General features: G+C 45.9%; 1 protein-coding gene across 1 annotated transcript; it reads left to right on the top strand.

Annotated features, from left to right (window-relative positions):
- Positions 1-1,937: 1,937 nt before the first annotated feature.
- TSPOAP1 (TSPO associated protein 1) lies at positions 1,938-57,330 on the top strand. Its single transcript, XM_035559213.2, has 26 exons — positions 1,938-2,271; positions 4,481-4,657; positions 7,886-8,146; positions 13,212-13,319; positions 14,227-14,310; positions 15,565-15,654; positions 16,260-16,382; positions 16,809-16,913; positions 17,251-17,301; positions 23,227-23,410; positions 23,777-23,994; positions 27,738-27,847; positions 29,391-29,500; positions 30,904-31,719; positions 32,246-32,397; positions 33,217-33,810; positions 35,746-36,051; positions 36,344-36,523; positions 41,672-41,798; positions 41,951-42,102; positions 42,286-42,454; positions 45,379-45,414; positions 46,686-46,789; positions 48,548-48,619; positions 49,801-49,929; positions 55,980-57,330. The coding sequence occupies exons 8-26, from the start codon at positions 16,812-16,814 to the stop codon at positions 56,193-56,195; spliced, it is 3,828 nt and encodes a 1,275-aa protein (XP_035415106.1). The 5' UTR covers positions 1,938-2,271; positions 4,481-4,657; positions 7,886-8,146; positions 13,212-13,319; positions 14,227-14,310; positions 15,565-15,654; positions 16,260-16,382; positions 16,809-16,811; the 3' UTR covers positions 56,196-57,330.
- Positions 57,331-58,773: the final 1,443 nt, after the last annotated feature.

Raw genomic sequence — 58,773 nt, 5'->3', positions numbered from 1 at the left:
AGAAATGCTGGTACATGGGATCAGCTGGGGAGGGCGAGGGGAAAAGAGAAGGGGGCCTGGGTGCTTTGTGTCCCCTGGGTGCCTTTGCACTGCACCTGCTGTTGGCTCGAGCAGGACCCCTTCCTCGTGACCTGCTGCTGCCCTCCCTGCCGTCTTTGTCCTGCGTTATTTGCCTGCTGGCAACCGCAAGAGGCTTTTCCGCAGCTGCCTGCTAGGGCTGGCAGAGAGCAACGCAGCCGTGAGCTGACAGCAGGGAGGGGGAAGTCGCTCTTGTTTCCTCTTTAAGGGGAAAAGCAGAAACACTGATTCACTTAGCCCTGCTCTGGGTGACAGCGCAGCACTGCCCCCTGCTCCTGCGGGAGCTCAGCACCCGGCTCTCCAGCTGCACCCCTGGCACCCAAAGCCGGGCCAGGCTGCCACAGTGTGGGCTGCCCCGTTCTGCCCAACTTCCACATCCTCGGCTCCCCTAGCCCATGGTTGGCAGCCAGGAAATAAGAAGAGGAGATGCTCCCCCCCTCACCAGAGAGCATCCCTGCCTGTGAAGCCCTGCAGCGTGGGGATGTAGCCACCCTGGGTCTGAGTATCCCACAATGCTGGCAGGGCTGCATTGGTCCAACCCTATGAACTTTCAGTTCCCGATCTGGGACCCTGACCATGGAGGCCCCCAACAGTTCAGGTCCTTCCACTGCTGTGGTCCAGCCACCTGCTCAACATGCTCCAGCCTTCAACGGCCTGGACCTGTGTGGCATCGGGGCTTGGCTAGGCAGTGCGATGGGTGCTGCTGCCAGGACACAGGCAGCAGGATATGCTCCAGGAACAGCCTCCTTGTTCCTGCTGGGGATGGGGTTCATCAGCAACCCTGGCTCTGAACTACACCGTGCAGAGGAAGAGGACCTTGCATTGCACATCGTCCATGCACCGTTGGAAGTGTATGGCCATAACGCCCTCCTAGGCAAAGGTGCTTCCCATTTCCTAATATAAATGTCACAGCAGCTTCGTATTTCCTGTGTCACCACTGCTGTTTGAAAAGGATTAGAAGGTGTGAAAGAGTCTGAGAAATATACAGTTCAGGTTGATTTTTTTCTCTTCAAAATGCCCTTGAAAATTTGATCACTCAACATTTCAGATTTATATCACCAAATTCAAAACATATTTTAGATCATTTTCCTACACTAAAAGCATACATCCAGTACGCCCTGCAGGCTCAGGGGGTCACCCGTTAGCATTCATATGGATTTTAGCAAAGCACTACCATATAAGCTCTCATCAAATCTTATTCTCAAAAATCAGCCTTGGTCTTCTGAATGAAGAAAGGCAAATAAAGCAGTGAAAGCAGCAAGTGCACGTGCTGGGATCTCACAGGGGCAGCGAAGAAAATAATTGGAAGGATCAGCTGACCTGACATTTTTGCTGATGTGAAAAGACACATCTGGGTACGACCTTGAGAGAACAAGCCATCGGCAAGCAGCAGCTTATCGAAATGGACAGATAACAAATAAAAGGGGATTAAGAGCAAACAGAATCAATAGAAAGGAAGAGGAAATTTGGTTTGCAAACATCATAAAGTCCTTGGCTGCTTTCTCCCCGTTCCCCTCAGCTCATGTCTCAATGTCAGGAGAGCAAGGAAAAAGCAAGCAAAGTTCGGGGCGTAACGTGGTGATGCAGCACAAATCCACAGTCATGTGTTGAGTACTGTAACAGCAGGGAAATGAACTGGACAGGCTTCGGAAGGGAAAGCCCAAAGGGCCAGCAGCCAGGATAGACTGACTCTGGTGATGTGCTCAGTCCCATCCAGCAAAGGCAGAGCCTGCAAAGAGCAGAGAGAGCGACAGGCTGCAGAGATGGATGGACTGGGGTGGGGCAAGGGGCTTCTCGTTCAAGAGGTCAGGTTAACAAAAATATCAGAAAAAGCAGAGGTTTCAGTGACCGGAGAGGAGACGAGTGGAGGTCAGTGTACAGCATCTGGGACAGTTGTACAAGAACAGGCCAAGCCCTGGTTGGGAAGAGCCCAGTGGGCACAGAGTGGGTCAGGCAGGGCCAGGGACCTCTGTTACCTCTGACATCGCCAGTGCCAGCTTCAAGCATGGGTGCAGGGGGAGACTGAATGGGTTTTCAGGTCAATCCTCTCCTTCTGTTATCCAGCGCAGGAGCTGCTTCCCTGAAACAGAGGAGAAGGTTAAGCACCTGAAGAGGAAGAACGCAGAGCTGGCGGTGATCGCCAAACGCCTGGAGGAGAGAGCCCGGAAACTCCAGGAGGCAAACCTCAAAGTCGTGAGTGTTGAGCCTCTGCAATGCTGGGATGGGAAGCTGGGCTAGGAGAGCATCTCACCGCTGGGACTTCTTGCTTGCTACTTCTATAGGAACAGAAAGCCCTCTTCTTTTCCCTTTACTTAAACCAGGCGAGGCCACATGGCAATCTTGCTTTGTACATCAGTAACAGGGCAGGAATCACAAAACTGAGCTGAGGGGACAGCTTCTGCTTATGCTTGGGGAGCTGGTTTTGAGCAATTTCCTCCTAATTGGTTTCTTGCTGTAAATGTGCCATCCTAATGTAAGGTATTAATTTAGGTAATTAGCTCAGCTTTCCCTGGGCTAGTCATAAAAATAATTCATCTGACTTCACTGAAAAGAAACAGGAAGTATTAGAATAAGAAAAGGAGTGTGGTAAGGCAAAACAGGAAGGGGTGAGATACTATGTTCTGCCCCATCCACACCTCACTAGCATTTTTGTGCAAGCTGCGTATTTTTTCTTTCTCAAACGGAAGAGCAGTTTGTTAGAAACCCTGTAGTTTCTGATACAGTGCGGGAGTGTTGGGAGATGGCTGAAGGACGTGGGATTTTGCAGACAAACATTTGCATGAGCTACCTAAAGGTAGCTTGCAGCAGTGTAAGGGAAAATCTCCAAATTTCCCATTCGAAGGAAACCTTTTTTTTTTTTTTTTTTTTTTTTTGGGGGGTGGGTGGGGGGAATTCAAGCCCTTTAGGATAGAAAGGAGAAGTGAAAGCTTTGCTGAAGAGAAGGTAGGGGATTTTCCTGATATTGCCTGCCCTCTCTGTCCCCAGGCACTGCACTGTCTGTCTGCCACAGGATTTTGGTACTTGCAGTGCAACAGTTGCTGCCAGATGGACTTGTCAGATACTGTGCTAAGAGAAATGATTTGCTATACATCTAACAGCTATGCAGACTCTCCAGCAACTACACAAATACCATTTCATTTTTTTTTTCCAAGTGAAACTTTGGAGTGGCTGCTGTTTGAGACCTGGGTGAGCCCTTGGAGAACCAACTGGCTGGCCCAGGTCTCCCCGCAGCTGAACACTTGGGTGGCCAAGGTTTGTAGAGAGGTGGGCTGGAGGCAGGACCAGGCAGCTGCATGCCCTGAGGAGCTGGGATTAATCTGGCAGCAGTTGGCTTCCATAACTGGTACACAGGTCCTGGGGAACCAGCTCAGGGTGCAGCTTCTGTGTGTGGGCGAGGTGCTCAGGAAGACCTGGGGAGAAGAAGTTTGCACAGAGGATGCCCTGATCCTGGTCAGGGAGGGGAGGGAGTCCCTCCTTGCAAATTTTCCAGGTTTTGTTCAGAGAAAAACTGCTGGATGGGGAGAGGCAGGGTGTGATAAACCTGGGGACGAGACGTGGCCTCACTGCCCGGAGGGCTGGGATGCACAGGGATGTGTGAGCTACCCACCCACTCAGCAGTGCTGGTACCCCCTGGGAGAGCTGGCCCTAGGGATGGGGACTCGTGCTGAGACCTGTCATCCTGGGGAGACTGCAGCTGGGCAGCATCATGCCCTGCCCAGGGCCTCTGCTCAGAGGCTGTGCCCAGCCTTCTGCCTGTCCCTGTCCCCTCTGCTCCCCACAACTTCCCACTTTTGCTCTCCCCTCCCTTCCAAGGGAGTGCGTGAAGCTGAACTGCTTCTTCTGCTGAACATCCCATCTTCCCCCAGCTGTGCTGGCCCTGACTGGGCTCTCTCTTGCCGCTCCCCTTTGCCTGTATCTTCCACCCATGCATGCTGTCCTCTTCCCCCTTGCCTTTCAAGGACCCCATAAAAGCCCCATTTCTCTTACCGTCTTGGCCGCCTTCACTCTTGCTCCCATGCTCGTCTTTCCCGCCACCCTCCTCTCCTTTCTGCTGTCCTCTCTTATCTTTCAGCCTTCATCCTGGCTTTCTCCTCCCCACGGCTGCTGTTGCCCTGCCTGCAGCCCTCTGTGCTGACTACGTATGCATTGGCCCAATCTGCTGAGCACCTCCTCCCTCCCACCTCCTCTCTGATCCAATTCTCCAAGAAGCCTTTCCTCTTTCCTCCCACTTTTCCATACACCTCTTGTTCTCCCCTGTCTGTCTTTCCATACACCTCTTGTTCTCCCCTGTTGGGGCTAGGCTGCATTTCTTGACAGTGGTCTCTGCCTGATGGTAGTTGGGGTGGTAGTCGATCAACACCAATGCATTTGGCTTTCTCTCTTGCTGCTCTCTCTGGTATAGGTAACTGCTCCAGTACCTCTAAAGGGTTCCAGCCTGGAGCTGTGTAAAAAAGCATTTGCCTGCCAGCGTGCCAAGGACCTGACAGAGCAAGCCAGTGCTCTCCTGGCAAAAGACAAGCAGATTGAAGCTCTGCAGCAGGAGTGCCGGGAGCTGCAGGCTAAGCTCATTGCAGGGAAGGTGAGAAACTTCTGGGACATCACGCAGTGGCTGGGTGAAAACAGTGCAGTAGCAGTGCTGGGAACCACGCTCCAGCAGTGTGAGAAGGACAGACTGAAAACAGAGTATTTGATGTGTTAGTTGGTATGGGAGAAGTTGGGTGAGTGTGTGGCCAAGATGGGGTCCAGACCCCTCCAGAACAGTATGTTGGGGATACTCCAGTTCTCACTTCATGAATTCATGGGTCTGAGCTGCCATTTTCAGCAGTGACCTAAAAGTCTGCCCCTGGAAAGCCCCCAAGAAGCCACAGATACAGGATGACCTTTCACAGCGCTAAACTTCAAGTGAGATGTAGAAGCAGGACTTCCTTTTAAGACATTCCTTTAAAAAGTAAACCAGCTGAGCACATTCCCAATAACCACTCTGAATCTCATGTCCTCAGCCGCAGCTTTCTGAGTGCTTACAGGTACAGTAGTGCGTATTTGTGTTCCTATTAGTAGGGGTACAAATCCTAAGATGAGGGTATGTGTCCATGAAACCATCTACAATGCTGATGCCTACGCCAGGGCCGGTTGCCTGTGTTCCCTTTAGCACCAGCACAGAACTTGCTGAAATAACTGATGAGATAAAAGGGTTAATTCAGCTCATCCTGAGACAGGTATCTAAAACTGCTTGGATGTGTCATTCCCTCGAAGCACTTATTCTCTGCAATGGCTCTGAAAGGAGCCTCTGCAGACATCTGAAGCTAGATAAAACAGTTCTCACTCAAGATGACTACAGCAATCTGTTCTGTGCATACCAGGTATGTCTGTTGTTCCTAAGCTGGAAACTTTTGGTGTAGGTCAGTTAACAAACTCTCATTCTCTCTTTTTCACCAATATGGTTGTGGTCAAGTGCAGCGCTATGTTCTTGCACCCAGCTGAGCTGAAAAAATACTTGCATTTCTACTTACTCTACCTCCAGTAATATTGAGGTGACAAATACTTCCTTGCTGAAAGCAGCTTTATTTCATTCCCTGAGCTCTCCATATGTTCGCTTTAACTACATGTTTGCAGGTAGATTCTCCCTCTTTCCCTAATGTAGGTGTAGTCAGGACAAGAATAATTGGGTGGTGTTTGCTCTTTGTAAAGAGCTGCCCCAGTGATCCCTTCTGGCATTAAAACACAGGAGAAAGGTATCCAGGTCTGCATGTGTCCTACAGTCTCACTGAGAACAAATTTCCTTCATGTCCTCATGACTGCTCGCTGCAACCCCCACAGAAGCAGGAACAGCCTCGCAAAGCTGTCTGATTTTCACAGCAGAGCATGCTCAGCAACCAACCTGAATCTGCCAGGGATAGGAGAGTAACAAACTGTAGAGGAATGTGACAAAGGCAGGAGAGCAAGACTCATTAATGGCCAAGGAAATACACATCGGTGTAATCCTCAGGGTTGATTTCAGCTTCTGCCGTGCTAGGGCATGGGTGACAACACTGGCTGGAAGATAGGACCGCCTGTTTAACCTGCCAAGGTACCAGCAACGGAGGGCATCAATAGACGAGCAGGGAATCTGCAGAGAAAAATTGCTCGAGAGGAACTCATTCCATCTGATCTTGTTTTTCCCATTTCTCTTCCAAGCAAGCTGCTCATTAAATTTTAATTCTCAGCTAGTTAAAATTCAAAATTCACCTAATCTGTCTGTAGCATGCAAAATGCATTATGCCAGTGAAGGGGTTTATATGCAGAGATACTATGTGCATGCTCAGAGTTTGTAACCAAATCAATTTTAATCTAGCATACTTAATTCTGCACAAATTTTTCAGTAGCTATGAAATGGATCTGCTCAGTTCCTTTCCAGTGGCAAGCCAACGTGCACACCGGACTGCAAAAGCATTGGCCTTGTTTTGCAAAGTTAGGACTCTCAGGATAACATGATTTCCTGAGATCATGCTCCGGTGATGGGTTTCCAACCAAGCCCTAGCACCAGCTCCCAGCAGGCTGCAGTTTCTTGCAGTGAAGATTCTTGGAAACAAGGAATTTCAGGGAATGGCAAGGCAGCTGCAGGGGACATGTATAATATGAGAGGAAATCTGAGCTTTTTCTACTCCCTTGTTCCCCCAGGCTCTGGAGGCTTTCTGTTGACAATAGCCGCCTTTTTTTTTTTGGTGGGGGAAGGGAGTTTTTTTATGCAGCCACAGTCAATTTTGTTTAAAGAACTATACCCTGATAGCCTGTACATGGGAGGGCCCAGCTGCTTGCTTCTTAAATCTGTAACCAGTTCCCATTAATGGTGCCTCAGTTTCCCCCTTGTAGCTTGAGAGCAACTATGTTTTTTGACTAAAATTGCATTTGCAAAGCACATACTATTTTTAGAGTGAATAAGAAGTGAACAGGGAAGCAGATTAAATTTGTCCTGGATACCAATTATGTATTGAATTCACTGGCTTAGGAGCTTTCCAGGGGAATGAGCAATGTCTCCTTCAGCAGCATATTTGTAAAGACAGGTTTTCATAACCAGCTTTTGTATGTATGTACAGACATGCAGGTACATGTTTTTTTCAGCTTCCTGAAATCTGTAAAAACCTGTGAAGAATTAACAAAACTGGTGACATATGCACACCTTTTTTGTGAGAATAAAATTGCACTGGTTTCCTTTAAAAGCTGCTGGCTCTGGGTACAGAGTGACCACTTGTGCTGAAGACAGGAGCCCATCTATCACTCTCTGATGAGGTTAGAAATCAAGAATGTTTAAAAAAATAAACATCCTGAGTCAGAACTTAACAAGTCTCAGATATTCTTCATTATTCCCAGCATTTAAAACTCTTAAACCACCCTGCGTGCATAGGGCTGCAGAGAATGCCAGAACCCACAATAAAGGAAACCAGCCGAGGCTCTTGTTTTGCTGGGAAATGAAATTTTATTATCCTGACGCGCTCTCTGCTGGCAAACACATAGAAAACACACGCTAGGCCCTTTTTAATACAGCTTCGCACTGGGATAATTGTAGAAGCATTACAGGCTAGTTTTCATCTGTGGATGAAATAACGTATTGAAATAAGGGATGCAAAATGACTGTTTTTGAGGCTTTGGAGATGCAGAAAAGTAAAACCTTTGTGCGCTGCATTACCTGTTTTTGCTGGTAGTCGTTCGGTAATGCTTTCAGTAGTTGTTCAGTAATGCTTTTGCAGCTTGTGTGTGAAATCACCACTGTGACCTGCTCCACCTTGTCAAGCTTGGCAGTGATACACCGCTGGCTTTGCATTTCCCACAGGATGACCCTCGCTGCCTGAACGTTGTAGAGTTTGACCGGCTGTTGCGGGAGTCACAGAAAGAAGTGCTGCGGCTGCAGAGACAGATTGCTCTGAAGAATTTCAAGGAGTGCCTGCGTTCCTCTAAAACCAGTTCAGGCAGCTCTCTGCCAAGTGCCACCGCCTGCTTGGGAGCAACACTCAATGCCTGCATCAAAGACTCCCTTCTACCAAAGGAGGCCCGCTCGGGAGACCCAGTGCTAAGAGTGGAAGCACACAGGAAGGTGAGACAAAGCGGGTCAGCGAGCTAAAAGTCTTGCGATTTCGTTACTGAATTAATTAACGTCCTCAGGAAGCTTGCGAAGAGGACGTGAGCGCCGCAGTCACCGTTGGCTGCGTTAGTTTTCCAAACGGCCTGCCCGAGCACCAAGCCTCGCCGGGCGATGGGACGGCGGCCGCTGCCGGCAGCCCCCCACCCCCGCCCCAGGCGAGGGCTCCGTGTCGGCGGAGCGGAGGGCCCTTTCCTCCGGGCTTCGCCTCCCGCCCAGGCGGCGCTGAGCAGCGGGAGCAGGGCCTGGCGGGCCCGGGCCGCGCCCCCCCGGCGGCCGCAGTGGTACGGCCCGCTAAATCCCCGCCGCGCCGCGCAGCCCGCAGGTAAGGACGGGCCCGCCGCGGCCACCCGCGCCGGGCCGGGGGAGCGGCCAACGGGGCCCGCAGCGGGCCTGGGGCTCCGGCGGGCAGCAGCTGCGGCGCGGCGGGGCTCGGTGCCGCGGGGGCGGGGCGGGGCGGGATGGCTCAGCCCGGCCCGGCCCGGCCCGGCCCCTCCGCTGGGGCCTCCGTGGCGGGGCCCTGCTGCCCGCGGGCCCCGGGGGAAGGCCGGGCCGCAGAGGGCCGGAGGCCGGCCCGAGCCGGGGATGGCATCGTGGGGTCCTCCCCGCCACCTGGTGGCTTTATCTTCCCGGGGGTTCACCCGGTTTCTGATTGAATTTTTCGGTACCCGTAGCGTCCTGGGGCGGAATTTCACGCCCGGAGTCTGTGCGGAGCGGCTGCTCGCGACTGCCAGCTGCTCGCGTTCATTGCCCCGCGGTTGTGCTGAATGTACTGAATATTCAGTCCGCGTTCATCTTTTCCAAGTGCCTTGTGACCTTTCTCCTGTATTCCTCCAGCCACTTTTTGTTTCGGTACTGCTGGGTTCTAGCCTCCTTCATTATTCAGCGTTAATCGTCTTTGTCTCCTTTCTTTGCACATTTTCTCTACTGTTTTTGTTCTGGGGGAAGCACTGCAGCGTGCAGTATCCCAGACCCTGTCACTGATTTATAGAGCGACATAATGAAGTTTTCTCTCCCTTTCCTAATAGATCTCTTTGCCTTTTTGTCTAAGCTTTGGGTTCTATTAAAACATCATTTCTTTAGCACCATGCTGTAATCTCCCAGTGTCATGAGACTCTTTTCACCGTTTGTGTCAATGCAGCATCAGTTCTTGGGCAGCACAGGTCCTGCTGCCTCTCCATTAGTCTTCTCATTTTTACCAGATATTTACCCGAGAGAAAACCTTCCCCCATCCTGTGGTGGCTTAGTGTCTGCAGACGCCTTTAAAAGTACTGTAGCAGAGTACCCAAGCAAACTGTACCTACTGAATCATCCTCACCCATTTTATAGATTTGGGGGTGTAGGAGGGGGTTGGTTTTTGTTTGTTTTTTCTTTTTCAAATATAGATTTGTTTGTTTTAAATACTTGCTTAATCTTTGTTGCAATTCCTGTGGGTTTGCCTGGAACAGATGTCAAATGTGCTAGTCTCTTTTTTCCCACGTCACCACTGGAATACTTTTAAAACTTGATATTTGCCACCTACCAGTTATTTTGTATTAAGGCAGTGTCAGAGAAGTGACTCAGTACATGTCCTTACTCAGTTACTACTGAAACGAGAGATTCAGTTAATGTACTCTTGGGTGAATATTGTCTAATCTTGGTGATTTGTTACTGTTTATTTTACTGGTCTCCACATTTCTTCTAGCAGACAGTTCAGTTTGATACAGATCCTCAGTTCTGTTCCTCACAGTTTGAGATTTCTGCCATGGTGAGCCCTCACCGCCTAAACTCTTCCATTATGAGGATGGACGTACAGGCTTGTCTGTCTTTTTTTTTTTTTTTTTTTTTTTTTGGTCCTGCTCTGCTGTTATCATCCTTGGACAGCCCTTCTGTACCTTGACGTTAAGTTGATCCTCCAGATTCTGTCAGATTCTTCTCATGACAGAGAACATGCATTTTATCCTTTCTCACAGCTGCTCTTCATTTCTCTGGTTCAGGGCAGCCTGTCCTCATTGTCAAAAGGTTTTCTCTCTGAAAAATAACAAGAAGACTAAGTCTGATAGCAGTAATTAGCAGGGAGTAAGGAACTGTTGCCAGTCTCACAGCTGAAACTGTAGCACAGAACACCCTGGGCTCAGTGGGTTGTGTTCATGTGGGCACAGTGGTGCGGCCCTGAGAATGAAGTTAGCCCTTGGGGCAGTAATCCCAGTTACTGCAGTTAAAATAAATGATTTCACTCTTCTGTCTCACTCCCTGGCACAGTGCATCAGGGCTGTATTCCACGACTTTCAAAGAACTTCCTCAGGATGTAAAGAACAAGCTTTGTTTCTAAGCGTCATTGGAAAATCCCTTTTCTCTGTTTTCCTGCTGATTTCTGTACTTCTTCGGGGTTTAGAAGTGATGCTTATCTCTGTTAAGTCCAATCATGATTTAAGAGGGATTTCTCTCATTGACAGTGCCGGCTTCAACAGCCTCCTGTTCCCCACTGCATGTCCCCACTACCCCTTCAGTTGTACTGCTGCAGTGGAGTGCTAGGGACTAGAGAACGCATCAGGATTAAAAGTGGCCTAGCAAACACAGCCTTCCTTCCATCTTGTTCTGTAACCTGCATCAGTTTTCTGGTCTACTCTGTGTGGTATTGTGCAGAGCTGCCCTGGCACAGCTGAGGGAAGGGACCACGGCTGGGAGGAACATGATTTAGGGGCAGGATTGCAGTGATGCTGCCTGGATGCCAAGGACAGAGCTTTCTAGAAAGCCTACAACATTTTTAATTTACTTTATTGCTTGCTTTAAACATTCTGGTCGTTTGCCAAAGCACGGGTAGTTCAGTGCCTGTTGTATGCTTGACTTAAACCAGGACATCCTGGATGTCTCATCGGCTGTACAGCCCCACCGTGCTGTCTCGATGGGCTCTGCCAGTGTGGGTGCACACTGTGGATAGCTCCGAGGGTGGAAAGCAGCTTTTCTCTGGTTATTTTCAACTGTTTTGCTGAACAGAATATTTGCACCTGGCTGATGCATTGAGCATCTTCCAGGCTCTGCTGTGAATGAGGTGGCACAGCTCCAAATCATAGCTCCCTTCATGGTGTGTGCCAGTCTCGTTTACCAGTTGTCTGATGCGGTGATGAGTCTGGGTTCTGCAGAAAAATAGCAGTATATGAGCATGTGGCTGGGGGGATTGTCTTTGTTCTTGGGAGGAAATTAGGTCCAAGCAGGCAAATTTAATTTTCTAAATTTTGTAGGTTGACTGTAATTAGGGATTTCATCATTTTATTTAACATTTTAATGAGAAATGTTTACAAGCAAGCAGATTTGCCTTGTATATTTGTTTGTGAGAGGATGGCTTGTTAAGCATAGTGCATGTTACTGGTACAGTAGGTATCAAACCTTAGGTGGCATCCACTAGCGTTCCTTGGGACCTTACTTCATTAAAGCTGATTAAAATGCAATGTTTGCAGTTTGTGAGGAAGCAAAATTTTCGTGGGGGCGGGGAGAATATAGATTTGAAACTTAGTATGTGCCAGATAGTTTAAAAATAAAGATCTCAACACGTGGGAATTCCAGAGTTAAATATTAACCCAAAGCCTTTCAAGTTCCAAGTGAGACTGAGGGGTTTAGTTAGTTACCTTAGTCCCAAAGGGTGGTTCCACTGGCAAAAATAATGTTTTTACAAAACGTTTGAAGGCTTCTGAGAGCTGGGGCTCATAAGGCACCATGGCCTGGGTAGAGGATCTCAAGATTTCCAGCTGCTGGTTGGGTCTTGATCTGCCAGACCAATGTCACCCTTGTTCCAGGGGTGCTAAGAAATCTGTGAGCCTTGCTGCAGGATGGTGGTTTCAGGATTTTTCCTATTTCAAGCACCAGCTCTGCAGCAGAAAATCTGCAAGCTTTGATAGCCCAGGCTTGTAGTCTCGTATTTTTCTGGGTTTCAGCAGTGGAACCATGAATATAGTTGTATTTAAAACCAGAGTTTCAAGTCTGAAATAGGTAAGAGGCAGCAGGTGTAGTGCTGGGATATTCTCTTAATAACTGACTATAAAGGGAGCTCAGACTTACTAACATAGATCTGTCACAGATCCCTCAACGCTGTAGATGCTCAAAGTGAAATGAGAAATTCCACTTCTGATGGCAGATAGATGAAGGTTAGAGGCTGAGATGGAGTCACAAAGTCCTCCTGCTTCTTCACCGTACGAGTTGGATTTGATGATCCCAATCTCCTGTCCCTAAAACCATTTATCAAAAATAACTTTAAATTCAATATTTAAATGTTGCCCTCTTTCTTCAGTTTACCTCCCGCCTTACCCTCCTGTCAGGGATTACTCTGGCCAGACAATGCCAGGTCAGACATCAGTTGAGAGTGAAAATTCAGAGGATTAAAGGTGTGTTTGTAGCCCAGATTAAAAGGTATTCTGTTAGAAACTTGTGTACAAAACAGGGAAAAAAAAAACAGCTTAGAAATTCCTGAGGTGTGTAATACAGTCTCTTGTGAAACTTTGTCACTAGGCCATAAATAAAAAATAGATTTTTTTCCCCATATTTTTAGTAGTTCTTCTGAAGTTGTTTTTGACTGATTTTCTTGTATTCCGAGATCTTCACTGATTTCTACTTTCTGCAGTTTGTGAGGGTTTTGTCCTCCCATCTGACCATCTTCCTGCTGTGTTTATTGTTTTGGAGAGGGCCATGGAAGGTGTTGCTAATGCCTCTCATTGAAACTTCAGATGAGGCACGAAGGGGAACTCAAACCCGAGAGCTTCCTAGAATCCACCATTGCACGTGGGTGGTTTAGTCAAGCTGGTCTGAGTGGCACTGGGCTCCAGAACCTGCCCAACACATGTCTCTGTCTGGTGGCTGACTGGTCCCTGTTGTGACATCAACCTTTCTAATCATAAATTCTGGAGAAAATCAGAAGTTTTCATGTGGGATATTTCTGTCTTACGTGGTACGGCCAGGAGAGTGTCTTCTCCCTTAGCGCGTGTGTTGTGAGGTGGGCTCTGTTCTCCTGACTGTCCCTGAGCTCTCTGATACCTTGCTTGCTTTCCAGGTGGAACCAGGTGTGCTACCATTGGGTGCTGCCTCTGAAGGACATGAAAATTTCCCTCCTAGAAATGCAATAACAGACCCAGACAGCAGCCATCAGATTCAGCAGCTGGTGAGTTGTTGCCCTGTCTGTGGGTGCAAGAGGGGTCTGTGCGTATTGGCACTTCCCTTCCAGAATAAAACCAGTCTGGTTTTAGGTGAAGGAGTGCAAAGCTTTCTTGCGGTTTTCACCCATAAGATCCAGGCAGAGATTTGGGGGACTGAAGTCTTTTCTAGGCACAAGCTACAAAGGCTGTCTCTGCACTGAGAGTGCTTCTGCGAGACATCGCCTGGTATTGTGCTAAATCTTAGGTGAGCTGGTGGGGGAATGCATCAGACTAAAATGAGAGGAAACCATGCCAGTAGATTCTGTGATGTGTTTAGTTTAGTCTTATCTGAACTGGGAAACGGATGTGACTAACTTGGGACAGATGTTGTGAGGAATATGGCCCTTGTGAATTATTCCAGCAAACTAGGACAGTTCACAGTGAAGTTTAGCCATTCTTTTCTATCTGGGGAACCAAGAGTGATCGCAAGTAACTATAGATAAAGGTACATAACCAGACAATGTCTGCTCTTTGTTAGATGTCATTTGGATTAGAAGAAGAGCTAGTTTAGCACGGCTGTTGTTTCAGGCTGAATATTCTGCACAACTCTGTCTTCTTGTTCCTCACATCTTGTCCTTCATCCTATCCTACACAAATAGGGACAATCTTTGCAAACGGGCAATAGAGAACTGTTTCCAGAAGTTGAAAGGGTTGAGAAAGAGAGGAGTAGCTGTTTTACTTAAAAAGTTTTTTGGTTTACTATGTTTTTAGAAAAATCTCCCTAGGTTTGTATATTATTTATGTTTGTAAAAGAGTTTTCCTTAAGAAAATAGGAAAAGCTAATATAGCATTGGGTCTGAGAAGCAGAGCCTGAATTTCTTACGCACTGTAAGAACATGGACTTAGTGATCTATTTATTCTTGTTTCGTGCAGGAATTTGAACTCAAGAAAAAACGCAAAAAATGTGAAAACCTTGAGCATGAAGTGAGGAAAAAACATAAAAGATGCAAAGAACTCGTAAGTGTTCTCATTGCCTAGTGTTGTGAATCTAGTGGTAGAATAAGATCTAGGTTGTTGTGTGGTTCTCTTGGGTTCTGTTTGTTTATTGCAGTAAGGAGTTGCCAGTCATCTTCTTAATCTGAACAGTGTCACAAATTCTGGGCTTCAGCCCTTGAAGCTGGAGCTGTTTATTTAGTCTTTCAGCTAGTTGTGGGTTGGATAAAGCTACGTAAATCACTGGATGAAACTCCATAGCCTTTGCAAGTGTGGGGAGATGCTTTCTGTTTTCACATGTACTCCAGGCAAGCATCAAAAGATTTCTGCATCTTGAGAAGGTAATTGCACATAATTTTCTTGTGCTTCTTATTTCTTGGATGAAACCTTGCCTCTTTTCCATTTCATGGAGGTTTTGCAGGTCATATCACAGCATCCAGATTTCTCCCTTCTGTTTCTACCTTGCTGAGCAGCTCTGGTGGTATTAATGACTACCACAATGTAAAGTTTCGTCAAGGGGTGATGACCCTTTGAATAGTTGTTTTGCCTTTTGCTCAAATGTCAGTCCTACATGTCCATGATGCATAGCTCACTGTTTGGATAAGTATGGGGTGTTTAGGGAATAAGTTTGTTGTTATATGTTGTTAGCAGATTTTTGAGATCAAGAAGGGACCAAGTCACCTTGAAGGACTGGGATTGAGACTCTCCAGTACAGGGTATTAGCTCTTGGAATATCCAGAAAATATGTGAAAATATTTCCTTAAAACTGTGTGGTCTGGGAATGTATGTATGTGCGTGTGTCTCTGTGGAGTCACTTGTAATTATGAAACTCTCAAATTCCTCTGATGCTGTAAGGGCTGTAGGTGGACTAGACTTGCATAACTCAGTAAGTGTCCATGGCTGCCTGCCTGCTCAGAGACATAAAATTCTTCTTCCTCTACTGAAATTTGTAGAGAAGACTGCAATGTTGAACCAGCAGTGAAACTTGATGAATTGTCGGTAGAGATAGAGTTCTAGACAGAAGTAGACAAGGAAATGTCTTTCTTATTCTGCAGTTTGAGGTTATATAAATGAGAAAAAGCAACTTATGAGACCTTCTGACATGGGGCTGGTATCTGCCTGAGCAGTGCTGCACACTGTTACCTTCCACTGCTCAAGCAGCATCCTGCCAGCATCCTGAACCATCAGTCAACAGGAACAGTGGAGTCATGCTGCAGAAAAAGGTGGGGGAGTTAGTCTGAGGACCTTGGAGTGGTAACACCTGCTGTTTCTGGACAGGAGATCCAACTGCAGGAGATACAGAGTGAAAATGCACGACTGGCTGAAGAGAACTTGCAGCTGAATGAGAAGGCTGGATGGGCAGGACAGGTAAAAAGCAGTATTTTTGTTTGTCAGATGGAGCATTACCTTCCATAAAACCTTTCTGAGATGAACTAAGAGTCATCATGTTGCCACCACGCATAGGTCTTCCAACATATTTAGTAATTGTTCTAAGTGGAAGCATTTTTCTTTACTTGGTAATATGCATTGCAAGTAGTCATCAAGCCGTAGTGCACTACAGAAACAAAATATATTACTGGAACCTCCTATAGTAAGAGGAGGAGGTAAATGCAGTTTCAGCAGGTTATCGTGTCTTTCTGCACAGTTCTCTGGTTAATCCCACTATCTAGAATGAAAAAAACAAGCTCTCAGAGCTTGTGTGTTTTGTTAGTATCTCTTCAGTAAATAACCTCTTCATATCCCAATTCCTTCCCCCCGCAAAAGAGAACCTAGTAGGAGAAATGGTATGTGCATATAAATATGGGAGTATTTGTTCTGAATGGAAGACAGAGGGAGAGGAGGTTGATGATTTTGGTGTTACAAGTAAGAAGCAGGTCTGCAAAATAGCATACTATGGAAATAAATTGTCCTCCATTATTTATACAACAAATACCTATGGCTACATGTGCTAATTGCCAATCCTTTCTCTTCAGGTTGAATCCGAGAATGCTGACCTGAAGTTGCAGGTTGTTTTGGTTACTAAGGAACGGGATTCAGTAATTCAGACAAATCAAGGACTTCAAACCAAGCTGGAGAATCTGGAGCAGGTGCTGAAGGTCAGTAGGCTGGAAGGACTGTCCAGATGCTTAGTGCTGTTTTTGGATGGCACGGGTTGTCTCTTTGCTTTTTTTTCTTTTTTTTGTCTGTTCTTTAGATTTGGTGCTTCTGCTGGGGGTTCTGCCATGCAGGATCCTGTGACATGGCCTTCCAAAGGGAGCAGAGGGACTTGGGAAAGGCTGCTGCAGGGACTTGGGTGGAAGGGGAAAATAAGGTGGTCATCACTGATTTTAGGATTCTCTTTGACTGCGTTGCTCTGGCTTGCGGCAAGAATTTCTTACTTTCTCCTCTGTTTAATGATGATGCGAGATACAGACCATGTTTTGACTCCATGGCTCATGGCAGGACACAGGACAATATTTCAGTAACATTGCCCATAAACTGTCTGTGAATTGTTCTTAAACTGTCTGTGAATTGTTCTGCAGCACATGAGAGATGTGGCTGAGCGAAGGCAGCAGCTGGAAGCCGAACACAAGGAAGCGCTGCTAGTCCTGCAGGAGAAACAAGAGGAAGTCAGACGGTTGCAGCAGGTATGCAGTGTGTGAGGGAACGGATGTTTTATTCTCTGAATTCCCAGAAGAGCTGGGACTCCTGCACCTTGTTGCTTGGAGGGGCAATGTATGGAGGAGCTATATGTGAGTCTACTAAAGTAACCCAGGGAAGAGTGTCTGCGTCTAGGTGAACTCGTACCTGAGCAAATTGAGGGGCTTTTCTCATGAATGATCTCCCACTGCTGTTTGTCCATAGACCAAAGATGCCTTCAGTCTATGATGTGTCTTAAAGCTATAATAGTGTCTGTCAGGGTGATGATGATAGTAGAAGTGAGTTTAGGTAGACTGCTTTCTTATTTACTCTCTTATTTCTTAGGCACAGGCAGAGGCAAAAAGGGAACATGAAGGAGCAGTACAGCTTCTAGAGGTAAGACAAAATAAAACAAGATGGTTTAGTGGCTGCAGAGTTGGTATCTTTTGTTCTTAATGTCAGTTTTCTTGATGCCCTGGATTGTATTGGTTCTTAAGCAAAATGTGATAAAGTATTGACTTGACACAAAATGTTACTGCTGTGTACAATTACTGGTTGTGCTGGCAGAGTGTAGTCACTGGGGTGAGAGTTTTGTGTGGTTAAATCGTAACTTATTCGGTCCTCAAATAGGTTATTTCATCCAGACCCTGCCCAGCAACTCTTTCGGGGGTACGTTAAGTAACCAACCTCAGATCTGCCTGTTCCATTTCCAGGGTCATCTGCAGGGAGGAGGAATACTTGTGTCCATGTTATTTGATATATTTTTTTGTGTGTATAGGTTCTATGCTTTTTGTTGGAGAAGAAAGGAGAATTGTGTCCTTTGCCTGAGGATAATGAGTGATGACGTTTGAGGCAGTGCCCTTGACCCATTTGCTAGTCTGAGACCAGTTGTGTGAGTGCTGTGACATCTGCACAGAATGTGCTTTGCCATGGTGGCAGACAGCTTAATGATGCAGGCTGGCAAATGGGATGAGCACTGTTTTGGTTTGCATTGTCTCAGTGGTTAAGATTACTTAGGAGAAAACCTTGGCTGTGGATTCCTGGAACTGTAAATGCAAAGCACTAAACCCTGGAACTTGATGTGACAATTTGGTGGCTGCCTGAGAGTGGGGCTAGGTGTGATGGCTCATGGAGCAGCTTCTGCTCTGTCTGTCCACTGAGGCTTTCTGAGTACTAAAATATCTGAGAAAGAGCAGAGTGCCTCATTGTACACCTGGACATTGAGACCTCTTACTAATGAGGCTGTGGCCGTGTCTATAGTGGTGACATACAGTCAGAGATGGCAGCCTGAATTGCTTATGTTGACCAGTGTGCAACAGCTCTGCGGTTGTTAGGAGCCCAGAAGAACTGAGCAAGATGGTAAGTTTCCTTTATCCATAAGATTGTTCCATGTCTGTAAATGGCATCTCCTCTGAGTGGGCATGACCTGTATCCGAACTGGAGATCCTAAGAGTGCTGGGCTCCTAACTAGATGGCACTGAAGTTGTTGCAAGCTGGGTGAATATTGAAGGGAAGTGACATTATATATTGTCCCATTTCCATGTTCTTTCTGGGACATCTACTTTTGGCTGCAGAGACAGGATCAGGGTTGGTATGTGTGCTACTCTTACATCAGTTGGTATTTAGCTGGCTTCTTAGCAGCCTTTAAGGCAAGGGAGGTTTGATACTTGGCAAATGTTTTCTGAACTAATTCATCGAAGGATTGGAGCAGCCTCTCAGGTTTAAAATAGACATCTACCCACGTTGGGCAAAAAGGGGGCAGTTGTTTTGTTCAGTTTGAGTAGCTGGTCATGCTCTTCCACAAGGGCCTCATCAGTTCTTCTTGCTTTCGTATTTCTGGTACAGAATTACTTTATAAGTCAGTGACACCAGGTGGGCAAAAAGAGAGAGAAATTGTCATTGAAAGCTAGTTTAATGTGGAGCAACAGTTGTTTAAACAACTGAACTATAGTCATAGTCCTTCCAGAATATCAGTGTAGGGGCCAGATATGGGGTTGGGATTACTTAACACTTCATATTGTCATTTTAGATGTGTTTGGATTGCTTTTTGATGTAATATTAATAAAGAACGGGTGTGGTCCATTCCTCTTTTGGAAGAGTTCAGTCAGATGGTTGTCCTAAGTGGAGTCTTCCTCTTTGGAGATGTTCAAAATCCAAAGAGACTGGGTTCTCAGCAGCCTGCTTTAGCTGACTCTGCTTTGAGCTGAGGGGCGTTGGACTAGATGATCTCCAGAGCTGCCTTCCAACTTCAACTACTGTGTAGCTCTGTAATAGGGAAGTGATGGGGATGAGTAGAGGTATGGGGTCGTTTCTGCTAAACCACAACAGTGAGGAAATGCTATGCACAGAATGACCAACTCTGCTTAGAAAGAAAACCTTGAGGGTTATGGTCGTGGTGATGAAGGAATTTAGTAGTTTTTGTGATGTACATGAGACAAAGTGTCAACTGCCTTTTGTACTTCATAGATGCCAAAGGCAACAGCCTGCTTTCAATATCCAGTGCAGAATTTTGTAGGGAAATGCAGTAAACCTGGCTCAAATTGGCTTGTTTTCCCTGACTTAGGAGCAGGGTGCATGACTGAGCAGGCTGTCTGCTGCTTGAAATCATGTCAAAGCCACATTCTGAGCTGGGCTTTGATTCCCAGCACTCCTTGGTCTCAGACCTGGGGAGTCTGTGCACAAAGAATCCATTGTGTGGTAGGTAGGGATGGTTGCAATGTGGTGGGAAAAGAAAGCTTGAAATTTAGCACTTAAACTCATTTGTTCAGATCTTACTGTGATTTGGAGGCCCTCAAAACATGCATGGCTACCTTGTTTATGCATTTGGTATTGGGGATTTGGCTTTTGTTCAGCAAGCGGATGCTTGCATAGAGGTGGGAATCTCTATGGGACAAGGTGGAAACAAATCTCACTCAAACTTGGGTTGGGTTATCTTTGCAGGTTGTTGATTTTTGGCTAGTGTAACTGCTGATGTGGTTTTATATCTCTTTTTGCTTTTCTCCTTGCTACCAGAGTACTTTGGATTGCATGCAGGTACTGCAATAATCCTGTCAAGCAGGACACTTTCCTCCTCTGTCCTGGCTTTGACAGTTGCTTGATATTCCTGTTTTAACTATACTCTGGAAAAGATTGCAAGAGTGTCACCTTTAAGAAATAAATATAATTAAAGAAGCTGCCACTAGGAGTTTGATAGAGCAGCTGCTTTTCTGTTTAAATGCTTTGCTTTCTCAACCAATTAGAATTTTGAGCTTTTATTGGACTTTGACAGATTTTTCAGATTTGGCCAACTGTGCACCTTCTCCATACATCACACACATTTGAAGGTCTTTGGGGAACTACTTGCAGTCCAAGAGTAAAGCATTTCCTTCAAAACCAAAAGCAATGGCAACAACACTGCAAGTGAAAGAGTCATGAAGAATAATACCTGCTGGCTTTGTAATTGCTTGGAAGACAGGAAGCTGAGATTGCAAATAGTAATTTTCACAGAAGAGGTAGTAACTAGTGAAGTAATAAAGGTATTACAGTCTGGGAGCTGTGCTGGTTGGCCTGTTGGCAAAAGATTTGGAGAAAGGGCTTCTACTGAAGTGATGGAGTTCATACCTGACAGAGAACAGATTCTGGCAATCACCTTCAAGTCTGACTGCAAATCTGACTTCAAATCTGACTGCAAAAAGCTGTGAGAAGGTCTCATGAGTAATGGGGAGATAAATGACAGCACTGACTGGGCAAAGGCATGCCCATGGAAGAGAAGCAGCCGTTACCAAAAAATGTATACCAAAAATGTATACCGTATACCAATACTATGGGCTCTCAGTTACCTGTTGTGACAGGAAAGGCAGATTTTGAAGTATCTCTTTTATAAATAAAATGCCATCTCACTTCATAGTACTGGTCTTAAAGGCAAATACAGTGTTGAGAACTTCTTTTAGAAAGGGAATTATTTTCTTTTCCGAAGAAAGTCTGAGGACATCAGGGTATGCCCACTTTCTGTAGAAGTAGCACCCACATCTCTGTGGAGTTATAGATGTTCCTTTAATCCCAGTGTAACTTCGGAGTTAGTCCTGCTTTGAGCAGGAGGTTGGACTGCAGACCTTCAGAGTCCTCTTTCACCTAAATCATGATTCTCTGATTCCCAAAACAGGTAGCAGAAGATATGGAGAAAGGTAGCAAAGGATGTCTGGATGGGGAAACGTCCTTTGTAGGAGGAGAATTGTAACAAAGCAGTCAAGGAGAGTATCTAAGAGGACAGGGCTGAGCTGGTAGTGGTTGGGTCTAGCTCAGTGAGGGAAATCGGTTCCTGAAATTGGTGGTCAGTTCCGGAATTGGTGGTCAACGTGATCCCTCCAAGCTCTGCTCCCTGCTCTTGCAGCCTTTTCTGGTAATCCCACTACTCAGTCTCAGGTTGGTGTATGGCTCATCTTTCTTCCCCTTTTGGGATAAGCGTAGATGCATAGACACAAAAGTCTCCTGTCTCTTCTGTGTCTGGGGCTTGGTTCTTGCTCGTTCTCTGCAGCTCTTGACCTTGTCCAGGGGCTCCTCTTCCTTATCCCCCAGCTTCCTAGCACTGCCCTGGAAACTTGCTGCTTGCCTAGCCACATGCAAACCTCTGTGAGTAGTCTGCTGAGAGGCATTCATTGCGTTGCAGAGGAATCCTGTACAACATGACCTCAGTGACAGGGAGTTGACTGAGCAAGTAGAGAATTACAGACACTTCTGAAAGTTGCTCGTGGCGTGTAATAATCTCTTTCATTGCAGGGGCAGTTACTCCTTGCCACACTTCAGACTTCACCAGGCTTCACTTAAAGACTGAGAATTTCTAGCTACTTGACAGGAAACAAATTATAAAACTGACAAGTTTAAAACAGGTGTTTTATGCTAAAATAAAAATGGGTGTACACTCGGAAATTGGTAAGGAGTGGGATAGAAAGATTTTGCAGTACTCTGAGACCAGAAAGAAAGCTTTATCCAGGTCAAAACTGTTATTTTTAGAGCTTCTTAGGAGACAGAAAGTCTGTTTCTAGAGTATTTCAAAGGCATGATTTAATTTTTGAGTTGGAAGGAGAAAAAGACATTTCAAAAACATTTAATAGAATGGAAAATTTTGAAGAGCACGCTGCAGTCATCTGTTTTGATGTGACTTACCTACGCAAAAGGACTAGATGAGTGACTACAAACCCTGGTGTGATCTCAGCCCAAAGAGAAAAAAGGGAACAAATGTCACCTCGCACAAGGCAGAGCCTGTGCCTCAGCCAGATGCACTGATGCCAAATGAAATATCTTCTGCGTGATCTCAGTTGAAGAATTTGTGATGAGAAGTTTGCATCTAGCACCAGCACTATGTGTCTTCTTATTACTTGAAGGGCATGAGCAAGGTCTACACAGGAAAACCGTCTAGGAAGCCAGACTAAGCTACTACATGGTGGCAAGAGAGAGGAGAGAGAAAGGAGCAGTTGTGTTCTCCTGGGAATATGCCTGCAGCTAGGGAGGGTGTGGGGATGTGTAAGGACAGCCAAGACTTGGCAATATTTTGGAATGGGAAGATATAGAGATGGTAGAAAGAGAACACTATAAAACAGATAAAAATGCTTACCTAGCAGTGTAGTCTTAAGCTGAAGGAATGAGTCTTTCCCTTTCCACAGTATTTCCCCAATGCTCCCCTGCATATCATCCCGTTGGGATGTAGCTTTCTTGTACTCAGCATGCATTTTCCTGGAGCAAGTCATCCCTATAGGACCTGGTGGCAAACCACGTGGGCTGCCGGCATCACGCCAACATTCTGCAGTGCGGGCCATGGTGATGGTGCTCTGTGCCCTTCCTAGTGTCTGGAAGTCATGCCCAGAACAGCTTGTGGGGAGGCCATGGTAAGGTTGTGGGAGCTTCCTGGAGCTTCTGGGGTGACGGAGGAAATAGAGCACTGGGAGAGCAATTCCTTTTGCAGACATGATATTAATGCCCTAATAAACATGCAAAGCTATCTCAGTCTTTTTCTTTCCAAAACTTACTTACCTTTGACTCATCACATCCTCTCTTGTGCAAGACTTGGATAGGACATTAAAGTTCAAACTCAACATTTCAGAGATAATTCCTAATTGATCTTGTAGTCAGTCTCCCAATAGATAAGGAGTCTCAGGTTTTCGAAGATACTCTAGGTGCAGAGCTTCCAATTGCTATTGACCATTCCTGGGAAGGGCATACAGTTAGGTCCTTGCAGTCTGAGACCCACTCAGTTTCTGAAGAGTTGTAGCAAAGACAAATGCTGTTTGGAGCCTCAGTGGTGATTTTAATGTAGGTTTGTGTCTCATCTTGTGTCTCTCCTGTCAGGCCCGGGTGAAAGATCTAGAAGACCAGTGCCGCAATCAAACAGAGCAGTTCAGCCTCCTGTCTCAGGAACTCAAACAATTCCGACTTCAAACAGGAAAAATTGACCTTCTCACCTCTACACTGGTGACTTCTGAGCTTCCTCTTGCACTGTGCAGCTCTAGCCCACAGCCCCACTGGGAGAAAGGTAATTGCTGGAGATGCCTGGCCTGTGGTTGTTTTGATAAGTGTGTCATTATTTGTGTAAGTGGAAAGGTGTGAAGAAAATAATGCAAATGTTTTTTGGGGATCTCTGTCTGTATCAGCTTCTGGGATCTCTGTCTGTACCTCTCTTTCTCTCGTAAATAACCAAAGTTCATTTTGTAGTCACGGAGAGAACTTGGCGCTTCTCTGACCAAATGGAGCCTAGGGTGCCCAGTCTGTTGCACGGTTAAATGAATCGCGCTTACTGAGACATGAGCTGCTCTAAAGAGTGTTTGCTCACTGTGATACTCGCTTTTGATCTTGTATTCTGACTGCGGCTAAAAGTAATGGATAGGTTATTTTATTGCAGATTCAACTGGTCCTGCATTGCTCACTCACCAAAGCACAAAGAAGGTTGACAATGAAGAGACTGAGTTGGAGTCTTCACAGCGGGTTCCTGATGCTGCTGTTGGCTCCCCAGTTTCTGCTACTGGTTCTCAGAAACACGCCAAAAAAGTTGAATCTCAGTCGAGCTCTTCAAAATCAGAATCCATGCAGAACAGTCCAAAATCCTGCCCAACTCCAGAGGTCAGTATGGGAGTCCCCTCTCGGGCCTGTCCTTTCTAGCCTAGGAATGCATTGCAGAGAGCCCTGTATTTCCTGGTGTTGCGTTCGTTCCCTCTGGCTGACTGAAGAAAACCATAGCAAAATGAGAAAACCTGTAGGAAGAATTGAAAAGGTCTTGGATGCCCATGTCAGCAGTGCTCATTTGTACATATTACTGCAGTTTAGGAAGGAATCAACTGACTAGACAGAGCACTGTGGGCTTGGAGAAGGAGGCAAGTGGGGAGGTCATATGGTAAGAAGTGTGGGGAAGCTCTGGTTAAGCCTCAGCCATGGTTGCAAGCATAAAGTTTACAGACTGTTACTTTTAGCATGCTGAGGGACTACGCCCAAACTATTTTTGTCCCTGAGCTGTAAATGAGGGACTCGAGCTTCTTTGCTTGTTCTCTTAGGCGTACTAGTTTCATTTGTTCTAATACACCATGATACATAATACACCAAGATGCTGAGTTTGTGCTAAGGGGTGAAGTTAATAGGCTTTGCCTGTTTGTGTCACCAAGAGACCATAGATGGTGGTTTCTTCTCTTCCCCAGGAGCTCTTATGTAGTATTCCAGGGTTCATTTAAGCAGTCTTTCATACTCACTGCTGTACGCTTGATATGACAATTTAGGGTAAGCTAGTGCTGTGAGTGGGGCTGGGTGTGACGGTGTAGGAGGCAGCTCTTGGTCTCTTAGTTCACTGATGTTTACTGAATGGCTAAAACTTTGGAGGCTACATGGAGTGCCACATTATACATGTGGAGGACATTGAAGTCTTGAGCTACAGAGCCCAGGATATTAATGAAGGATGTTGGTGTGCCAAGCAGTGCCTACCATTGTGTAAGGTCTGAGAAGTTGTCATCATCAGTGATAAAGTGATGGTCACACCTGGAAAGGAACATTTATCTGACTACTATCAGTTCTGTAGTGGGAGAAATTACTATTGTTCAGTGTAATTACTGTTGTTCAATGTCTCCCAAAACATCTTCATAGACAAGCTCAGGAAGTGCGGCCTAAATGAGTGGACAGTGAAGTGGATTTACAATTGGTTGGGTGGCAGAACTCAGGGTTGTGCTCAGTGGTGCAGTCTAGTTGGAGGCCTGTAGTGTCCCCCAGGGGTCAGTACTGGGTCCAGTCTTGTTCAACTTGCTCATCAGCGATCTGGACGAAGGAACAGAGCGCACCCTCAGCAAGTTTGCAGATGACACAAAGCTGGGAGGAGTGGCTCATACCCCAGAGGCTGTGCTGCCATTCAGAGGGACCTCGACAGGCTGGAGGGCTGGGCCAAGAGGAACCTCCTGAAGTTCAACGAGGGCAAGTGCAGGGCCCTGCACCTAGGGAGGAATAACCCCAAGCACCAGTACAGGCTGGGGCTGACCTGCTGGAGAGCAGCTCTGCAGTGAGGGACCTGGGAGTCCTGGTGGGCAGCAGGCTGACCGGGAGGCAGCAATGTGCCCTTGTGGCCAAAAAGGCTGAGGGGATGCTGGGCTGCATTCGGAAGAGTGTTGCCAGGAGGTCATGGGAGGTGATCCTGTGCCTCTGCTCAGCCCTGGTGAGGCCACAGATGGAGTATAGCGCCCAGTTCTGGGCTCCCCAGTAGCAGAGGGACACAGAACTACCGGAGCAAGTCCAGAGGAGGGCTACAAAGATGATGAGCGGGCTGGAGCACCTGTCACACAGGACAGGCTGAGAGAACTGGGTCTGTTTAGCCTGGAAAAGAGGAGAATGAGGGGAGACCTCACCAATATAAATATCTGAGGGGAGGGTGTCAAGAGGATGGAGCCGGTCTCTTCTCAGTTGTGCGCAGTGACAGGACGAGAGGCAACGGGCACAAACTGAAGCACAGGAGGTTCTGGCTCAATATGAGGGGGCACTTCTTTACTGGGAGGGTGACAGAGCACTGGGATAGGTTGCCCAGAGAGGCTGTGGAGTCTCCTCCTCTGGAGACATTCAGAACCCACCTGGATGCCATCCTGTGCAAGGTGCTCTAGGTGATCCTGCTTGGCAGAGGGGTAGGACTAGATAATCTTCAGAGGTCCCTTTCAACCTTAGCTATTCTGCGATTCTGTAAGAGGAGGCTTGGAAGCCACCCACCATCGCCATGAATACCTGAAGAGATCAGCGTGCAGAGTTTTTGGTTTCAGCAACACATAGGTATGGGAACATTCCAGAGTGTTAGCCAGGCTGTTTAAAATCTACTCCAGTTGTCTACCTTTGGGTGTTACAGGGTGCAGGTGTTTGTTGTCTTAGGATATGGTGCAAGATTGCATTACAAGGAGCACACTACCCTGAAAAGGTGCTCTGAACTGTTCGAAAGATTAACTTCTGCAGTTCATATACTGGAAAAATATCTGTTGTGTGTTCCCAGTGCTTGCAGTGGGCATTAATATACTTAAAGAGTCTTAGGGCGGAGAGGGATTCTTTAGTCAGGTAGATAATGATAGGACAAGGGGGAATGGTCTTAAACTAAAAGAGGATAGATTTTGATAAGGCATTAAGAAGAAATTCTGCATGGTAAGAATAGTGAGGCACCAGAACAGGTTGCCCAGAGAAGCTGTGGATCCCATCCCTGGAGGTGTTCAAGGCCAGGTGAGATGGGGCTTTGGGCAACCTGATCTAGTGGGTGATGTCCCTGCCTGTGGCAGGAGGTTTGGAACTAGGTGATCTTTAAGGTCTCTTCCAGCCCAAGCCATTCTATGATTCTGTGATTCATCAAAAATACATTTGCCTTGAGGTGTATTTTAAAAAGGCAGGTTGAATTGGCTCGTTGGCACAGTTTCAAATAAACACAAGGTAAGTGCATTTCCTTAGAAAGAATGGTTGCATTATCTAAATTATTGCCATTAGATATAAAATTTCAAAAATGTCAATCATAAAAGCTTAACACAAATATCTGGAATATGCTTCTGCCAGTAGCCACCAAATGCATTCAGGGTGCAGAACCAGCTTAGGAAGGTCCTTAAGAAGCTCACTGCTAGCAATAGAGAGGCTATACCAGGAAGATGAGAGCTGTATGCTCACTCTGTCACTCTGTCTCTTATATGCTTTCCTTCTGCATAGGCTACTGGCTGTTATCACAGCCAGGTGTTTGGACTAGATAGAGCTGTAGTCTGAACTGATGGGGCCTTTTAATATTCTGAAAATACATAAATGTTAGATTGAAGTGTTTACACGTGCTGCAGGGGAACTGCCTGAATTACAAGAGCTTAGAGATTTAGAGATCTAATGCAACTATAAGGCTCCCTTGGTTCAGATTACCATTTGTATTTCATACCGGGTCACAGAGATAGGAGGAAGTGAATTTACTGCATTGGAAATATGTACAGTGGAAGGGGCTTCCAGAATTTCAAGTCTAATTTCCTGCTCATAGTGGGACTGCCCACCAACACTGGCTCAGTGAGGCCATGGCTTTACCTAGCTGAGGCTTCAGCAATGGGAGATCCCCCAGCTCTGTGGAAACCTCTCCCAAGGTTGCATCACCTGCCTGGGCAAGGAGTTTTTGCTAATGTTCTGGAACCATTGAAACTGCAGCTTGGAGCTGTCATTCTTAGTACTACTTTTTCACCCTAAAAATCATTCTTCTAGACTAATCCTTAACCCAAACTGGCCAAACTCACCACATACATCTGCTTAGAGGACTTGTTCACTACTGTTGGAACCTTTTGAGCATTCCTTCATTCTGATTTTGACCATATCTAATCCTTCATCTTTAATGTGTTCTTTTTTAGGTGGACACAGCGAGTGAAATGGAAGAACTGGATGTTGACAGCATCTCTCTAATGCCAGAGACATGTAGCCAAGGCCCTGCAAAGCTCCAGGTCTTCTTGGCTCGATACAGGTAACGTGTCATCTCATTAAGGTTAGACAGGTTATCTCACACTTGCCTAATTTACCCTGATCTATGACATGAACCACTGTTAGGGATGGCTGTCAGGTTCAATCATGTACCTGACTCATCTGTTGGACTTTTTTTTTGGTGACTTATATTTCCTCCACAAGCAAATCCTGTGCATTCAGCATAACAAAAATATAGCAAGCTCGTTAGCTATTCAGCAAGCGGCACTGGTTGAAATTTTTCTTTTGAAAATGATTTTGCATGGAAAATTGAGTTCTGAATTGACCCATTCCTTGGTCTGAGTTTTAGAGAATTGTGTAGCCTTCTCCAAGAAAATCTTATTCCAACAATTAAGAAAACTTCAGCACAGAATTCCTGACTTGAATTTTGGCTGAAATCTTTATTGTTATTAAAAACAATGTAATACTGAAGAAGGAAAGAAAAACGCCGGATTTTTCAGTTCATTTTTGCTGTCCATTGAGCTGCTATGGTCAAAGCCAAGTCCAACTTTACAATTCCAAGAATGTTGGCATATGATTCAGCTTTTAGACTGTGGACTGGAAGGAGGAGAACTGGGATGATTCTACACTTGTTAGGAGTAGGTCAAATATGACCTGTGTGTTCATGTCCTAGTCTTGTGCCCATAAGGTCTTGCTCAGCTCAGAGAGGATAGCATTGCTTCAGCATGCTGGAAACCGTTGTAAAGACCGAAGAGCAGGAATTGGCAGTAGATGCTTACAAGTTTCTTTATGAGGCTTTTTCCTCTACTAGGCTCTTTGATCGGCTTGTGGGTAGGTAGATTAGAACTGCCTGGAGCCCAAATACTGTCACCAATGCATTTATTTAACAATTTAATGTGCTTTTGGACTGCCATTTAAAATGTGGAGTTACAGCACTGGGAGTTGGTTCTTGACAACTTGAATTGTAAGGACTGGATAACTACGAAGGCTAGAAACCTTTTCTTCATTCATATGTAACATTCTTCTGCACAAATCAGCTCATTCTTAGGGTTTGAAACATGGGAATTTTGAGATTCTTTGCTGTGCTTATCCCCGACAGTTGTATGGCTGGTAAAGTATGCTTTACATGTTTGAGGCACTTTGATTCAGAGCGGTTAGGTGCATGAAATGTAGAGAACTATGTACATAAAAGAGTTAAGAGTGCAGGTGAATCTAAGGATGTCTAATTCAGAAATGCAGAATCCTACAGCTTATTTAGTTGATATGATCAGGAGAACAACAGGCACTCAGGTAAATCAAATCTTTTTAAAACACTTTCTTGAGTCACTCTGATCTGTTCCTTCAGATGTCAGAAGACATCTCTTCTGCCACTCAGCAAAGCACTCCTAGCTGCTATTCGAACATGGAGCAATATAATGTTGGTTATATATAAAAGCATAAACTGGAGTCTTGACCTTTGTCTGTGGAATTTGCTGCTTACAAAATGTGGGTGCAGCTAAAATGTAAGCTGATCTAACAGCACAGCTTGAAGGCGTTGCTATGAACGTTGCTGTATGAAGTAAGGTTTCACATTGTGACTATTTCAGCTACAATCCATTTGATGGACCTAATGAAAATCCAGAGGCAGAACTTCCACTGACTGCTGGAGAGTATATTTACATCTATGGAGACATGGATGAAGATGGCTTCTTTGAAGGTGTGTTCTAGTGGAAGTGGAATGTGACTGAACTGCTGTGGAGATTTGATCCCATTAAAAAAAAAAAAAAAAAAGTTTAGTGAATCTTAAAAGCTCAAGATAAATGTTTTCTGTCCAAAGCTAGTTTGCTAGTGAGGAGAGCAGGTTCTGTTGGAAAATAGTTTATTTGCATCACAATTAAAGTCTAAAATGCGAAATCCTGGTCTGGTGAATTCAATGGGAATTTTGCCACTACTTTCCATGGAGAGGACCAAGTTTAACCTATGGGTGCCTTCTGCAGGTGGTCTCTTACCCTCTTTCCAGTGGCTGCCTGCTGAGCCATGGACCACAGGCAGTTGATAGTCTTGATCACCTCTTGCTCTTTTGGGCATAGTAAGGTGTAAGCTAAGCAGTCCAAACCACAGTCTTTATCCTGTTTGGTGTTATACAGTGTGTTTCTCTTTTGGCACCTTTGAAACGATGGTCCTCATTGACTAATGGGTGGATGGAATTGAAACAAAGAATTCTGGACTGTAAAATGTAGCGAAGTTTCTTTGTAGAGTTGGCATATGTATGGGGATATAGGGACCTGGTTTATTCAGGTGCTTTGCAAGAGCTGAGGCAAATGCATGCCATGTTGCACTGCTTACTCTTTGACTGCCCCTCCCTTCCTCCCTCCCTTCTGCCCTCCCTTCCATTTCCAAGCTTCTCATGTATTTATTTATTTATTGTTTAAAGAATAAAAAGATTATTCTTTACTAATGTTTTTTGCTTTCCCTGCGTTCACTTGATTTGCTGTAGGTAGAATTTGAAAGTAGGTTCAGTCCCTATACGGTGTTCATTTAATACTGATTTGATGGTTCTTGCACTTATGAAGAGTGCTGTGGTATCAGTCATCCCCATGTGTCCTTTCGGGATATCTTTATTACAGAAGCTAGCATAGCAAAGGAGGGAACTAAAAAGAAGGCCAGAGCTGAATACAGAACTGGATAGATGGAATTCCATGGGGAAATGCTGTGAAAACCAAATCTGTTTGGCTGGGAGAAGACATAAAATAGCTTGCATAGTTTGTGAAAAATAGAAAAAGACATTTAAGTTAGTAAAAGAGCTGTGATGAAGAACAAGAGGATAATGAAGTAGGAAAAACCTGTAAGCTTAACCCTTAATTACACAAAACACTCTCTGGTTAGTTGACTCTGAAGTGTGTAGAGCAGTGAGTTATCTCACTGTGGACATCGGGATGTAACGAGAGCAGCTGTAGGAAATGGAGCAAACTTGCCCAGGGATAACATCCCAGAGCTTTTTTCATTCCTGACTGCAGTGCAGTTATGACCTTGCATAGACATTGTCACATTGTCTTCACAGATGGGTTGGAAGGTTGAATGGTAGGTGCAGTGGTAACAGGTTTCCTGTTTTTTGTTTAGGGGAGCTGATGGATGGCCGGCGAGGGCTGGTTCCCTCCAATTTTGTTGAGCGAATTTCAGATGATGACCTCATGACGTTTCTGCCTTCGGAGCTGAATGATCTCACCCATAGTTCATACCAGGAGAAAAGTTTTGTCAGTGCAAGCACCAGCAGTGGAGATAAGAGTGATTTCTCCATTGAAGAGAGTAACATCAGTCCGTTGGTCAGTAGGGCAGAAGGAGACCAGGAGGAAGCTGTTAGTCACACAGCAGTGCCTTACCCAAGAAAACTGACTTTGATCAAGCAGCTTGCCAGAAGCATAGTTGTAGGCTGGGAACCACCACTTTTGCCGACTGGCTGCCCAGACATACAAAGCTACAATATCTATGTGGATGAAGAGCTACGTCAAAATGTGAAGAGTGGCTTTCAGACCAAAGCAGTGATTGAAAAGCTGGATTTAAAGGCGAAGGCTTACCGTGTGTCTGTGCAGAGCGTGACAGAGCAAGGCAGTTCTGATAAACTGCGATGCACTTTCTTTGTGGGGCAAGATTTTTGTTTGGCACCGACTATGCTGAAAGTCAGAAGCGTCACTGCCACGTCAGCAGAAGTCACATGGCTTCCCTGCAACAGCAATTATAACCACGCAGTGTATCTCAATGGGGAGGAATGTGACATAACAAAACCAGGAGTCTACTGGTATGCTTTCCGCAACCTGCAGCCAAGCACTCAGTATGTTGCCAAGCTGGAAGCCCGGCCCTTGAAGACTCCTTGGGAAGAGGTCCCAGAGGGGCAGGAGCAGAACTCAGCTGTGATACACTTCACTACCCCACTAGCAGGTATCAGAGCAGTCGTGCCCATTGCCACTGTGCAGGAAGTGCTTGGGGCAGAGAGCTTTGTCAGTACTTTGCTGTGAAACCTTGGAGTAAGGGAAGCAAGGTTTATTAGGATCTGAGGTGTGAGATGCTGTACTGTTTCGTCTTAATGTTTTGTTCTTCTTTTATTTTAAGAATTTATTACTTCTGTTTTCATTTGCTCTGAGAAGACATCCCCTTTGCTGATTTGAGCAGCATGCCTCTTGGGACATGGACAATCAGTTTTGCTGTGACCTGCACTTACCTTGCTCTAAGGGTTGCTGCATCTTGGCCTCAGCTACTTTTGCAAAGTTTTGTTTTCTGTGCATTAACGATTTCACAGAACAAGAGCACCTTATCTGCTCTGGTTTTGTCTTGCACTTCCCAAGACTTGGGGTTCTGCAGTGACAAGCCTGGTGTGAGAGTTTTCTTTTTGATCAAAACAGGGGTTTAATTTAGTGTTTTGTTGTAGTGAGGTAAGCAAGAAAAAAGTCTGTTTGTTTTCTCAAAGGTACGCCTGATGCTCCTCTGGATGTCCAGGTAGAAGCTGGTCCCTCGCCAGGTATCCTAGTTATCAGCTGGTTACCTGTCACTATTGATGCCGAAGGATCTTCCAACGGAGTTCGAGTCACCGGTTACGCTGTGTACGCGGACGGGCAGAAGGTATGGAGCTGATACTGTGCAAGGCTGATGTTTGTGCAGGTGGGTGGCTGGAGGCTTGTGCAGGGCCAACGGGGCAGCCTCAGAGCCTCAAGACATCGAAAGCAGCCACTGGCTGTACAAGTCAGGCATGTGATGAGTGTTAATGTCACTGTGGTGCTCCTGTGACCTGGACAGGACTGAGAGGTACTTTGTGTATTCATGAGAAGTGGAGAAAAAGGAGGACAAGGCCATGCTCTAAAAAGGGAGGAAACGTGTTTTTTTTTCTTTTTTCTACTGGGAAGGGACTTTTCTGATTAATACCTCATTAGCATGGTACACAGGGGCCAACTTTGCTGCAGGTTGGTAACTTAGGGCAGATCCAGATTTGTGGGATCCCAAGTGGGGACCCAGTAACTGCAGAATGGTTAAATTGCTTTGTCGTGGCATCAGTAGGGAGTTTCATCATTCCTCATAAGGGTGCTTAGCTTGTTAATTTGATTCCAGTCTTCTTCAGAACATAGTAACAGTTCCTTTCTGTTGACTGTCTTTCATGTATGTTTTTTATCCCAGCATTACAGTGTCTTCCTTTTCCCATGTTTGTGGTGTGTCCAGCTGAAACATGGGTGGGGAAGAGGCATAATGGTGCTGCCTCACCATGGTGCTGCCAATAAGCCCCAGGAAAGTTAACAACTCATCTTTGCCAGTGATGTTATACCCAAAAGCTGTGACTTTCTCTTTACTGTTAGGGGACACTTCTTAACTTTGGGTTCAGGAGCTACCTTTCTCAGAAAGGCTGAGCTGGGCACAATAAATAACTGCTTCCTGGTTCTTTGCTTGCAGGCAATAGAAGTTACTTCTCCAACAGCTGGGAGCATTCTTGTGGACTTGTCCCAGCTTCAAATGTTCCAGGTGTGCCGGGAAGTTTCTGTGAGAACAATGTCTCTGTACGGAGAGTCAGTAGATTCAGTTCCAGCCCAGATTTCCTCAGTCTTGCTGAGAACATCTCGTCACTCTTCACATTCAGATTCTGCTGTTTCTGCTACTTTTACCTCTAGACTACCCTGCGGAGACCCCAGGGGCTCTCTGTCTGCACGCAGCCCACCCACACACCAGACAGTGGCACTTCTGCTTCGACAAAAAGTTTCCACTGATATCTCAGATGCCAAATTGACTGATCTTTCTTCCAGCCACGATGGCTCAGCACGATCTCTGCCAGAGAAAGCCTCCTCACCACCGCACCTCTACTCTCCCAGTGCTTCCTTGGTGCACACCATAGGCACTTTCCCAGAGGGATCAGGCGATGCACAAGACAAGAAATGCCTGACTGTGCCTCCTCAGCAAGCTGGCAGCACAGTGCTCCCTGGTGAGGGCACAGAGCCTGGCCCTTCAAAGGAAGCAGAATTGAAAGGCTCAGACGAATGGACAGAGGTGAAGGTAAGCTTAACGTCTCGTGCCCAGTGCCTCGTGTGCTGGGAAGGAGAATGAATGATTTTGGGGAATGGAATGACATGCTGCTGTTTGTCTTTCTCCTGTTGTGACGCGCTGTTTTCTTTGGGTCATCATCCAGTGGTTGGCAAACCAGGAAACAAGATTGGCTGCTGTTGTGTGCCTGCAAGAGCAGAAGAACCTCGCTGCTTGATTGCATGTGTGCAGCCGGAGCATGAGTAGAGTTAGGAAAGCAAGAACTCCTTGGGACTGGATGGTGAAAAGGATGTTCCTACTGTTTTTGATGTCAGTGTTAGTCAGGCATTGCTGTTGTCTTTGACTTGCAAGAATCTTCTCCAGTTGGGTGGACTTGCACAAGGCAGAGTAGGCCCTGTAGCAAGAAGGGGCACTGCCCAGTGAGGTAGCAGTGTCATAGAATCACAGAATGACTGGGGTTGGAAGGGACCTCTGAAGATCATCTAGTCCTACCCCTCTGCCAGGCAGGGTTACCTAGAGCACCTTGCACAGGATGGCATCCAGGTGGGTTTTGATTATCTCCAGAGGAGGAGACTCCACAGCCTCTCTGGGCAACCTATCCCAGTGCTCTGTCACCCTCCCAGTAAAGAAGTGCCCCCTCATATTGAGCCAGAACCTCCTGTGCTTCAGTTTGTGCCCGTTGCCTCTCGTCCTGTCACTGCGCACAACTGAGAAGAGACCGGCTCCATCCTCTTGGCACCCTCCCCTCAGATATTTATACACATTGATGAGGTCTCCCCTCATTCTCCTCTTTTCCAGGCTAAACAGACCCAGTTCTCTCAGCCTGTCCTTGTGCGACAGGTGCTCCAGTCCTCTGATCATCTTTGTAGCCCTCCTGTGGACTCGCTCTGGTAGTTCTGTGTCCCTCTGGTACTGGGATGCCCAGTACAAACTGTCTGTATTTGTGCAGCTGTCAACAAAAAGAAGCAGGGCAGAAGGACTCTAGCTGTCAGATTAAATATGAGATCCAGACCTGCCTAGCTCTTGCCTAAATTCAGGGGGCATTTAGAAACTGGGTGCTGCAGTGTCTATATCTCCTTTGGAGTCTGATCCTGTAAATATTTGCTAAGCGTGTCTGGTACATAAGGACAAAACTGTACTTTGTTGAAAAATGCAGTGGAGAGAGGCTGCCTTTTTTAGATAAACGGTTAGCAAAGGAGATGGCTGATGAGGGCCTGCCTGATTTACCCTCCTTGTTCCTGTCTGTGCAGTTGTACTCTCTGTCCATATTCTTCACGAAATCCCATTTTCTTCACAGCACTTACCAGCTCCAGGAAGTGCTGGGATAGTGTCCTCACCTCCAGCTCAATCGAAGCTGCAAGCTAGTGCTCGGGATGTTCCTCTGGAACAGCAGAATGGGAAATGGCCTGGTGGTATAGGTTGGGCTCATCTTGTTCTTGCTGCTCTAAAACTATTTGTTGATATGCCTCTGTGGCCTGGATGTGACATATGAGGTGGCCGGACTCGCAAAGGTGCAAAGCACAGTGCTGTAGTGGAAGGGCCCACCTTCAGGTAACTCTAAGGAGGAGTTTGTTCCAGGACAGGCCAGCCTTCCGTGCTACAAAATTGACTGCCAAAATCTTCATGCACCGATGACACAGAACACGTGGTATTTCAGACAGAGCAGTGGGGTTAAGGGTCCCCTTTTGGTTCACAAGTGTTGGATGACATTTCCCCCGGGTTTCTTTTTGCTCCCTGCCAAGAAGGGGCTGGGTGGGGGGTGCAGCAGACTGGTGTCATTCACCTCAGAACTGCTGGCAAGGAGGCCAAGGCTGAACTTCTCAAACTGTCCTTCAGGGGTCCTTTGCAGAAGAGTAGAAATAGAGCATGCACTGGAGGGGCGCAGGAAGGTCCTGCAGACGATGCTGTTATCCTGGTGATGCCTTTTTTTTTTGGTTTGCTTCCCAGATGGAACAATCTGTAACCAAAGCGCCTGAGCTAGAGACCCCATCTAACGGTAGCCTGAAGATACGTATGGAGACCTGCCATACGTGCTCTGTGGAAGAGCCACTAAAAAGTCCCAGTACTGAAAGAGAAAGAAGAGAGACAAAGGAGAAGCACTTGAGCCCAGAGCCTGTGCCTGCCCCAGGCCAGGCTGACAGGACAGAGGGCACCTCCCGAGATGCAACCACAGGTGGGAGCAGCTGCCAGGAGTTCCTGAGGTTGTCCCCTGGCAAGGAGGTGATGAAAGAAATGTCCAGAGTGAAAAGAGAGGTTTGTTTTGTACCTTGGTCAAATTTCTGCCTATGGAGGGGGATATAGATTGTATTTGATATCCTTTTTTTTTTCTTTCTTTTACAGTCTTAAGCTGTACCCTTCTTTGCATGCTATAAAATGTCTGTCAGTTTTGTGTGTTCATGCACATGTTTGTGTGTGCATGTGCCAATTGCTGCACTGGGTGCTGTCCAATTTTTTTCCTACCACACTTTTAACTGCATGTGTATGAGAGAAAAAAAGTAAAATGTTACTTTATTGCTGAAATAGAAATTGTTTTGGTTTTCCACAGCAAGAAGAAAAACTGTCTGAAATAGGAAGACGACAGCTCACCCTTTTTGCTGAGCACAACCGTAGTTCGGACCTTTCGGATATTTTGGAAGAAGAGGAAGAAGATGAACTGTCCTCAGAAGCTCTGGAAGAGAAGAAATGGGATTCAAGAGAGCCCTGTTACAGGGAGAATGGGGAAAAGGTAACCTGTAGCAGAGTGATGCTTGTGGGGAGCGCCAGTGCAGCCATCCCATGTCATCAGCTCACAGGAGAAGGTGCCGGTCTGGGCCCAGCACTCTCAGTAGTGCTTGACTAAGTTCCTGCATGCTCTGCTTTTACTCCCAGCATTGTCTTTAAGCTGCTAAAATGCAAGTTCTTTGTGAGAGGGGAGGGTGTTTATATGTAATAAATGTGCCTGGGGTTTAATTAGTTGGAAAAACACACGATGTAATGTGAACTTAGGACCCAGGGTGAAAAATTGATTGTATTGATCAGGTTCTTAATGTAGATGGAAACAGTGAGCACAAAGGAGTCTGTAAAGTCCACCCATCTATAGATTCTGTACCAATCCACCATCCCTCCAAAGGGAAAATGGTCATGTAATATCTTGGCCTTAGTCCTGTACACACTCCTGAACATGAATCATGTCGTGCAGATGATTTTGTTTAAGCCTTGGTGTTCTCTGAATGGAAGGATTGCTTGTGGGAGCAGTGCAATGGCTTTGCAATTCAGATGTTACAAGCGAGAAAATACTGCTTAAGTTGAATTAGGAGCTATAATGTTTGTTCATGTTACAAGTTCAAACAGTTAAAGCTGGCTGGAGTGTTACAATGCATCTGCATCAGGAAATGTGCGTAAAACCGCATGACTGGGAAGGGATATGCAATCACACAAACTATGGCAGTTGAAATGAATGCACATGAGGGAAGGTATTAAGGCTGGATGACTGAGAAATTAGAAAGGTTTGCAGGAAATGTGATCTGCCTGTATTGCAAGAAACACCCTGGTTTCTTTCATGTGATCAAAGAACAGTTGTAGTTCACTGATGCTGAACTGTGTGGCTCATAGCCTGCAGCACAGATGGGATGGATCTGCTGAGCATTAAATAGACAGCAGCAGAAACTGCAATGAATCTGGAGTAAATCTGCTGCTGCTTTGTCCCCTTTTGAAGGGGGTTCTGCTTTGGCGGGGAGGTTGGACCTGCAGGGCAGTGTGTCAGGAGAGCCTGGAGGCTGGAGACATGGGCTCCCTGGGAAGAACATGTTGAAAGGCTCTAGGTTGTGCTAGGAAAAAAAAAAGTGATAAAAACAGTTAAACAGTTTCCCTGGAAGGAGAAAAAGGGGAAATGAGAACAGTTAGAAACACCATTACTAGTCACCTTTTCCTGGACATTTTATTAGCCTGAAAGTGTTTTTTTGTTTGTTTGTGTTTTTTTTTTTCCCCTGACAAAGAACTATCAAAAAACCCGTGTAGACTCTGATGGGTTGAGCAAACTGGTGCTTCTTGACCTGGTAAAGTGATTGTTTTCTGTTCTGGCAATGCAGAGTTGATGGCATGAGCGTGACAAGATGCTGAATGGGTAGGGGGCATCAGGGGGAAGGACGATTTAGGGCACAGAGCTCACTACACTGCTTTGTAATGTAGAGGAAGATGATGGCTGAAGTCGGGCCAAGCCTCGGCGGGCCTATTTTCTAGGCGTCTGCATATTTAGTAATGTTCTGGGTTGTTTCAGGTCTCCTCAGCTCACTCAGGATTTGTGGGATAAAAGAATGGAGGGGTTCTGATTTTAAAAAGTGTAGTCTCATTTATGTTGTTTAACTTTCTTCTTGATTATTAATGGACCTCAAAGTCCCAGACCCTTCTCACATTACAGAATTTCATTATCCTACTTCTTTCAAGTATGAGGCAGTGTTTCTTTTCGTCAAGATTTGTGTTTTCTGAGTCCCTGGATTTCTTTTGTCTTGATATAGAAGCTCAGACTTGCATAGCTGCAGCTTCAACTTGCTAGAAACCATTTATTATATTAAAACTCAAAAGCAAAGGCCCCAGTTCTGTAAATGTCTTACTAGACTGTTTTTTATGGTTGCATTTATAAATTGGCATGTTACTAATTTGTGCTAACAAAGTAGGGCCTTGAGTGCTCGTCCTATGGAGAGTTTTAGGAAGCTGAGCTTGTTTGGTCTGGCAAAGAGGAGGCTAAAGGGAGGTCTAGTAGCTGCTTGCAACTATTTGAAGGATGATTACAAGGAGGAGAGAGCCAAAGTCTTCTTGTGGGTGGCAAATAATAAAGAAACAGGCAAGAGCCGTGAGCTGCAGTTTGGCTCATGTTGGCCATTAAGTACAGACTTCTTTCCTAGGAAGGTGATGCAGCCCTAGGATGGATCTCGTGGGTCAGAGGTGCAGGAGCTCCGGTCTTTGTTGTTTTCCAGCCTCAGCTAAGCAAAACACTGCTTTAGTGTTTGCAACAGTCCTGCTTGCAAGTAGGAGATTGAACTAGACACCTCTGGAGGTCCCTTCTAACCCCTTCTAAATATGATTCAAGACCAGCTTTTGCTTGGAAAAAGTTACGGAGGTTGAAGTGGTCAATAGGCAGCTTCCAACTGCCTTTTCACCCTATCGTGGTTCAGTTTTTAATTATCTCTGCATGGGCAGGCTCGTGGCTGTAGCTTAAAACATCAGTAGCTACATATGCTTTGTTAAGTACTTATAAATGTTTTTAGAATGTCATGGTACAAATTACCAGGGAAGTTGGACCAGAGACCTCCAGGCATATCTTCTAAGCTAAATTATGCTGTGTTTCCAGGATTCTACCCTTTTATTTTACTATAAATGTGGTAAAAGGCAAAACATAACTTACACAGTCGGTCCAAAACAAGTTTTAAAATTCAGTGTTTTTCCAAAAGTTTTATGTGACCTGGTAGGCTCTTTCCCAGATTGCAAGTGAGATAGAAGTATGCGTGAGCCCACTGAGATAAAGGACTTTCCTGTATATTCGTGGCAATGCTGCATTAACCTGGATTTACAGGCAATAAACTACTGTAGAGCTGGACCTTGACAGATGAGAGGAAGGGTTTGGGGAAGGTGCTTTATAGCAGAAACATCTTCAAGTTGTCCTGCTATACAGAGTCACTTCCTTATGTTCCAGTGTGAGGACAGAGAGATAAGGGAGGACTCTGGGTCCCTGTGTGGGCACAGGCTGTGAGCCTGGTCCTTGTGGAGGGAGGAAGCTGACCGGCTCCAACGTGCAGCGAGCAACTACGGAGGATCTATGTTGCTCCTGGCCCGTCATCCCAGACTGGGAATGCTGGAGCTGTGGGGAGTCCAGCAGGCGGGATGGAGGGCGTTGCAGACAGTTGTCTGTGCAGAGGCAGAGCCTGGGAGGGAGCTCATCCATGCATTGGCCTTTCTCGCTTTCTGCTGCATTGCTAGTTCATCTGATTGTCTTTGCCAGAAGACCCATTGCTATTGTTTGCTTCCTACCCTTGCTTCTCTGCAGACCACAGTCGCTGCTTCATACCGCTGTGCTGGGAGGGAATCCACTGTAACGCTGTCTCTCTTTTTAATGCACATTTCTTCTCTTTTTTTTCCTTTGCTTGTCCTGGCTGTTGCTTTTCTCGGGGGCTGGGTACAGATGGATCTTTGTGATACTGACAGCGATGAGGAGATTCTGGAGAGGATACTAGAGCTCCCACTTCAGAAGAACCACAGCAAGAAGTTGTTTAGCATCCCTGAAGTGACTGAGGATGAGGATGAAGATGAGGATGAGAAGGGTGTTATGGAGGAAAAGGCAAATGCTCAGGACTCCTTGGAAACGCCTACCTACCGTGCAGGAAGGACCGAGAAGCCACTCAGCATCCAGGAGCCATTTCTAAAGGCAGATGGTAGTGATTCTTCCCCAGATCTGTCCGCTGAGACCTCACGGGATGAGCGTACTGTTAAGGAGAGCAGAGGGCATGCTGACCATGCAAGCCCTGGCTTTGAGCCTCTGGGCTGGAGTCAGAAAAGGGCAAACTGGAACTGGGGCTACCAGGAGAATGATCCAAAGCCTGGGACTGGGGCAAGCTCCACTCAGAGCAAGAAGAAGGGAAATAATTATCGAGAGAAGATCCGGAGTCGGCCTGAGATGGGTAGGAAGAGACAGAATGATCTCTCAGAGCATTGCAGTCGTCTGCTGGGCAACTGCAGCCAGATGGGAAGTGGATTGTACAGAGCTCCTAGCCTCAGGGAAGAGCTGAACATTGTGAGCAGCGCTGGTGGTAAGGAGGGGTTTGATGTGTACAATCGGGCCAGACAAGGAACCTCACGAAGAAACCACAGGAAAGCAGTGGTTTCAGGGTTTGGAGAACCTGCTTTGGCGGCAGCACGCTGCTCCAGCCCCAGGAGCCTGGAAATAGACGTTGAATATGACTCTGAAGACGATCAGGATTCAACCTGTGCATCCCCCCCTGAGAGCAGGCTGTGGCCAGAAAGGTCCCAGAGCTGTGTGAGGGATTGGAGTGATTACTCCAGTCAATCTGAGGTTGTGCACACGGATGGCAGAAGGGACCTGACCAGACTGGAGATGTTGGAAGAGCAGGACATGGAGTGGGCTGGGTATCCAAACGAGCACCTGCGATTCTTCTGCCAGGAGAAGGAGGCACTGAGGTGTGAGAGCAGCTCTGAGGAGCAGGGCTGGGACCTGGACTGTAAGTCACCTGTCTGGAGAAGGAGGCTCGAACATCCTTGGAAGGGGATACGTAGCACCTCCTTGCACAAAAGGGTTGGGTGACTTTTCCTATTCTGGTTTTGAAGCAGCTTGCAGTGGCGTTAGCTTCCCTTCTGCTTCCCTGGCCTGCCTGTATCTTGTTTTGTTCAGTGTTGTCCAGAGAAAGGACCCTCTAGGATCATCCGGAAGAATATCTGGGAGATTCTGTAGTTCTGTGCTGCTTCGTGCCTTTTCTTGTATTAGCTGCTTCTGCTTTTCCTGCTAAATGACTGAGTGTCACCGATGCAGTATTCCTTTTCGCACTGGGTCTTCCTACCTACAGCAGGAGGCTGTGGGACTCAAATGAGAATCCCTGGTGAAATAAGTTGATTTGTGAAAGCTTTGTGTAGATGATGACTGTAATGTCATTGCCTTCCTTTGAAATGCCCTTTCCTGCGTCCTTGCATCCCCGGTGCCAGGCTGGGTGTCTGCCTGTATTTAGTTCTCTTTTCCACCTCCCATAGTATTTTCAGCTCTAGAGTGTCCCTGAAGAGGAATGTTGCATTTGGATGCACTGCGCTTTGTGGAGTGCATTTAGGCTGAGCGCTGTTCACGTGAGTTGGAAGGCAGAGGCTGCTACTAACTCTCTGGTGGTTCCTGTTGCAGGCGTCTGGTAATAAAGATCCTAGGGGCCAGGAGCTGTCTGGCTCAGCTGCCTGGCAGGCTCCCAGCAGAAGAGGGAACAGGAGCGTAAGAAGAAGTCAAATGCAGAAACCTTTGCTCTCTAGTCCAGGTGAGTGGGGAAGGAGGGGAGGGTCATGCAGCAGAAGAGAGGGAGGCTGTTGGAAATTGCATGGGGGATGCTGATAGTATTTTAGCCATGCAGGTCTATGGCAGGGAAATGGTGCTTACATTATATCTGATGTGTCGCCTGACTACTTCCAGGTCCTCCAAGGAGTGCTGCGTCAGAAACTGCTGTTAAAGATGATGGCATTAGAATATTTGTGGCCCTCTTTGACTATGATCCTGTTTCTATGTCTCCTAACCCTGATGCAGCAGAAGAGGAGCTCCCGTTTAAGGAGGGGCAGATCCTGAAGGTAGGAGCAGATCTTAGTGCACATCTACTCTATATGGAGCCATCTCTTGTTCCAGGGACAGCATAAACTTTGGGAAGCAGAGCTTCCTCGTCTTGGGAGTTTCCTTAGATTCCCTTTCTCTGTTGTCTTTGCATCTTGGTCCCTGTAGTGTAAACAGTCCTTGGCCTCTCTTTTGCCTTGCAGGTGTGTGGAGACAAGGATGCTGATGGCTTTTACAGGGGTGAATGTGCAGGAAGAGAGGGTTACATTCCATGTAACATGGTATCTGAAGTCCAGGTGGAGAATAATGAAATCAAGAGGCAGCTCCTAAAGCAAGGGTTCCTTCCTGCCGACACACCAATGGAGAGCATAGGTACTGTATCTCCTTTGTGTGTGTGCTGTGCTATTGCCCTCACGTGTCCTTGCTGAACTGTAGAAAGCTCAGTTGTGCTGTCAAGTTTTGTGGCCAATGCAGCCCACCAAAATGGCTCATCCTCAGGATCTGAACGCTTGTTTAGTGGCAACAGTAGTGGCAAGCAGGGATATCTGAGGTCTTGGTTCATACCAGATTCTAGTGCAGCACAGCACTGCCCAGAGCTGCATTTGCAGCTGCTTGAGTTGGTCCAGTGCTTGAAGTGTTGTGCTTTTGAACTCCACACAGAGTTTGGTGAAGCTGATCCTCACTAGAGGAGGAGGAACAAAAGTTTGAAGAGCAGCTGAAGTTTGTGAACACAGTTTTCACTTTTGTGCTCTCCCTTGTTTTGTGAGTTTGTAACTGAGCCTGTAGGCCCTTAGGTGACAGAATTTGCAATGTGGGAAAGGAGGAAGATGGGCAGAGACTCGTAGTGAATGGTAGGAAGGGTGTGAGACAGCAAGGCAGTCAGGCGAGAGTGTACAATGGGCAGACCTTGGTCTGTGGGCTGTTTCTCAGTCACTCCCTGAAGTACGTGGTTCAGTGGTTTACGCACTGCAGGGGCTTTCCTGTTTCTTTCCACTCATGTTCAGAGAGAGGAGAGGAACCTTCCCTGGGATTTGCAGCAATTACTGCTTGGGCTGGGTTAGTCTGCAGTTGGAGGGCTGTGAGCTGCCCTGAGACTGCTGTCAACAAACTGTGTCCCACCTGCCTGTCTTTTATCCCCCCGTCTCATCCCGTGCTTGTTTTTGTACTCTCTGCTACCAGTGGCAATTCTTTGACCTTTTCCACTTGTGAAAACGAGAGGAAATTTGTGGTTTGGCCAGCCACCTTTTCCTCACCAGTTCAGCAGGCTGAAACAGCACACGTATGGGGTTTTTGGGTGCTTGGGGTGGCAAAGGACTGAGCTGTTCTCACAGGCAGTCGAGGAAAAATGAAAAAGAAGCTATCAAACTTGTTTCTGTTCCTCTGCATTGAGACCTATTGTCCAGCCCTTGAGACTAAGGGTTTAACCATGCCCAACTGCTAAATGTGGGTCTCTGGAAGGTGAGCCCTCAGGAGCATAGGACTTGGAGGCAGTTGCTTTCACTTCGTGGCTGTGTGCTTTTTGGTAGGTCTGTGTCTGTTGGCCCCTCTCATGTCTACGGGGAGCAGAGATTTTACTAAGGCTTTTTTCACCCCTGGAACATTCATAATGTTTCTCTTGAATTTATTCCCTGGTACCCAGAGATGATTTGATGCCCGTGGCGGCCTTTGTACCTGTGTGGATGTACAGGGCTCTCTGTCCCTTCCCCTGTTGCGTCCTCTCAGAATAAAAAACTTAATAGCTCTGAGACTGCATGAAACATAGTGGATTTGAAAGTTTCCAGAAGAGTGGGGATAGTGAAAAAGATACATGGGGATGTGTGCAGAGACAGTAAACCTTGTTCCCTTAGGCAGCTGGGCTGTACGTGCCTGTTTTCCTGCTGCTGTAAACCCATATTACAGCCTGGTAATTGAGGGAATGCCTCTAAGGGGTTGGTCTGGGTACTCCTTCTGCAGGCTCAGCTGGGGACTCCTCTAGGGATGTATGTGCTGGCTTCTCTAGAAATCCTCACTTTTCTGGAACTTCAAGGGACATGTTCAAGCATCGAAGGGCCATACAGGGGCAGTGGATGTGTTTGAGCAGTTTGTACAATGAGAGGCTGAGGCACTGTGGCTTGTTTAGCTAGGAGAAGAGAAGGCTTGGGGTATGTGAAGAATGACTTCTGGCAGCCCTCTACCACCTTAAAAGAGGTTAGTGAGCAGGCACAACCGGGCAGTTCATGGTACTGCATGGCTGAAGGAAAAGGGAAAATAATAATCAGTCGAGAGTTTTGACCAAATAAAAGAAACAGATCCCTCACTACGAGGATAATCAAGCATTGGTACAGGACTCAAGAGGTGGGGGAATCCCTGTCCTGAGAGTTTTTCAAGACCCAGTGAGGCAAAGCCTTGAGCAGCCTGGTCCAAATCCAGTATTGACCGTGTTCTGTTCAGAAGTTTTAACAAGAGACATCACAAGGTCCCTTCCCACTTGAGCTGATGGGATACACCTCACCTGGCATTTTTCAGGTATTGATGGTACAAAGGCTTTATTTTATCTTTGTGGTGCTGCTTCTGAAAGATAAAATGCAGCTAAGTGGCAAAGTTTGTCGGATGTGTACTGTGGCATCAATTATGGGCAAAAATACAGTGTGGAATTCTGTGTATATCTAGGATGTGGATCATGCCTCGTCTGAGTCCACATACAATAAATAGAGACCGGGGCTTTGTGCACAGAAATCAGTGTCTGCTTCCCAGGGGAAGCATGTCATGCCACTCTGTTGCCTGTTCACTCTTCAAGATGCTTTTCACTTTCCATTCACTGTCTGTTTCTCTTGTCTATTTATTTGCTTTTTTGGATTTTTATTAAGGAAATGGCACATTTTCTCCACCTCCACGCCGCCAAACCGTCCCTCCTCCAAAACCCAGACGCTCCAAGAAAGGTCTGTGTCACCCACTGCTTCCTCTTTGGTTTTTGCAATAGGATTACAGACTGCGTTGAATTTTTACTACTTGCTTACAGGACCCTCAGATGTTTGTCTCTGTACGACTGCTAGGAAGTGGAAAGAGATTCCATCCCTGCTGGTGTTAAGTCTTTTTTAACAACAGTGATGTCTTTTATAGTTTTGGAGCTTGACCTCTGCGTCCTATTACATCCTTGAGTCATGGTTACTGGCTTAGACTTTGAGTTGCATGAACAGTTTGCTTCTGTTTTTTGCTGCTGTGGTGTTTGTTCTTTTTATTGTTGTTTGTCAGTTATGTGGTGTGGACACTGTTGAAAGACGAATACCCATTGACAAGATGTTTTCTCCCCCCAGCAGAACTGGATAAACAAGAGAAGTACAAGTCTCATCCAGGTAAGAATTGCTCTTTCTTACTGTAAGAAGGGGAATGCTACATTGGCATCGTAATACGGACACTAGTTTTGTGGTCATGGGCCAATCCAACATCCTGTATCATAGAATGGTTGAGTTTGGAAGGGTTCTCTGGAGTCTACCTTGTCCAACCCCTCTGCCAAGCAGGGTCACCTAGCACTTGTTGCACAGGGTCGCATCCAGGCAGGTTTTGAATATCTCCAAAGATGGAGACTCCACAACCTCTCTGGGCAACCTGTTCCAGTGCTCTGTCACCCTTACAGCCAATAAATGTTTCCTCATATTAGGCCGGAACTTCCTGTGTTTCAGTTTGTGCCCGTTGCTTCTTGTCCTGTAGCTGTAGTCCTCATTCAGAGCACTGTACGAGAATGGTCATTCTCAGGAAAGAAGAGTTGTAGTTCTTTAATTTATTAGTGACTGCAGTGGCCTTTGACTAAACAAGGGAGCATTTGGAGGTGAAGGGCACACATGGTTTTGCTTTCCAAGGGCAGGGTAATCTCTTATTCATCTGATGCTGCGATCCCTAAAATCCAAGGTCCCTTGAAGGAGTTCTCTCTATGCTTAGGTGCTCTGTGATTTATTGATGTCAAGAGAGTTCAAGCCTGCAAACTAAACACCTTGCTAACCCATACAATGTTGACCTGAAGCATGGATCAGATCTGTAAGATGAAGGACTGGACAATTTGTGTTTTCTGTAGTGCCAAGCTTTGCTTTTGTAGAGTCAGAGCAGGTCTTTAAGTAATGGGGCTGAGCAGGTAGGTAGTTGTAAAAATGCAGGGTGTCGCCTGCCCTTCCCTTTGTGCTGAGCTTTGTGCCAGTGTGGCTGGACTGCCTGTTGATGTTGTTTAGGGTCTTGCTGTTTCCTTGGCACTTATTTATTCCTCAGGATAATTTTTACATGGAGAAAAGAGAAATGTCCATTCGAGACACTGTAAAGAGACTGCTGTCTTGTGTGTTTGTATTTGTTAGTATATAAAATAAAAAAAAAATAAAACTCCTGTATTTATAGGCAGGATACCAGGATACTGCAAGTGGGGGAAGTCACCGGTTCTGTGATTGTGAGTTAATGCAGGAGATCAGAAAACTGCTTTACCAGATATCTCGGGGTCCTCTAAGACCTCTTGCTCATTCAGTTTCCCCCTTGTATTCATTTTATTCAATTTACTCCCAAGAAGAGTGAAGAGCTGCTGTGTTGTGGTATTTTGTCCTTTGGCTTCCAGCTCAGCATGTTTTGTTATGTTCTTGTCCTCCAGGACAGAAGCATCAGGACTTTGAAGCTGAACTACTTACTCCTCGAAGTATGATGGCTGTTTTTGACTATAATCCTAAGGAGAGCTCCCCAAATGCAGATGCAGAGGTAACCAGCAGCTGCTCAGTCCTCTGATACCTTTCTTTTTCCACTCATTTTTTCTTCTGTCCTGAGACACTTAAGACTTTGGTCAAAACTAAGGTGATTATAGCATGGCAAAATAATGACTAAAACGGTTTGGCTGAAGCCATAAAATATAAAGTTTGCCAATACGTTCTTTCATACATTCCCTAATAACAGCGGTCAGTTATTATTCTGTGAAGAGTATGAAGCAACATACCCCTAATAGTTTTCAGTATTTGTCACTGTGAAGCTATTAGAGCATCTCGTGGCCTTGTAGCATCCTGTAAGTGTTTAGACAGGACTAAACAGCCCCTGCTGCTAGCAACTGATCCGGGGCATCCTGTGGTAAATGGAAATACCTGATTAAAGGTCAGAATTGATTTCTGATACTTATGGTGAACGTGTCTTTATGGAGCATGTCTTTTGTGTTAGCTACCTGTGTAGGTCTTTGTTCAAGCAAGAACACTTAATTCCAATTTAATGGACCAGTCCTTTAAGCTCGGCTTTTCAAGCAGTCTCTACATATAATCCCAACAGGGATTTTGTGGATAAATATGTTTCTGATGGAAAGATTGTAAAGCAAAATCCTTCCAGCAAAAAAGACTTTCTGAATTAGAACATGCTCTGTTTCTGTTCCTCTGTAGCAGCATTGGTCTACTCTGAGCAAACATAGTATAGTAAAAATAATGTATGGCCAAGAGGTGGCGCAATATAGGTAATGCTTGACACCCAATCTGTGTGTTTTATGAACAAGAGAGCCTGCTTCTGAGGACAGAGTATTTTGGGGGTAATGGATTATTTTAGGAGACACAATAAAAACATGCATCAACCAGCATCTACGTAGATATTCACACATCTGACCAAAGAATTTTTTTTTGAGTCCTTGTCAACAAGGTGCAGTTGATATTGCATTATTAGAAGTGTTCCCCATTCAAACTCACAGAAAATTTGGTCACTTGATTTGCTGGAAAGCTGCAGTTGGTGTTTTTGAACCTGCAGCATACCTAATAGGATCAGCTGTGCAGTTCTTTGTGCCTGTAAGTGAAGTTCCCTAGAAGCTGCTTTCTGCTAGGACAAACACTGCCATCAGTAGGAACCTGCAGCCTCAGGAGAGAAATCGAGTACTGGGAACTAAATGAAGTAAATATATCAGAAGTAGGTCTCTTCGAGCCAGTGCTTCCGTGGTTCTGTGAATTGCATGTAAAGACATGTCTTCAATGGGACTTGCCCATTATGCAGCCTGTTGGAGGACTCCGCCTCTTCTATCTTAGAGCAACTGTTTCACTGTAACTGGGGGATTCCTTCCATTAGAAGAGAATACCTATATCATTGGCCTTGGTCTTGTGCTCCAAGGAGTACCCTGAGCATTGCATACAGAACAGTCATCCAAGGTAAAGGGGGATTTAGTGTTTATATTAAAAAGGAAAAAAAAAAAAGGTATTTCTGGTGCTTGTTCAGGTTGTTCGTGGCACCCCTTTCTAGAACAGGTGGTAGGTACCATTTTGAAGTTCTATTAAAATTGGTTTATGAGACAAATTTTGCTGTTATCCTACTTTATGAAATGCTTCCTTAACACCGAATTCCACAGTTTCCCAGGTTGGTTGTTCTGCGTTCTGTTCCTGCAAGTCTTATCACAATGGCCTCCCTCACTCATGGTGAGATTGTGCAAGCAGCCCAGGGCAACCTTGAGAAATTCCAGGCAGTGTTCCTCCTGTGACCATCGTTTCCTTTTGTTCATTGCAGGCTGAACTGACTTTCAGCGCAGGGGACATTATCACTGTGTTTGGGTCCATGGATGATGATGGGTTCTATTATGTAAGTATTGGGGTTGGCTAGGTCCTTTGGCTACGTCTGAAATCCTTGGATTCCATCTAGTGGCAGGAGAGCAAAAATTAGGGGACAAAATGTTCTGCTGCAACATGTGAACACATGCCTCCTTAGAATAAGCAGGTTGTTTCTTGCAGTCCATGTTCCTCCTCTAAACCTAATATTCCAAACGGTTCTGAGTTTCTTTCTTGGACTAAATTGACTGCAGGTTTCCCAAAGCCTAAGATGCGTTTACTGCACATACATCAGTTGCATCAGCATCTGCTACAAGCTGATTTGTCGCCAAGGACTCTGACACATGGTCTTATCCAGGACAGGAGGCTAAAATGGTAATATAAGAATAAAACGTATGCTGATCCCCATCCTGCCACACATCAACATACCAACTTCAACAAACACTGATATCTGTTTAATTTACTACGGATAGCTGGGGACTGTGCCTGCCAACAAGCTGTGTGTTAGACGCGTTTCTTAGCCCTTGGATCATCCCTCTTTTCCTGCACAGAAAACAGTATGCATTCATACATCAAAGTTGAGGTTCACCACTAGGTAAAGTCTGAAGGCATTGTTACAAATGTTTTGTTTGACTTCCTTCATGGCGTTGGTCAGACAACATTGCTAGGGTTGTTTTGTCTCACCCAGCTACCTCTTGCTGAACTAGAGACAAATTTTTGGAAAGACAGCCAAGCTTGGTTTTGAGCTCCAGATGTCAGTGAGCATAAAGACAAGGCCTACAGGGCATTGTACTAGCAGTACTTCATTCTTAAAAAAATTAAATACCAGAACAAATGAAAGGCCTTTAGGAATCCTGTGGCACAATCATGTTCCAGTTGCTTCCAGGTTATTAGTGGAAATTTTTTGAGTTTGTAAAGTGCAAATAGTCTTCATAGTCTACAACTTAGAGGTGTCTGTCCATGCTGTTGGAATACATTTGTCATAGCTTGCCATCATCTTTTCTTCCTTTACACTCGTGTGTTTTTGCATTTTGAATTGTTCCACAACTAAGCAAGAATGTGAGTTGTGAAACTTACTGAGGATGCTTCCAACATGAATGTGTTCCTGGGCTTCTCTCAGGCCATAGCATAGCCTTCTCGGAATGGGGCTGCTCCTCTATTTATTTTTCCATCAGCCAGGAAACCTGATATGGGAACTGAACGTTGATCTTTCAGGGAGAGCTGAACCAACAAAGAGGGCTTGTCCCATCTAACTTCTTGGAAGCTGTAACTTCAGATGGAGGCATGGTTGAGGAACTTCATTCAAAAGATAAAGATGCTTTTCCACTGAGTTCTGAGAGCCAGGTAAGATTGTGAGACTCTGCATAGTACAGACAACCAAGCTGTGACATGGTTGGAGAGTGGGTGTTGCACAGCATGCAGCATCTGATGGAGTGATTTAAATTATTGCATGTAGCTTGATTCATCCCATGGGAGCTCAGAAGTTTAGAAGGGAGCACCAGGAGCTCTTCTTAAAGACTTAGTCCTTAGAACCTTCAGTTCTTCTCAGGGAGGTTATTATACTGGCCCGTAAAAGTGTGGAAGAGCAGGCCTAGATTGGCTTTGAGGCAATCCTTAAGGAAGTATGTGGTCCTAAATCCTCCTCTGTCAAACTCTTCACTGGTGTCACCCTAGCTTTCTATCTCTCTGCAGTGTCATTTGTGTTATTTTTCATTCTCTGCTCCTCCTTTACTCACTTCCCACCTACCTTTCTTCAAATGCTGCCTGGACTTCCACAAGCTCTACCTACAGTCCCCTCTTTTGCTTCCTGGCATTTGAAGCTTTGTTGGTGTAATGTTTGTCCCACAGCCTCAATGTCTTCTTACGAGGGAAAGTGGCAGGACTGCCTCAGAAATAAGATTTGAGGGTAGTTTGCTGGATCATCTTCTAAACCCAGAAGTGGTTTTGGTCCCTTATGCTTGCCTGTTTTGGATACTCAGTCACTTTGATCTCAGCCAACAAGGGCTGGTCCTTGCTGAGCAATCAGAGAAGTTAATGAGCTGTTACTACCAGGGTTTAGCAGCTATGAGGTTACACAGATCTAACTTTCTGGGTGGAAACAAGTATTCAGAGTGGATTTTCTTCTCCAGTTCCCCTATCAGAACAATGGACTCTTCACAAATTATCCATCTATGAGAACAGAGGGTGCCAAAGGAGACCGGAACCAGTACAATTATAGCAGGCTGAATTCATAGTACAGCTTATTGTGGACCTGACATCCTCTCTGGCATTGATCAGCAAGGGCCTGTTTCACGTGTTGGGGGGTCATTATTCCATCCCCAGCCTGGGCCCCAGAATTTGTTCAAAAAAAATAATGATAAATAATAGGAAATTCAGCGAACCTTCAGGGTTCAGAGAGCTGCCATTTGTAAATGGTATTCTACTGAAGAGGGGTAAGAGAAACCAACAAGGCTGATAAACAGAGGGACATACACAATAAATCCGTCTGATCCACTGCTGAGCAGGGAGCACAAGCTGCTCCTCCTTGATGCTTTATAGTTTGCTGCTGCTCCCCTCCCCTCTCCCCTTTCCACTGGGGCTGGGTTCAGCAGGAGTTGACTGTTCGCCTGGACACAGCAGTTTGGCCCAGATATCCTTGGATGCTCAAAGCTGTAATTTTTCTTCTGTGATTCATGACACCTTTTTTAAACAGGAATACCTCTCAAACATGATAAACCCTCATAATAGAGACATATTTCAGGCTTGCCTAGCCTTCAGTTCATTTGTGTTTCTATGTCAGAGATCCAACAGAGCTTTTCATTGCATTTGATCACACTTCGGGTTTGCAGAGCAGGAAGCTGTTGCCTTAGGCCAGGATAGATTTGGTAGCTCTGTCACTTGGCCAATCCATGAGCCGCTGTTCCTTGTGAAGTCTGGGAACTTGGAAAGTTCGGTTCTTGATGATTAAGCCAATTTTGTGTCATTGGGAGTCCACATTAACTATGCAAGCATGACTTTCTGTTGTCTGTTTCTGCGTGGTGGCAGACAGTTTCCTGTCCTGCTGCCTCCCTGCTTCACCAGCACACCTGACCTGGGTGATTCTGGCTTAGCACTCTTAATTATGTGCAGTCCTGCTTGTGCTTTGCAGTCCAGCTCCATCTAAACAGCTTCCAAATAGGAAATGTTTGCCCCCTTGTAAAAGCAGTATATTTATCCTGCTCATAACCAAGCTTGTACTAGATAACTACATTTAGTTACGTTTAGTGAGTCCTGAGAAGAGACCTTACCCACTGAGTTTTTGGCTGTGTCATATCAATTACAGCATCCCGACCTATGAGCAAAACGATGGGTAAGGCAAGAAGGAACATGTTCTCCTATAGAAAACACGTATTTTAAGGGCCATCCCCGAGCTGTCATAAACTGAGTGATACAGCCAAGCATGAGGCTTTCCAAACTCTGTCATATTCATTCCGCAGAGTTTAGGAACGTGCTAGTTAAGTGTGTTTTTGGCATGTATATGTAGGCAGAACACATACAGCTGCTCCTGTTTCAGATGAGATGGGGCGAGTGGACAGGGCTTATGCAAAAAATCACCAAAGACAAAAGATGCATGGCAGCCTCTAGAGAAGTATTGTTTGAATGTTCTGGGACAAAGCATAGCAAAAGTCTCCCAACAAATTTGCCAGCTTCGTCTTGAGACCTAACACATCAGCGAGCATGCATACTCACCATGGTATTAACATCAGAGCTTTGGATTGTATTAAAGCTAGTTCCAGTCTTAACAGAAGCTTCTCCAGCATGACCACGAGTGATTTTAAAATCACCTGTAACTTCTTGGATTTAAAGTTTTCACCATGTGTGTTCTTCCCATTTCCCTTCTCCTTGATGCTATGCCAAAGGCCTGAGAGTAAGGACAATTAACTTTCCAAATTGAACTGGGGAAGGTGAATTATTAGAATTATTTCTGAGTAAATCTTAAAATGCTGGCATCTGAAAAAGGTGAAGCGGTTTGACTTTCAAAGTAACATCGTTTCAGTATTAGACCCAGCAACAAAAAATGCAGTACAAAGAGGAGTATCCAAGAAGTTATGATCACAAGCTAGGGCGCTGAAGCACTCATGTTCACCAGCTACGAGCAGTTTACCTTAATGCTGCAGCTATTGAATGAATATTTTTGCCTCACTAATATGCAGTTTCTGTCAAAGACTGTTTGTAAAGCAACTTCAAAAAGTATTCAGTTCTAATTGATTTCATGTATTTATTTCTGCCATGGCGGTTCTTTTCTTCAGAGAATGAGGAAGAGAAGAGTCCAGTGATAGATATGAATGATACATAGAGAGCAACCATGTAAGTTTGTGTGAGAAGATCTCTTCATTTTCCCACCCAGCCTAGCCTATTAAAGGGTCCTGCACTTGCAATTTACTCCTGTTCTTGCTTGTAGTTCGACAGGCTGGTTTGGGGTTCTGCTACCAAGTCCAGCTTCAAACCCTCTGGTGGCAGATCTTTACCTGCCAAGTTGGTTCTGTATTAAAGAGAAGCCACGTTCAGCATATGAAGTGCAGTTTGGAACAATTATCTGGTGGTTTTGGGGACCACGATGGGACTGTAGTAGTACTGGATATTCAGGTTTAGAAAAGACCTGCTTTGTAATTCAGCCTCGCCATTCTACCACTGTTCAAGCACATCAGCAACAAGAACCTCACGTAGCCTTTGCAGAATCCTGCTCAGGCTGAGCACCCCCCATGTTCAGTCTGTTTTTTTTTCACTTCTTGAAACGCCCCCATACACCATCAACTTAAGAAAGTAGCAACACTTAGTCCCTAAAACCAGCCTAGTCTGGATAATTGTTCTGTCTGACAATTTTGGGGTTGGGGGGTGAGATCCCTGATTTTGGGTGGCAGTGGGAGGAGATCTGTGGTTTTTCTTCCTTTCAAACATTGTTTTCCAGAAGTTATACAAGTCAATACCCGAGAGAGCATTGAAAAGTGTCCCCTGAAAACTAACGTGACTCTTCTGTTTATCAACCCCAATAGCTTTATCAGGATCTTCACAGAATCACAGAATGGTTTGGGTTGGAAGGGACTTTAAAGATCATCTAATTCCAACCCCCCTGTTATGGTCAGGGACACCTCCCACTAGATCAGGTTGCTCAAAGCCCCATCCAACCTGGCCTTGAACACTTCCAGGGACGGGGCATCCACAGCTTGCCAGAGCAGTTTTTCCTTTAAGTTTCTCTTAGGGAAGAATCCCTTGTTTTTCGTGTCATGTGTCTCCGACCAGATGAATCTGTGAACTGGTTCTGTTGCTTTTCTGCCATACAGAGACCTCTGAGAATATCTGCACATGCTTGTGTGTGAGTGCCTCTGTGTATAGAAATCTGCCTGGGCATCGTGTACCATAGCTGGAAATAAGAAGGACTTGCAGCCACAAAGACTGGAAACTGCTAGTCGTTTCCTTTTAACTGTTTGATGTTTGATAATGATATTGATACTGTGCTATCCTTATTACAGTAAATAATGGTGTCATTCGTGAATTGGTCTGGGTACCTGCCGCTCGTTTTGCCTGCAGTCTTTCATGCCTAGCTCAACAGGAGAAATTGCGTCAGGTTTGTTGGGCCACTTCAGATCTGCCCTAAAACTGTTCCACCTTTGCCAGAAAAATGGTTTCCAGCAGCGCATGGGCTCCAAGCCTTTGCTGCCCTGGCTGTGCAGGGACCTTCACATTGCTCCCACGTCCTCTGGTTCTGCTAAGCCACAGACCAAGGTGTGAACTTCATACGGAAGATTGTTTCACAGCAGCATAACGTCGTTCTCTGGGAGGAGCAGAAATCACAGCTACTTTTCACGTTCTTCATCACGGAGGAGGTGGGCTGCTGAAACAGCCATGGGGTGATAGAGTGGGGCTGCATTTGCTTGTAACCCTAGGAAACTTTAAATAAGCGAACCGACAGCACATAAAGTGCTATAGCTATGGCAGTGATGGTATGTCTGTGCATCTGCTTCATTCAGCAGTGTTCGCCAGGAGCACTATGGGACCAGAGCACATCTACTCCTGCCAGTGAGCTACAAGCAGCTGCTGCTGTGGTTCTGACACATTTCATCTGCTGGGCTCGTCTTTGCTCTTCAGCAGTGCTTCTTCCCCGGGTGGGGCATCCTGCTGCCTTTGTTACTAACTCATTTTCCCTGATGGAGCTGTGGCTGCTTACAGACCCTTAATGAGCATGCACACAACTCTCCCTGACCTAGTGGGACCCAAGCAGAGAAAATGTGCTCGCTCTTGGCACAGCTCTAGCACATGTCATGGGTTCTGGGGACTGCCAAGGTAGGATATACAGCTGGGAGCCCAGAAAATTAGTTCTCTGTCAGGCATGTGAAAGCTGTGTGGAAGAGAAGGCAATGGGACAAGGGCTCTCCTAGGCTTCAGCAACCCAGAACCCCTTCCCTGGTGAACTTTGCAACTTCTTGGGAAAGTGTGCCATGCCAGATCAGAAGTGGTCACCGTCCATACAGCAAGGAAGAGGAGATTGTGTAAAGCAGAAGTCTTCTGCCAGAAACTGACCTCACATCAGCATGTTCTGAAGAGAAAGCTGAACCCAGGACCAGGGCACTTCGTGATTTCCAAAAGGAGCAGCGTACAGTGAATCATTTGGAGCTGTAGATCCTAGTTAATATTCTGAAATACTCAGGTTGCTTAGGAATACATCAGTTGCTTTGTGCCACATGATTCAAGACTTCCCTGTGTCCTGCTCCATCACCACGTTCTTGGTTTTTTTTCCATTATTGGAACTGCTGGAGAGAATCAGATGCTTTCTGACCCTCCTGTGACTAGATTTGATGGATGCGGAGCAGCCTTGCAAGGGTCTAAATTTCTGACCATGACAGAGCACAGTCACTGTTGCAGAAGCCTCCCAGCTTAGCCAGCCTCCTTGAACTTCTGAGGTCTTGCACAGCCCTTGTTCTTACTGGGTTGTTTTTCTTAATGGCCTATCCCAGAGTGTGCTGGGAGCCCACCAGTCTCCCCTGGCCGCAAGCAGCCAGCAGGCATAATGGGATGCATCGCTACCTTTCTATCCTTGCACTGAGAAGGTGCTTAACATAGTTTCTTCAGCTGTGAAGCAACATCTTTCCAGAGGTCCTCAGTGGGGGCATTTCTGATGTAGCCTAAAGTTAAAGCCCAAAGTTAAAGGATTTTGGAATGTCTGAGGTCAGGCAGTGTCTTGGTGGGGGTATAAAACACTTTACTGGAAACTTCCTAACTGATTCTGCAGCTGCACAAAGGAGCTGAGCCTTGCAGGTTGCAGGACAGACTGGTGGGGAGAAGGCAGGGTTCTCTGGCTGAGGTTTGTGTTGGTGTCTTGTCCTTCTTCAAGTCTAACTTCTACTTTTTCTTTTTTTTTTTTCTCTTTTCCTGCTCAGTTAAATCCAGATGGGTCTGTTGATCAAAGCGACTTCTCACCAACTCCTCCTACTGAACCACCTTCCTGCCTTGCCACAGGCGAGCAGTGTCCAGAGCAGGCATCGCTGGCCATTCTCAAATGCAGTGATTTACCTGGTCAGAGTAAAAAGAAGAGAGGCTTCTTCTTCAAAGGAAAAAAGCTCTTCAAAAAACTTGGGTCCAGTAAGAAAAACTAACAAAGGATTTATTGTTAGGAGTAGGCTGCCTGTGCAGTCCACGCAGGCACTGAAAATTCAGGAGAAGCCCTCTGCAATAAGCTGATTAGAGTATTTTCATAGGGGAGAAGTGTATATTGAATAGAGAAAACTCTTCAGTGGGTCTGTGAGCTGTGATCTCTGCTGAGAGCCCACTGGCAGTGGCTCTGAACAGTGTCACAGCACCGAGGTGTGTGAGGCCTCAGCTCTAGGATACAGCTACCTCCACAGTAGTGTGTCCTGCTCCATGCAGCCCTCAATGCACCAGTTCTCTGTAAATATTTTAATTTTAAAAATATATTCTGGCTGTAAGTTAGCTAAATGGCTTTTCCCAGCAAAGCCCCAGCCCCTTAGGAAGAGCTCCCTTGTACTACACCCCTCGGTATTTCTCTGGTCCAAAGGAGGTTGTGTCAAGTCCTTCACTTCCTGCAAAGAAAATTTACACTCTTCTGTTGCTGTGAACCCTCTTTGCTGTCTCTGGGCTGAAAAGTGAGTTATTTGTACTGTAAATATGCAGCTGTGCCTAGGAGCATCCCACACTGCCTCAGTCATGTTTCAGCGTGAGGATTCTTTTCCAACCTTAATGATTCTACGATTCCCATGGAGGAAGGAGCGATACCCACAAAGGGAGTCGATACTTCCACCTGTAGCGTGGGCTGCTGTAAGCTGCTCTTGGCTGGTTCACCTTGACCACACACTGGCTGGGGACTCTGCCTTATTTATTTATTTGTTTATTTATTTATTTATTTATTTATTTTGTCCGCCTCTTTCACAGTTTTATTTGGCTGTTTCAGTGGGCTGCTCCTCAGTTGGAGCTTGGTTGGAGCGTAGAGCTGGGGATGGAGAGTTTGCAGCTATTTTCATATGAGATGTGTTCCTTCAGTTAAGACACATCCCTTCCTAAGCCACGGAGAGTTTTGTACTACATGGTTTCTACCCTTTTCAGTGTTTCTTTCTTTGCATGTTTCAATGGGGTACATGTTTTGAGAAAGACAGTTACGTGAGGTATGTGAATGATGCCAGCACAGTGTCCACAAGTGTTGGTGATAAGGTATGTTTTTATTTAATATCAAATTTTATTATAATAAAGTCTATTTTCACAAAAATACATTTTCCTTAAAAAAGCAAAAGATTCATTGTTGCTTATTTGGGGGGGGTGGGAGTGTGGGGGGAGAATAACACTGGTCATTAGCACCTTGAGGATGCGGGAGGAATTTGATATGACAGTGTACCACTATCTTCCTTGATGGACAGTCGTATAGTTGCTTTAGCTATGAATGCTTGCAAGGTTTTCTTAGTATATCTGAAGCAGACATAAGTGATGATGGTCTTCAGCAACCCAGTATCAAGGCCTGCTGGGTCTCTTCTGAGTCCTGAAAGCATGTCAGACCCCATGTCTCCTCTGCCTTGGAGTTTTCCTCCCCTAACAGTTGGGACACTACCTATAGAGCTACAAAGGATATAAGTGTGTTAGAGAGTTTACACAGGAGGGCAACAGAGATGGTGAAAGGCCTAGAGGGCACGGCATAGGAGGAGCAGTTGAGGTGGCTTGGTTTGTTCAGCTTAAAGAAGAGAAGGCAGAGGGGTGACCTCATGGCTGCCTACATCTTCATCCCCTGGGGGAGCAGAGGGTCAGGCACTGATCTCTTCTCTCTGGTGCGCAGTGAGAGGACCTGAGGGAACAGCAGGAAGCTGCCTCAGGGCAGGCTCAGACAGGAGCTGTCAGGAAAAGGTTCTTCCCCAGGAGGCTTGTCAGGCACTGGAACAGGCTCCCCAGGGAAGCGGTCACAGCACCAAAGCTGACAGAGGTCCAGAAGTGCTTGCACAAGGCTCTCAGACATATGGCTTAATTTTCACTAGTTCTGTGTGGAGCCAGGAGTTGGACTCAATGATCCTGGTGGATCCCTTCCAACTTGGGATAATCTATGATTCTGATTCTAATCTTGGTAGCTGCTGCTGCCAGAAGTACCCTCCATGCTGTAACTTATCTTCCACTTACCCTGCCTGGAGGAAGTTGGTTGCTGTTCTAACTGAATTTACCATCTGGAGTTTCCTAAGCAAGTCGTTTGAGGTCTTTTGAAAGAAACGGTTGTTGCACTTACCAGTTCATCAGGGGACTAACGGAAGAACAAAGCCCTTAGAAAAACAGCAGCTGTAACATTTTGGTGTCTGCCCAGAGTTGGTGCCTGCAGGATGGCTCACTCGCTCCGGTACTGCCTTTGTACCTCACAAGGTGAATGTTGTCTCCCTGCTTCCCAGGCACGTGCTGGGCTGCATGCTACCAAGTTGCACTGTTATATACAGACTTCCATTGCATAGTGGAGTCACGCTAATTCAGTTGGTTCCCCCAACACCAGGCAGGCTTTACAGCAAAGCTGAGAGGAGTCCTGAGAAAGGTTTAAGACCTTCAGGTCTTGGTAGGTTAAAAAAAAATAAATACAAGAAACAAAACAGTTCTGCTTTGCACCTTTGGATTTGAATTGCTGCACTGTATCCCAGGTGTTGATGACACTCTTGGTGACACCCAAAGCTCTGGTTTCTTCCTCTGCCAAACTGTGCC

The sequence above is a fragment of the Cygnus atratus genome, chromosome 20 (assembly GCF_013377495.2).
Source record: "Cygnus atratus isolate AKBS03 ecotype Queensland, Australia chromosome 20, CAtr_DNAZoo_HiC_assembly, whole genome shotgun sequence".
In the NCBI taxonomy this organism is placed as follows: Eukaryota; Metazoa; Chordata; class Aves; order Anseriformes; family Anatidae; genus Cygnus; species Cygnus atratus.
The sequence above is the reverse complement of the archived record's forward strand: the minus strand, read 5'-3'. Positions and strand labels throughout refer to the sequence as shown.

Bases quoted from the DNA above. Each gene is read 5' to 3' on its own strand.
- TSPOAP1 (XM_035559213.2), top strand. From the start codon at position 16,812: ATGAGAGATGTGGCTGAGCGAAGGCAGCAGCTGGAAGCCGAACACAAG. The intron at 17,302-23,226 runs GTAAGACAAAAT...CTCTCCTGTCAG, and splicing joins GAGCAGTACAGCTTCTAGAG to GCCCGGGTGAAAGATCTAGA. The intron at 42,103-42,285 runs GTAGGAGCAGAT...TTTGCCTTGCAG, and splicing joins AGGAGGGGCAGATCCTGAAG to GTGTGTGGAGACAAGGATGC.